Here is a 72,089-nt window from a genome sequence, read left to right as displayed (position 1 = left end):
GTCAACCAATAGCCTCAAGAACAGTGGTAATCTACAAAATCCCATCCTAGGCACCATACCGGATGACAGAAAACAATGCTCAAAATAAGTTACATTCTATTCACAGATATGATTTAGGAAGATCAGATTACTTTCCTTTTGGGCTCTAGTGATAATGCAAAGTCTCTGTGATGCCATTCTCCATACACCTTCAGAAGACATAGCCTTTCTGTTTTCCTAAAGCTGATGAGTGGCTATGCTCAGGAGACAACAGAAGACTAGACCAAATAAAACTGTACGTTAGTGAATAATAAAACCTGTGAAAATATTTGTAATTACAAAATGTCTTGTGTGTGATATGATTAGTAAGTAAATGGATAGCTTATAACTAGACTTTCGAGACAAACAGGAGACTGCTGTAAGGCATGATATGCCTTTTCCAAGGTAGTAGACTGTCAGAAATGATAGTCTGGCATGTGGGAGAAACTGTAAGAAAGTTGGTAGATTTGCTGTTCAGAGGTGACAGAATTTAAAATTTCCACTTGCCTTCTAAATACATGTATTTTTTTTGAGAATATAAGATACATTTTATTGGTTGTTATTTTCTACTGTCTAGCCCACATGCAACTCTTTGCAGTCCTCATGAAGTCAGTAGGAGGTTCCTCAAGTCATTGCCAGTCAACGGAACTCTGATTAAATGCCTGTAAAATGTGATAATTTAAATATAAGAGAGTGATTCTTTTTGAGTTTTTAAGAATATTCTATAATCAAACTCGCATTCTCTGATTTAAATTTAAAATAAGGCAGAGTGGGTACTTTTCATGTTGTTGTTTTTAAACAGCATGAACTCTGGCCAAAAGCACTCCAAGCAGTAATCTGTGTGAGTCACCTGCACTTCCTGGTGAAATTGCAAATTTCAGCACAGAGGAAAATATGAAGTCTCAAGATATTAATTAGCTAGCTTTGGGTAACATGCAGATAAGTGGCAGAATGTGGGGCTCTCCAGATTTTCCGATTTTCTATACTTAAATTGAAAACATCAAAATGTGGGGAATGGTTTTCTAAGCCTTTTATTCTGCTTGTAGTCTCTAATATATTATTATTAATATTTTATTTGTAACAATGAAGCCACATCAGGGAAATAATGGTACTCATGCTTTTCCATTTTATTTCTGTAAGTCTTCTTTTCTGATTGACTGCTGCTGCCTTTTTTAATAACTAATTCAAGGAAAAGGAAGGGAAGGAGGGAAGAAAGGTGCAAGAAGCAGGGGTTGCAGGGATGGGAAAGCAGTATAGCAATGTCCGTTACAGGCTAATGTATACGTTTTCTTATCCTATACCCAGCCTCAGGCATTGTTAGGTATAGAAAGTTGTAGATTACTTGATCGAGTCCACTGTCTACCTAAAGGAAACAGGCTTTGAACTTGTTATTGGTCTCCTTGTGTAACCGAAATAATGTGCCCACAGGATTTCATGGTAATCCCCCACTGCTATAGCACTTGTGGCTACAGAGATTAAGGCTCCCCTGCCAGGATGGAATGGGTCTTCTAAACCATGAGTCAAAAGTTGCACCTAGTGGCTGTTTTGTCCCAAGAGTGAGAGAATTAAGCAAACTAGTTTGTTAACAAAACCTAAATTATCTAAATAATCACTCAATCCATGAGGTCATTGTTGTGTGGGAGGAAATTGAATTCAGATGTAGTCATTTGTTATTATTTACCATGGACTATTTATACATAAACCTATATAGTAAGGAAACTCATAGGAAAATATCAAAAATCTACTGGCTATTTTTACTAGTTAAAACTTGTTATTTCAGGGAATTCAGTTTCCAACCTGGAATGAAAATATTCCTTTTCCTGCTTGACCTTTCTTTCTACTTACAACACAAGTCAGCTGTATCTTCTTACATCAGTTCTTTCAAACATTTGTCTTAAGTCAAATTGTCCTTTGGATACCAAGATGATTCAAAATTAGCAGTTTTTGAAATATAGCCAGGACCCGAAGATTACATTGGGAGAGTTCATTCCCTATATCAACTGTTGATGCCATGTATAGAGCTGGCTTCCCATCACAGCAGAATGAATAGATTGATATATATTATGATCTTTGACAACCCCCCCCACTAAAGTTGTATGTATAAGGATTGTTACAGACTTTACAGATGAACCTGGTATTCATGTTTACAATGTTGAAATCAATAAAATTTCTATCATTATAGTGAAAAAATCAGATACAAAGGGTTTTCAGGTTTCATTCCATGCTAAATAAATGCATATGGGTTCATATATAACCTGACTTCTTTCTCGCTCATAGTTTATAGGTCTTCTTCAAATCAAAATACATCCAATGTTGATGAAAAAAAATTCCCAATGAGTACATGTAAACTTCCAAACCAAAATGGACCTTGAAACTGTAATTAAGATCAGGGATTTAAGATATGGAAACATGATCCTGGTTTATTCAGTTTAACCTGATGAGATCACAGGGGTTCTTAGAAACGGGAGACAAGTTGTTGAGAGTAAGAGATGATGAAGAAGCAGGAATGATGACATTTATATTCACAGAGCAGACATGAAGAGGGAAGAGACAGCCAGCCGAGACAGCAGGAGAGAGCAGGTGGTCCCTAGGATCCAGGAAAGTTGGCATCATCCCAAGTGCTTCCCAAAGGAAGTTACCCTTTTCGACACTTTGTAGATGTCAAATGTCTTTAACAATAAGATAATGAATGTGTGGTATTTTCTAAGTTTCATTGTTCTCTATCTCTGAAGAATGAAAGCCATTCCCTAAGATAATAAGACATAGATTCAAACAATCAAAACTCTGTGTATTATAACAATTAATTGCATTTAACACACTACATAGAGAGAACTGCACAAAGAAAGATTTATAATTTTGGTTGCCATGGTAATAATTAAAACTACGTTTATGAAATGTATTACTGAGAACACTATGAGCCACTTTATATAAAATAAATTAATGGATTTTATTCCTATGGTTCATTATAGGTTCATAACCTTTTGAAATAAATATTTGACTTTCATATTGCTATGCTGTAAGTATATGTGAGTATGATAAATCAAAGAGAGTGTGCAAGACAGCATTAGTATATAGAAAGCATCACCCCCAAATTCCTTACTCATAAGAATGAAATTCAGTCATTTGTTAATTCATATTGCCACTTCTGAATATTCATGACATCCTTTCAGCAAAGCTGTTGTTAGGAAATGTGTTACATCTGTCCGTCTGTCCCTAATATGGGTGTTGTGTCCTGAGCTTCCCAGGTTTCTTGAGACTTTATTTGCATCACATCCTATTGTATCTGCTCTCCTTGCTCTTGACTGTTCAGGTGAGACCTTCCCTTCCCTGTGTGTACTAGGAATTGATGGAATTGAGCACAGTGCATTCTTCAAGACATTTGCATTAATAATGATTTCAGGGCATTATATTGTAAACGACAAGCTCTGTTGATAGAGTTTCACATTGGCATTTTTAACACAGATTTGTAATACATTTTACAGTTTACCAAGTACTTCTCTTCTACCATAAGATGAGGCTCAGACTTGTCATTTAGGCTTCTGATATCATCCATACCTACTGCCTGTAAATAAAGGGAAAACTGGCAATCCGATTAGCATTTTCAAGCCTTCCATGGTATTTATTTTTAATTTAAGAACAAGTGAAAATTGCAATGTGTGATTGCTTGAAGAAAAAAAATTAAATAATATCCTTTGAAAAGAATGTTAATAGACAAGTTCTGAAAAGAACAGCAATTATTATAAAAGAACTGCTATTATTATAATTGTCGTGGTTATCCATGAGTGTGTGAGAAAGCATGCTAAGACTTAGTGGCCTATAACAATGAGCAGTCAGGGCCTCCTTGCTTCTGTGACTCAGGGTCTGGTGAGGCTTAACAGAGTTCTCTGGCTTTGGGTGTCTGAGAAGGCTGATGTCTGAATATTTAATTGACATCCATCTCCTCAAAACCCCATTGGGATCAGATAAAGTTCCAGTGTCATTAATTTTACTATTGTTCAGACTCAGTTCTTCAAAGTCATGTGGGGCAACCTCACCTCTCCCTTCTGCAGTCTTGGGGACACACTCGTTTCTTTCATGAGTTCTTCTCACAACAGGTTAACTGATTTCAGTAAAAAATCATTACTAATATTCCATAAATGTTAATTAATGCCAAAAATCAACTTGTGAGAGAACAAGTATTTTGGGTTCAGACTCCATCTTATAGAAACTGAACTGAGGTTGAAACCAAGTTAACCCACAGGCCTGTACCTAGCACCAGTTTCCAGATTAACCCCCAACAAGACCTCTGTCTAGCACCAGTTTCCAAGTTATCCTAACAAACCCTGTATAATGGATTATATTCCTATGGTTCCTTATAGGTTCATTACGTTTTGAAATAAATATTTGGCTTTCATATTACTATGCTGTAAGTATATGTGAGTATAATGAATCAAAGAAAGAGAGTGTGTAGGACAGCATTAGTATATAGAAAGCATCACCCTCAAATTCCTTACTCATTAGAATGAAATTTGTTAAGTCATATTGCCATTTCTGAATATCCATGACATCTTTCAGCAAAGCTGTTGCTAGGAAATGTGTTACATCTGTCTGTCTGTCCCTAATATGAACAGTTTCTAGCAGTTTCCAAGTTATTTCCCAATAAATCTGCACCCCTAGGTTAAAGCCCACCCCTGACATTTCACTTCCTAACAACACCAATCCTGAGAAAAATAGAAGTTAAGTTTATGGTTTGGCTCCCAGTACCAGCCAATTATGTTAAAGGCCATAGTAGCCTTCAATTAAATGCTTATGAGGTTAGAACGACTCACCCCACGCTTGCCATTTTCTATCCAACCTTGTCCTGATGAGTTTTTCGACTTTTTCTTCACCAAAACTTTCCTGTGGGTTGGTGGTGAGTTAAGACCAAGCTTGAGTTTGTAAATAAAGACCCTTTTGTGACTGCATCAAATCGACTCTTGATTGGTCTGTTGTAGTTTGTAAATGTTTCCTGGTACTACCATGGTAGTTATTCCTTAACCAGCTAGTTCCCAAATAATCACATAGAGGCCTTTTAACATTTCAAAGCTTAGGCCTTAGCTGGGCAGTTTCTCAACTGCCTCATCTAAGTTAACCTGGGCCCATCCAGCTATGTGGCTAGCTATACCTTCCTAGCCTGTAGTCAAGTCAGCTTCCTGTCTTCTTCTCTGAAAGGTGTCTTCTTCCCAGAATTCTGTTCTCCCTCCCAGGAAGTCTTGTCTTCCTGTCTCAATAGTCTAGTCATAGACTTTATCCTTTTAGTGGTCAGTGAACTTGGGGAACAAGTTTGCTCAACAAAGCTGGAGTATGGGAAAAATCATTTGTCTTGGGCAACCAGGACAGGGAAATCCACGAGAAAGGTACCCAAAATAGGAGCCAGTTTTGGAATTTAATCCCTTTTAGTAACTTAATCTCAAAAGTGGTATTCTGGGCTGGAAAGATGGCTTAGCGGTTAAGAACACTAAGTGCTCTCCCAGAGGTCCTGAGTTCAAATCTCAACAACCACATGGTGGCTCACAACCATCTGTAATGGGATTCGATGCCCTCTTCTGGTCTGTCTGAAGACAGCTACAGTGTACTTATATATAATAAATAAATAAATAAATAAATAAATAAATAAATAAATAAATAAATAAATCTTTTTTAAAAAAAAAGTGGTATTCCACTATTCTGCTACTTGGCATTCGTTAAAAATATTCTAAAGTTAACACCACACAATAGAGGTCATTCTTAATGGAGTAAATTCCAAGAAACAGATATCTTCAACTTTATATTGGAATCTGGTTACAATAATTCTTCTTTTCCAATTCTAAGGTATCCTTTACCAAAATTTGTGTCTCTTGCCAAGGCATGTTCCATTAAATGGTGCCTCTGATAGTTTGCTGCAGGCAAAATAGACACACAAATCCAGTTTTACGACTCAATTTCCATATACATTTGAATGCATAGTTTGTTGACTATTTTTGTGTATAAGAAACACTTTATAACTTCTCTTACTGGAAAGTCTTATCTTGTGCTAGGCCTGGATAATAGAAACTGCCAAGCTGCAAAGTTTTGCGAAACAGTTGGTTTCAGAGGAAAAACAGATTAATGCTCTCTTAACTATGACTGCACTAGTGGGTACGGCATGCAATCATGATTTCCAAAACAATTATTTTGAATTTAATAGCTCTCCGAGTCTTTCTGTGGTGCTGCGACAAGACTACTGATTTAATGGTGCACCAAGCTGCTATAAACCAGAGGTTAAAACCCATGGTTAAATGGCGCGGGTGAGGGGTTGAAAGCTATCGCCACATGGATAGTTCTCAGGCTGCAAGAAGGTGTAAGGGGGAGGGGCAAAGAGAGGAGGGGGGTAAAGTGAAAAACAGAACAAAGAGGGAAAGCCGACAGGCAGCTGAGCTTTTTAATAGAACTCAGATGCTGCCAAGTTCTCCTTTTCCTTTTTTCTTCTTCTTCCTTTTTTTTTTTTTTGTCATTCTGAATGTTAAATTGAGGTGATTATAAACCTCTTGTTTGTTTTGCCTTGCTTTCAGTTAAAAAGTGAAAATTAAAAGACAGTGGGAATAAAATGTAGCATGAGCTTTTGGCAGCTGATGGATGGAAAAGCCCATTACCGGTAATCATAATAATACAAACCCTCAGGACAATGTAGGGGAGGAAACTTCTCCCAGGAGAGGGCCTGGAAAAGACCAGGCTTGGCAGACCCTGAGGCTGTCACAGGAATGAGATTGCCAAATCCAGAGGGAGAAGCACTAAAGGCTGCCAACATGGTGCCCTCGGAAAGCTCTACTCCTCAGTGACAATAGAAAGGGAAGGACTGGAGGTGTGCTGATTCACAGGAGTGGGAAAATGGGGAAATAGGCTTCCTGCCCAGAGAGCCAAAGACCTGAGAGCAAGGAGGTGTAAGAGGTAGACGGAGTTGCACATGAAACCCACATCAGGGAGAGAAGTGTATACCTGATGAGAAAGCAAATAAAGGAGTGAGCTAAAGCTTCCAATCTGAGACATAGAAACAAAAACAAATAAATAAAATCAACAGATACATTATGAAGTAAAAATGGATCTAATGACTTTAAATGCAGGGAACTATGAATGTGAAGGGGTTGCTTTCAAGTCCCAAATCATAATAGACTGTCAAAATTTCAAACAGGCCTTACTTTTATGAGGCACTCGATCTCAAATAAAAGGCTATTCACTTCCAAATAGACTCATGTCTCTTGTATTTATTCCTATCCCTCCGTCCCACATTCTATATATGTGAAATGATAATGATTACTACATCCATGAACGAATGTGTATATTTGGATATTATTTATATAAATACCGTCCCATACTCCTCTCTCATCTGTTTTGTTCCACATTCCTGCTGAGATTCATCTACATCCTGTGTCACAACTTTGCATTCTCATTTCTATGTAGAACTTCAAAGGGTAACTACATTCCAAACTATCCACCTGATTTTTATGCTGATATGAGTAGTTGCCAGTCTGAAACTACTGTTTATATTGTTTTGTTACTGTTGCAAGATTTGTAATTTGTTACCATGTAGTTTTAGCCTTTGACCATTGTTTATGTGAAAGAGAAAGATTTGGCTCGAGTAATTTTGGTCAAAATCTTTTCTAAGAAGTTTGTGTTAATTTATACTTACCAGTTCTCCCTTTCTCCCCTTCCCAAAATTAATGGGAATTTAATTAATTTTTCTTGATGGCTCTCTATTCTTCCTTCCTGGTTGTTAAGATTTTTCTATATCGTTATCTATTATATTTGGTAGACATGAATATATTTTCACTTACGCTGCTTCTTTTTTGTTTCTTGATTCTCCATGCCAGTCATTAGCCAGATACCATGACACAAACATGGCGATCTAAATGGATGGGAAGGCAAATGTGGAGTGGATCAGAAACGCTCGTTCATCAGAAGACATACCACTCAGGCCTTGGTCCAGCTATGAACTGAACTGGTGCAATGTGTACACGGTTCTGAAGCATTTAGATGTTAATGCAGTGACTCTATTCTTTATTCATTTGAACCAAGTTCATTCAGAAGCTATATTTCCCTTAAATTCTAAGCAATACTAAGTAGGAATATAAGTACAAATAAGTATGCAAATAAATACAACTCCCAATTAGCATGGAACAAAAAATAGGAGTAAACTTCAGCTGGGGTAGAAAATACAGAACTCTATGTGGCAAATTATGACCTTAACTGAGCCCCAGATTGCTAACATGCAAAGGCCACAGATTATCCCATGTACCCTGTAATTTGAGCGCCAGAGTGGGGTGATGCAGGATTATAACTGGCGCCCTTTGTAGGTTAGTGTGGTCCTGAATCCTTTCAGTCACAGTTTTCAGGTCGCTCGGGGAGGCAGGGCACTGGAAGTTGACTGTACTTACCCAATGTCACTTTGACAGGCAGGTGTTGGCTGTGGAAAGCTTCAGGACACAGCTCTAGGGGTGGGGGAAGGACCACTCCAGGGGTGGGGGAAGGGAGCTGGCTCAGGAGTTCCCAGGCGGAGCCTGGCCTTGGGGATCTCAGGCTCTTGAGCATCCAGATACAGCTGGGATGTGGTGGAAACTGCTGAGCACTGAATGGTGTCCCACAAGGCTGGATCTAGCCTGGAGCCGAGGGGGAAGAGGGGTAGCTCTGGCTGATCCGTGGCTAGTGTGTGGCAGGCTGTAGGCTTGGTGATGAAGTGTCTGAGAGCGCAGGGAGGCTTTCTTCTGTTGACTTGTCTGTGGCTCTGTAGGCAAAGGCCTTCTCTGTGGCTCCCCACAGAGGTTCCTGATGAAAAGAGAAGTCCATGGTTTTAAGGCATTTATTGTCATGGTGGAAAGTGGATTACTAAAACCATATCCTACTTCTCAGAATGGGCCTAAGATTAAATACCTTTTGCAGGGAGGAGTGTCTGAAAAGAAAAGGTGATTGGCTAAGCCTCGAGGTCTTTGGATACCTCATTATAATGGACCAAGATACTTATGGTCACTTCCTGTATCTGTGGAGGGGTTTGGGGGCATTACCCTTATGTGACTGATGGCCACAAATCTATGACAGGTCTGGTTGCCTGGGAGTCAGGTGGAATGCCTACCTCCTTTTCAGGGTATGGGGTTTCAGACTTCCTCAACTGATAACCAGGCTGCCTTTAATAGTCCCACATGGTGATATTGGGGGTGGGGGGGCTACCTACTCACAGGAGAAGAACATGAGGGATGAGGGAATGATTGTGAAGGAGTAAACAGGAGGGGGGCAATAAGCAGGATGTAAAGTGAATAAATGAAAAATAAAATAAAAATATAAAAAGGTAATTATTTAAAGGTTAAATGTTTTGTTATTATTTCACAAAGAATAATTCAAGATTTATATTTAAAATTAGATTTAAAAAATTCTGTATTTTTTCTTGATCATTCCAATCTCTCAAACTGTTCGTAATGCATGACAATTTGGATGAAATATCAGCAACGTGATATTAATAAACTAGTTAATCTTCATTATAAGCATCGAAAATGATTAAGAATCTGTCAGAAGTCCATGTATGCTTTCTAAATACATTCCATATAAAAGTAGCCATGTTTAGAACAAAACAATGGAATACAAGTTTGGAATATCATATGAATGTGATGAACTGAACAATGAAAAGGTTGGGTTTTCCATAGATCTTCTCTAGATGCATCAGAAAAGGCAGAGGAAATCAAGAAGAATCACTAGAAAAGATAAAAACAATCTTTCCATTAGCCAAGAACAGAAAAAAATTGTGAAAAAAAATACAACCTAGATAAACAAAGATGTGTTTCAAGAAGGGAATGTCCTTCTTTGTGAGTCAGAAAACCATGAACAGAGCTTGGATATAAACTTTCAATGTAACAAGAAGCTAAGTAGGAAAAGAAAAATAAGTAAAATTAAGATATTCTAATGGCCAAGGCAACTCCTGATTTTGTTCAGGTACATTAGTTGAATTTCATACATAAATCGAAGGACTGGATACAATTGCTGAAAGTCACTTTCAGTGACTTCTGTCTCTCTGTCAAACATCTATAAGCAAATGAAACTGAGAGGCCAAAAAAAACTAATGGAAGTGCCTTGTCCATGGTATTTGAAAGTTCATATTAGAATTTTCTACACTAAATACCTAAGCATTAGTTCATTGGTACAGCGAGTGCCAAGCATTTACCTGATTCTGGGTGTAAGCACCAAAAATATAAAACAATCAAAAACTTAGATATTTGCCTGAAATTTCTAGTCTGATAATAAAATGAAAAGTATAATAAATATTCAATCAGTATACTCTTCAACGATATGTCCATTATTTTTTATGTCTGCTACAACTGATTATTATTGAGGAATAAAGCGTGATTGAAAATATACCTATGATATAAATGTGATATATATATATATGTATCCTTAAAACTACATTAAACATAAGTATGACTTTTTCAAAGTAATAAAAATTAACTGAAATTAATAACAAATTTCAAGAAAACAATTGGAAAACAGTCGATAGATGTGTTGGATACATTTGTAAGTATAAAAACATACAGAATTAGTTTATCTATCCACCGAGCTGCCCAGACATGTTTATCTTTTTTTATTAGTAAGATAAATATTTCAGCAGTGAAGAGTTCAAGTTATGCAATGTGAGTTTTTAGCTTAATTTAAAACCTATTAATTGATTTTCCTGTACGAGCTAACTCCTCTTTCACAAAAATTTTAATGGAGACCAATTTTCCTGGGTCCTTCAAGTCATCATTTTTCTCCAACTGGAGATTTCAGGAACTCATAGCAAAGGTCCACTTCACAAGTGATTGAATACCCATCCCTTAAAGAGTTAGCCACATGCATATCAGTGCACACTGGATAGTGAGCTCCTATATATCATTATAGTAAATGCTTTTCACATGAAGACACACTAAATTTGACAATAGCACAATCAAGTGAGCAAAATTATCCACCTCTCCCTCTGTATAGGTTAAGATACTAAGATCAAAAATGTAAACAGTGTCTTCCAAAATCTCAGAACTATCAATGGAAAGTACGAATGCAAATATTCTTTTTGTTTAAATAATGTTAAACATTTTCCAAAAGAAAAAACAAGCAAAACCAAACAATTGCAAAAAAATAAAAACAAAGGAGTTGGTACTTCTCTAAGCCACATAACAAAGCAAGAGACCCACAGATGGCAGCCCAGCTGTGTCCGATATACACCTGGGAAAACAGTGTCACCCAAATTCATTTCATAACGCATAAACAGAAACATAGCTTTGCCAATTAGCTGGTTAATCCTCTTAATTTCAGTGAAGCAGTGAGGCTTCTAAATAAATTTTATTTGGCCTGAAACTTTGATTTGGCTGTCTGCATCAATTGAAGACACCGGATAATCAAGGAACCTACAGGAGTTCTGGTTAGTTACATCCAACTGTGTATCATTAAATTATCTCTTATGCAATCTGGTATGAAATTTGCATACGTATCTGAGATACTGACTGCATTTGTTATTACACAATATTTTGAATCTTACCAAGGCGGCAACTTTCTTCTTTCTAAAGATGATTTTATATACTTCTGAGGATATAGGGACCTCATAATGTCATATATCAGGCAAAGAGATTAGAAGACAGAGAGACGGGAGATCAGATGGCTGAAAGGCAAATTTTACTTTTTGTAAATTAGCATCCCTATTCTTCCAATATCAGGCCTTAAATGATGTGTGTGTATATTAATCCAAAGGGCTAATTGAGGGGAGGCTTCTGTTATCAAATACATCTCACAAGTTCATTCATGCACTCTGTCTTAGTTAGGGTCTTACTGCTATGAACAGATACCATGACCAATATAAGTTTTATAACGGACAACATCCAATTGGGGCTGGCTTACAGGTTCAGAGGTTGATTCCATGATAATCAAAGTGGGAGCATGGCGGCACCAGGCAGGCATGGTGCAGGAGGAGCTCTGAGTTTTGTATCTTCACCAAAGGAAGCCAGGGACAGGCTGAGCATCCTCAGGCAGCTAGCAGGAGGGTCTCCAAGCCCAACCCCACAGTGACAAACTTCCTCCAACAAGGCCAAACCTTCTAATGGGGCCACTGCCTGGGCCAAGCATAGGCACAGTCCTTAATTCTCTGTGGCTCTGAAGTAAAGCGGTGCCTCATGCCACCAATCTGAATACTAGATATTAATTCCTAGATGAATTTGACTTTTTTGTAGTTGAATGGTGATACAGATGAAGGTATTTTGAAGTACATTAAACCTGCCAATTTGAACACTTTGATGCCAATACTCACTTCATTGCAAGGCATCTTATTTCTACCTTCAGAAAATTGAATGCTTACACATTCCATATAATTAAATTTAGCCACACAAAAAAGCTCAAGACTTTACATTTACTAATTCTTTGCTGCATCCTTGCCCAGAATCTTAGATAAAGTTTACTATAATTTCTATGTAGTAATTCTCTAATGTAATGTCAGCATAGAAGGAGGTTTGATTTTGAAATTTGGAGAATTGGAAACCTTTAAAAATTATTCGCTGTCCCCTGTCACAGTGGCAGAGAAATATTTGGATAAATATCTGCAATTGGCCAGAGATTTTTTTCACCTGGGATATGAAGATAACTTTCATGTTCACTCTAATATTTACCCTCAGGAAGAGAATTGCACTTACAAAGAAGGTGGCAAATTTATAGTTTATTCAAGACTGAAACTTATGAAAATACATTCTGTCTGGCTACCAGGAAATGAAAGTTGGCTAATCTTGGAATGATTGAAGATGTTAGAGGTAGAATTTGCAATCAGTTCATTCAGTAGGGCTTTGTTCAGATCAGTTTTCATGAAATATGGAGATTATTATGAGAAAAAGAGATATGAACAAGTTTACTGGACTAAAAGCTCAGAAACACAAACTTTTAAAAGGATATGTGTACTTCAAAGTAAAGATTCACCAGTTTCTGGTCAAGACTGTATAGGATAAGTTGAATGTGATTGCATTCTATTAACTGATATGAGTGTGTTTCCTATGAATATAGTTACATTGAAAGAAAGTTCTAAACCATCAAAAAAAGTAAATGTTCATAGATACAACTTATTTGATTTGCTAAATCCTAATAAGTAGATAAATACAAGAAGAGCGTTGGTAGATAATAGTAGTTAAATAGGTAATTTGCACCTTACCAACATCAATTATAAACAGTATTTCCTTCATTCAATTCCTGAAACATCTACTTTTTAATTGTTTTGTAAGTAATTATTTGCATTTTTGTCTCTATACCATATGCACCCATTGCTTATGGAAGTCAGAAAAGGACTTTTGGTTCCTGGGACTAGAGTTACTTTTCTTTGGGAGTCACCTTGTGGGTGCTTGGTCCTTGGGAAAGCAGCCATTGTTCTTAACTGTGAGCCATCTCTCCGGACCCCGCATGTCTGCTTCCTTGCACAAACAAGTTACTAAACGTTTTCTCCAAAGAATTCTTATCTTTCTGACAACGTATACATCTTATTTTCTTTGTGCTGAGGGTCGCCGATTGTTGGCTCACTGCTTAAAGATGATACTGAAGTTAGTTTGGTGCCATTCCTCCCGTTAATGTTGTCTGCTATTTGTCAAATTCTATCTTCTCAAAATTACTGTCTACACATCATTTCTCTATTCATGTAAATCCTTGTCCTTCTTCAGTATGCTCTAAAAGTTTTTGCTCTTTATCTGTGATCACCTATATTTCGCTTTGGACAGTGGTTACAATGCTGTTTACAACTGTCAACTTCATGTGACTGAATGATAAATTTGACCTCTTTAGATTAATTGTGTATGACATAAAGTAGGGAAGGCTGTGAATCACCTTACTATTGCCTTCTTAATGAGTCAGAATCATAATTTCTTCCCAGAATAGACTCAGTGTTGTTGCCTTTTCGTAGACCACACTGATGTTATGCTCTTCTCACTTGCTCACAGTATTTATATCTTACTTATATGATTTTGTTGGTGTGTTTGTTCTGAATTCTGATGCCCAGATGATCTTTACTAACATTAAAAACCACAGTCAACCCCTTTATCAAGCTGGACTCTTAGGACACACTTAGTGGTTAGAAACAATCAAATATACATCACGTCTTAGAGTATGTTACCCTTTATGAAGTTATTTTTAGATGAACCATATCATTTATTTTCTACGATAACACCAAGAGAGAGCCCAACTCCCAGGTGCTCTAACATGCCCAGGATCACAGGTAAGGAGGCCACAACTGTCCCAACATCCAGAGTAACTCTGACTCCCGGGATTGTGAGATACAGGAAACCCTGTCCGGCCATTGGCACAGGTTCCTTCCAGTTTGAAATTGCACCTGGAGCAGACTTAGGGTGCGGGCTCTTTACCCATTCCTATTTGAATGGCAATAAGCAATCATATATGTATATCATATATCAGAACCATAGTAACTTTCTAGGATGGAACTCCAATTTTTTTTTTTTTTAATGAAAAAATAATTCACTTTACATCTTGCTCACTGCCCCTCTTTCTGGTCACCCCTTCCAACAATCCTTCCCCCCATCCCCTTTCCCCTTCTCTGTGAGTGTGGAGGAACCCTTAGGTATCCTGGTACCCTAGTACATCAAGTCTCTGAATGACTAGGCCCATCCTGTCCCACTGAGGTTAGACAAAGCAGCCCACAGACAGGCAATGTCTTTTGAAATAGACCCCACTCAAGTTGATTTAACTCTTAGCAAAATTTTTATCATTCTTATCTTTTGATACTTTTCTATGCTTTTAATTTGACTCTTCCATTAGAGCATAGAACTTTGAGGAAAAGCTTGAACTTTTTCTGATAACTGTATTATCAACCTGGCAAGCACATTTATTTGTTTATACTCAAACAGACACGTACATACACAAATTTTTGCATTTTTACTTCCAATTTGCAGGATAGAAAGGAGATTTCAGCACTGTCTATGGGTGTGGCAAAATCCTTGAGCAAATTCTATAATATTTGTAGCTGGGAGCCTGAAGCAGGGGGAATGCAGGAAATTCAAAGTCAGCCTGTGCTACACAGTTAGTTCTATGCCAATCAGGAATACATAGTAAGACTATGTCTTGGAGTTAAAAAAATTAATAATAAAAGAATGATTATTTTATTGTACACATATGCTAATGCTGCTGAAATGGCAGCCTAAGAAGGAAGGATGAAAAGTAAGTAAGGGGAATAACGTAGAAAAATTAATGAACAATTTTTCTTATTAAACTTAATTTAGTAGATGTTTGCTTTTACATTTTTAGAAGTTTCTAATAATAATTGAATGTCTAGTTGAATCAGTTCATTCAAGCTGTGTTTTGTCTGCAACTGTAAACAGTTTTTCTTTTGAATTCTAAGCACAGAATTTTATGTGACCAACTCTGAAATAGAATTGAGTTAAGTGGCAACATTCATACAGTATTGATAAAGGCAAAGAAATAAATTCACCCAACAATTATCTGGTCAGGATACTAGAAAGTATCCACAGACATATCATGTGCTAACAGTTTGGTAGTCATAACACACTAAGAACCATTTAGTCCCTGTGATAGAAACAGGAAACGAAAATAGTTGATCAGCTACACCTCCTCTGAGGCTGTCCTTGAGAATCATCTTTAAAAAGAGCAGAATTGAGCAGACAGCCAGATGGTTCCAATGTACTGGGCCAGGAAAGGGGAAGTTCAATGTCTCAAAATTACCATCATCCTGAAACCTGACCTTTTTACCTTATGGGATTTTGTCATTGGAATCTCCAGAGGGTAGAGAGTCAACACTACACAGACGACAAAAGTCATTGTAGGCTCTGAAGTCACACAAGGCACAGAGTTGTTTGTGTGAACAGATAAACAGTTATTGCTCAGATCTGTATAAAAGCAATGGTTGAGACTTTCTGACATGGTGTTCTGTTGATCTGTCATAGAGAAATGACGTTATTTTATACTCTTTTGTTGTTGTTGTTTTGTTTTTTCTTAATTTTTTATTAGATTTATTTCTTTACTTACATTTCAAACCTTATTCCCCTTCCCGGTCTCCTGTCCATAAACCCCCGTTCCCTCCCATTTCCCTCCCCCTCCCCCATATTGGTATTCCCCCTATACATCCTCCTTATTGACCCCCCATATTCCCCTGCACTGGGGTCCAACCTTGGCATAACCAAGGGCTTCCCCTTCCCCTGGTGCCCCAATAAGGCTATTCTCTGCTACATATGCAGTTAGAGCCCTGGGTCAGTCCATGTATAGTCTTTCAGTAGTGGTTTAGTCCCTGAAAGCTCTGGTTGGTTGGCATTTATTTTTTATTGGGTTGCAAGCTCCTTCAACTCTTTTAATACTTCCTCTATATATCATATTTAAAATGAAACCTGGCTTAAGGGGGCCAAAATAATGTTTGTGATAAAAACACAGAATTTCAGAATTGATAAGGTTCTTGAGCTGTTAAACATAACACTCTTTCAAGCTAAAGCATCAAATGGGCATTTGCCAAAAATTCTAATTATGACAGGGAAGCTAAAATAAGATGGTGTATAACTACAAAAAAAAATCATCCCCATGAAATGTTGAAGGACAGCACATGTCAAGAGGTGTGAGAGATGTGAGATAAGCATGTAGTGAGTATATAATGCAGGAGAATGAGAGGCTCTTAGAAATTTTCTGAAAAATATCATTTCTACTGCAGATACAATATAATGCATCATAACTCTGTTATATAGACATTACAAGTAAAAAAAGAGCTTTTTATTTTTTAAAATATTCTACCAGCAGGTTGATTTTGGTATGGTAGAAAAAGAATTATCACAACTGTTCATGGATGAAATAGGTATACTAACTTTGTGGTACATTCAATAATGGTACTTTGAAGGGCATTTCCATTGGGCCGAATGTATAAGTTCAGGGCCTGCTATTTTAACTTAAGTGAAATAATTGACTAGAATAGACCTATTTGAATAAGTTGTTATGGATTGCAGTGGTGACACAGAGCTTATGGTAGTAACCAACCAATGTCTGTTGTGCCTTGACAACCAGTTTTTGAAATGAAATTTGGTCCCAACACTGCTAGGACAAGCAAGAATTTAAGAATAGATTTTACAGGGACCTAGGGTAAAACCAAACACTATGGCTCTACTAAAAGAATGTAACAATAACATTAATCCTAATGACATTTGCTTATTTGCAAATAACCATAGACTTATAGATCACTGCCCTAGTCAGTCATCATCAGAGAAGCTCCCTTCTGCAGCAGATAGAAACAAATCTATAGCTAGACCTCATGGAGAAACACTCAGCCATTAAAAATAGGCTGTTTCCTTCAAATGTTTCCACCTTAGGGATTCTGGATGAGGAGGCAGAAAGAGTGTAAAAAACAAAAGGAATGGAGGACACTGAGTAGACAAGGCCCTCTAAAGCGCCAGGATTGATGCCCATTAAGCTTACAGGACAGAGGCAGTATGCACAGGGTCTGCAAGGGTCCATATCACATACGGTCCTAGATCTTAAAATGTGGACAGATGTTCCCATCCTTAGTGGAGAAGCTATTTCAAAGCTATTGCAAAGGAAAGTTTAGCCTTCCCTAAGGGAGTTATCACTGGAGAACAAAAAAAAAAAAAAAAAAAAAAAAAACAAAAAAAACAAAAAAACTACTGTTAAGAGCAGGACACACGCTCAGCAGTACATGGCCAACAGAAGCCAGCTCAACAGCAGCTTCGGAAGTCCCTTGTCTCAGAATGTCCTGTCTGCACCCGCCATTTTTAACTTTATTTTTATGTATTCTTATTTTTTCCATTTTTTGAATATTTTCTTTATTTACATTTCAAATGTTTTCCCCTCTCCTGGTTTCCCCTCTGGAAACTCCCTATCCCATCCCCCACCCCCCCTGCTTTTATCAGGGTCCTCCACCACCCACCCTCTCCCTCTCGCCTCCCTGCCCTGGCGTTCCCCTACACTGGGGCATCAAGCCTTCACAGGACCAAAAGCCTCTCCTCCCATTGAAGCCCAACAAGGCCGTCCTCTGCTACCCATGCTGCTGGAGCCATGGGTCGCTCCATGTGTACTCTGGTTGGTGGATTAGTCCTTGGGAGCTCTGTGTGGGTCTGGTTGATTGATATTTTTGTTCTTCCTATGGGGGCGGCCAATGCCTTCAGCTTCATCAGGCCTTTCACTTTAAAGGGACCTCCATTGGGAACCCCGTTCTCAGTCCAATGGTTGGCTGTGAGCATCTACCTCTGTATTATTTTTTAGTTTTATCTAATTTCATTTTTACCTATAGGTCCTTTGCCTGTATATTATGGATGCCGGCTTTATGCTTTATGGGCTATCCCAATGTGTGAATGAGTGAGTCTCTGTGTCTATAGCTATTTCTTATACCTTTTCTTGGGCTCTTCCCCTGCTATTTGTTTGACTTGTCCTATTCCAGTGGGTTAGATTTAGGTTTATCATAGCAAATATTATGATATATATATATATATATATATATATATATATATATTCCTCCTAGAAGCCTGTTTCTTTTCTAATGAGAGAAAGAAAAGTGGTCAATCTGGAGGGGAGAAATGGTCAAGAGAAACTGAGAGGAGTAGAGGGAGAAAAAACCAAAATCAGCATATATTATATGAGAAAAATATTTTCCATGAAAGGAAAAATAAAATAAGGAAAGTTGACAGATCATGATTTAGAAAGGAATCTTTATGGTCTAACTTAATTCTCTTCCTTGCCATGTATATATGTGTCCTTCAAAAAACTGTGAGAAGCTTTGTTTCACTCTCATTTGGCAAACAACATTTCCTCCCAAAGAGATTATATTCAGCACTTTGAAAGAAAAATAGCCTATGTAGACGAAGATACCCATTAGAATTTAACCTTAAAAAATTTCACTTGATGAGGGACATAAAACCTAAGACTGTAGTTTTCATAATGGAACACCTTTCTTGACCTTGGAAATTGCTTTGTGATTGTTTCATTATAATGAATATAAACAAGTAGAAAAACTGCACTGTGCCAATAATAAAAACAACTCTCACTTTCGGGAAGACCTGAGCATCTCACCCTGCATCCCAGGGCTAGTTGCACATATTCTTTTTTTTCTGAGAGCTCAAAGACCACAGAACCAAATTCGAGATTAAATAGGTTTTGTGAAAACAAAATGTAAGGGAAGTACATTTCAATTAGGAGCAGAATGGGGAGAGAAAGTGACAAGGGACAACTTGTGTGCACAGCAGCAGTCTCTCTAATCTCAGAAAACAGAGAGTCTCCTTGGGGCTGAACTCTTATTGACTAATCACAGAAATCACCAAGTGATGATGAGAGAAACTCCCAAGGAAGAAGGATCTGAAAACTTCCCTGATAACCTTGACAGCCTGGACACCAGAGCTTGAGCTAGGCTTTGAAAGTGAAAGGAAACCTGCCTGGGATACAAGCTGAAAGTACAAAAATTTTAATTAAAGCCAGGGGGTGCATACTTAAAGTGGGGAATACTTAGGAAAGCATGAAAGAAAAAAAAGGAAATACATAAAACCAAGGCTCATGAGGCATGCTTACCTAAATAGAATTCTGTTGACAACAATTAAGAATGAAGTTGATGTTTTATTTCTAAGTTAAATCTGTGTGCATGTGTTTGTGTGTATGTGCATGTGTGTGCATGTGTTCCTGTGTGTGTGTGTGTGTATGTTCATGTGTAAGTGTGCATGTGTGTGTGCATATACATGTATGTACATGCATTTGTGCATAACTGTTTATTCATGTGTGTGCAAAGTTGTATATATGGATGTTTGTCTATATGCGAGTATATGTGTGTATATGCATGTGCATATGTGTGTATGTGCATGTGTGCCTGTCTATATGTGTGTTTGTATGTGTGAACTTTTACACACATGTATTTATGTATCTCCAGGTGTGTATGTGTGTGCATATTTATTTGTGCACATGTATGTATATTTCAGCATAAGTGTGTGTGTTTATGTATATGTATTTGTGTGCTAGTGTGGGGGTGTGTCCTGTCATCAGTTTTCTTTTTCTCCTTCAAGTAAGGCATGAAAATGTCATGATCCAACTGGGTTTAATGAGGATAACAAAGTTCCTGACAAGTCCTTGGGTATGAACCTAGGCAACTGAGTCCACAAGTCCTTAAGGGTCCTTGACATGGGTCTGAAATCTCACTGGATGAAGAACTGGCAGTCCTTCCAGGGTTTCACCTCCCCTCTGCCAAGTAGATGAGGACAGTGTCTGACTCTAAGCAAGCATTACTAAATCCACTGGTACCTTCAAAGGCCTGGGAGGAGCACTTCCTCTCCTGACACAGACAGCATCAAATCCAACCAGGAATCAGAGCTGTTGTCATCACACCTGAAAAACAGATGTTTATGTTCTTCATAAACAGCAAAAATACCACTTTCTTTGTTTCATTGGCAGAAGATCCAAAATAGAAAAGTCACTTTAGGAAAAAGTCAGAGCTACAAAGACTACTATGGTTACCAGCCAGACTGTCTCAAGACAAAAGTTTATGTGTGAAAGACTCAAACGATGAAGCTCTTTTTAATGAGTCACTCTAAATTCTACTATATATAAAGAAGAAGTTCTGGGTTCAGTCCTCAGCTCTGGAAAAAAAAGAACCAAAAAGAAAAAAAGTTCAACCCACATACTCACATATAGAAATGTTGTGGGGAAAGCATAGACCCCTCCAAGCATGAGATAAATGCATTCTTCACATTAGAAAATGGTACATGCAAACTATGGAAAAGGCAGATTTGACATGTATGTATCAGAGACAGAAAGATAATAGAGAAACTATTTCCATTGCCAGTAGGATGAGAATAGTATGGAAATGGAACTTTTTAAAGTAATCTGTTTTACAGATTGTTCAGGAAATATAATCAAGAGTTTGTGTTTAAAGTTGTGACTGTATTAATCAGCTTTCTTTCACTGTATACTGAAAGCAATTACTACATAAAGAAAAAGATATACTTGTTTCACATTTCTGAATATTCTAAGGGTCTGTGACCCTTCGCTTTGGTGTTCTCACAAAGCATCACATAATGTTGGGACTAGACTCAGCAAAAGCCTCACTTCATGAGTCCGGAAACTGAGATAAACAGTCCCACAACCTCCTGTGAAGAAATGTCCGGAGTGACCTACTATCCTCAATTAAGGCCCCATCTTCAAAAGACATCAGCATTTCATAGCCATGTCACCCTGGGTAACAGGGTATTAAAAATGATCACAGTGGACACTCAAACAAACTCTAAACAGTATGGGGAAAAAGTGTTGAACAAAAGACTGTTCAGGTCAGAGTATCTACTGTCAGACACAAGAGATGAACATATAGGCTAAATATATTAATTTAGGGCTGGCAAGATTGTTCAACAGGAAAAGGAATTAACTGTTAAACCTGGTTAACCTCCCCCAATTCCTAGAATCCACACAGGCTTGCAAAGAACATATAAGTTGTCCTCTAATAACCCACATTAGGACATACATGACTCCCCTACTTTTACACACAAAATAAAGGTCTAAAAAAAGAGTGGTTTCCTTCTTGAAAACAATGGAGATGCCTGTGCAAGTCTGCAATCCTTTCTATAATTCCTGTAACTGTATTAAAGTCAATATGCATCTATAAAAATTAAATATTTATGTATTCATATATGTGGGTACTGATGTGTTTACACATTTACTCATGTATCTATGTATATAAATTTGCCTTGGATTATGGAGTTAATATTCCTGCCAAGCATGATCTCAGCGGAGGCATCCAGAAGATGACAAAACCTGCCAAGTTGTTCCCTACTCATAAAGTAGAAACGTTCTACATTGGGAAGATACTATAACTGCAGAAGAGAATGTTAATGTTACTCAAGACCATTAAATGGTGACATCAGTTCTATGAGACGTAAATATTTTCTTGCAGAAAGTACTGAATTCTAGTGTTTACTCAAGGAACAAGTGTCATTATTTTCCATTAATGCATAAAATTTCTTCAAGATGAATTATTTAAAGTTACATAACAATAATAGTAACAGGCTACAAAGAGGGATCAGCAGTTTAGAGCAAAGGACCAAAGTTAACATCCCACACCAATGTTAGTGGTCACAACAAACTGTAATAACAATCCCATGGCATTCCCTTGTCTAGACTCCTAGGGCACATGATATCAAGTATGAACAAACCCTATGCAGATACACAGGTCCAAGCATAATTAAACATAAAATATATTTAATAAATAAAACAAGGCATAGGAGGCATGGGTCAGCAGTTAGAAATATGTGTTTGTCTTTTAGGGAATCCATGTTTAGTTCCTAGTACCTACATGATCACTTATCATCTACAACTTCTGCTACAGGAAATAGCATGCTCTCTTGTGACCTCCAAGGCAATAGGCAGGCACAGGTACTCAAGTATAGATGCAATCATAATACTCACACTCATAAAATAAAAATGAACAAATCTGTTATTCTAAAGTAAAAGTAAAATGAAGTTTACATCTATATTGCATCTAACTGTGTCCCACAACTTAATAATTCTGTTTTATACACACTTAGCTTGCTATTATTTCCTCTTTTCTTTTCCTTTCTTTTCTTTCCTTCCTCCCTTCCTCCTCTTCTTCTTCCCTCCCTTTATTTATGTCTTTCTTCCTCCTTCCCTTTTTGTATTACTTTGTCTCTCTCCCTTTCTTTTATCTCTCTCTATCTCTTTCTTTCTTTTTTCTTTGTATGTGTATAAATGTGTCTATGATTTGAGGAAGAATTTCTGCATAAACTTGGATATCTTAGAATTTGCTCTTTAGAACTTACAACAATCTAATTGTCTCTGCCTCCAAATGCTGGGATTAAAGGCATGGACCACCACTGCCCAGCAATCCCTTAAACCATCTGTAATGTTCTCATAATTATTTCCACAGAGTATAGAAAAATATTTAAAATAGTCACAGTACGAAATTCCTCCTGTACTATATGATCTTATAAAAAATGCACAAAAGGTGAGTAACTAGGTAAACATTACTATAGAGTTGGTGCTCATAGATAAATATATACAAGTAGACCCATCTCTGTATGTGTACACACACATATGTATATATGCTAAATAGTTGCCAAATTGCTTCTGTAACTCTTTTGTTCATTTTATTCTAATCCTATTTGAAGTCAGTTTCACCTATATCTTCAAGGAGCGAGGAAACATACTATTTTTGATTCTCTGCTAATAAGGAACTAATAATAAAACACTCCAAATCTTATTCATTGTAACAGTTGATGTCGTAAGACATAATAATTCATAGTAAAAATATTGATATTTTTTGTTTATTCCTTTACTCCAAACTTTTTATTTTAAATAATTTCCATTGTTTTCACCAAACTTTTTCCTTCATCAGACCATGTGTTATGACGATATGTTTAACTGCCCTTGAATGTAGAAGTCACTGACAGAAACATCTGGTCTTCTTTACTCTTTCTTAATCTTAGATCTATTAACTCTCTAAATCATAGAAATTAATAAACACTGAGGAGTTCTTTTCTTATAATGATTCTTTAAAGTTTGAGAAAAAATCAAACAATATATTTTGATTTGGTGTCATTGTTGCCGCTGTTGATGTTGTTGTAAATACTTAAGAAGACATTTATTGACAGGCACTGGGTTATCTCTGGTAATTTAATTTTTAATTCTAGTTACCATTATAAAGACATATCTTACACTTCATTACCAATTTTAAAAGAAATTAAGTGCGATCTGAATTCTCATGGAGTCAAGGGCTTCTTTAACAACTGAAGTTTTTTGGGTTTGGGTGTTAAGTATTCTCTAGTGGTCATGTGATGAAGACATGTTTGCTACCCTACAGAACTTTTGAGAATGAGTAGAATCTTTTGGAGATGGGGAATAGCAAAAGAAAGTAAATTCACTGTAAATGTTCCCACAAAGGAGACGCTGGGGTTATGGCTCCTTCCTCACTCCTCAATGCCTTGCCTCTCATATATGGCTTCTTTACAAATGGTGACGTCATGCTTTGCTTTCATGCCCTTGCTGATGCTTTACCTGGCTATATGTGCAAATACAATTGAACCAGCTGCTCATGAAACAATCCCTCTAAAACCAGGATACAAAAATACCTTTCCTACTTCTTCATTGTATTTTGTTGTTTTACACAGCAGAAGAAACTTGTTTAATATATTGTTCACTCTTATGTGATTTGCTTAGTTTTAATGGCTTCTAATTCACTTTGGATTATTCATGTAAGACCACTCTGAAATGTATTCATTTCATCAGTTTTTGTAGAATTTTCTATGAAAATGTTCTAATAAGCAGCTCAGATGAGAAATTGTTACCTGAATACAAGGAACACTAAGCACACTTAAAATGTAACATTTAATCTTAACATTTCATGAAATGTACTATGTGGCCAAGATCTTTTCTTCCCCCAAAATCACATTAATCATATGCACAATGACTACTTATATCTAGAACAGTAATAAATGTTAGAAATAAATGTGGTTATTCATAAGAGAGTCAATTTTAGAATTGGTACTCTATTCATATAAAATTGAAACAGGCTTACAAAAGATAGTAGCATATGTTATAGTATGTGATAATACATCAGGCAGTTCTGAAGGTAAAAGTATAATATCATATGATGCAGTATGTTTTCAGGAGGCGTAATGTTTGCTCTCAATTGTCAGATTGACAGGACTGAAATTCAGACTTCAGGAGTATCTTACCTGCGACCTCATTTCTATAAAAGTTTGACTGAGAGCGAAGTCTTTCTTTGAATGTGCGGCAGTATCCTGTGACTTGCATTAGGGGACAGATTAGAAAAGAGACCGAGTACATTTTCTCTCTCTCTGCATCCTGACTCTAGACACAGCATCACCATCGTGCCATTCCCTTTCTTGATAAACCTCAATTCATTAGCTGAAATAAAGCCTCTCTTAAGTTTTAATTTTTTTAGATGTCAGTAGGTCTTCAATGAAAGAATGATCCTGTGAGCCAAGGTTAGTCTTGGGATTTCAGTCAATCTTGACGCTAAGGAGATTATTGGAAAATATGTGAGTTTGTTTTCATAAATATGATAGTGTTTCTTAATAATTTATGGGAGAGATGATTACAAACTTTAATACAGTAGTCACTTGCCTGTAGAAATTACTAAGTGTAATCTGGACACGATGATTAAGGAGAAAATGAATGTGGTCCATTGTTAAGCCTTCTGGAAATTGAGGGTATTCCAGCAAAGTTTTCCCAAGACCTCAGGTTGTTTCTTTGGGTGGATGGGTTGGGATGGGAGGAAGATGATCTTCAGAACATCATTAGATGATCCTGGCCTCAAAACTATGTAGTTTTTAATATTACAAGTATATTACATTTCTTGCACACCGGACACTAGCTATGCTCTCTATTCTTCAATTTGTTATTTCGAAAAAAAGATAAGTATTTCACCAAAATATTTTGTCAAAGGGTTTTACACATCTAATACTAATGTCTTCTTAGGAAACTACTCTTAAAAAAGAGTAGGATGGGGAAGAATTTTTACAGATTAACACCCCATAGTTTTATGTGCACTGCTCAGGTATCATAAAAATACAATTATAAATACACAGGCGATGGAAAGAGTGATGTTTTGTATAACAAGTTTTGTTTTTAATATTTAAGCAAAAAAGTTCTCTGGATGTGTATTCCTTGCATCCCATTGACTCTCAAAACCCTTTCCACAATAGTTCTACTTAGCTGTGGCTTCTCTTACTGAGCAGCATTACATCTAAATCACAATAATATTAACAGTCTTTTAAACATGCTTCTATATTGAGCATTAAAGACTGGGAGATTTTGGTAGATCTTGACTCTAAGGAGATTATTGGAAAATACATGAGTGTGTTTCCATAAATACAATAGTGTTTCTTAATAAATAATTTATAGGAGAGACGATTATCAAGTTTAATACAGTAGTCACTTGCCTATAGAAATAACAAAAGGTAATCCAGACATGATGTTTAAAGAGAAAAGCTATGTAACCAGATTTTGCGTATCCCACAGGGCAGAGAACAGTACATTGTGGTATTTCAGCTACAAGTTTGGATGCTGTAAATGTACAGAAAAATAACATTTGGCATTTACTTGGGAGAGGTCCTGCTGAAATAATGCATTTCAGAGACAGAATGCCTTTCACTTTCAGATTTGAATGTAAATTGTAAGCGTGTATATATTTTATGCTACTGGCAGAGAACTGCAATTGTCCCTGTTGCGATTATTCTAAGGAAATCTAGTCTGTGCTCCTGAAGACAGAAGCATTGTAAAACTGTCAGACAGGAAGCCCTCCCCTGAGAACTAGACGTTTACAGTATGGCCCAGCAGCTGTTGCGGGAATCTCCCAGCTGTAATGTTTACAATGCCCCATTTCAGGTATTGTGAGTGACAGGCAGCCTGCAGATTTAGTGCCATCATCATTTTGAAGATAACGCTTAGCTGAATTGATTAAATTGCTGTTTTGTCATAAGCAGATCAAGTTGTAAAAAGTACTCATCTCCAGGGTAGTCTCTTCTAAGCCACGCTGCAGAATGCATTTTACCCTGTAGGTGCATGTGTGCCTCTGAAGGTGAGAGGCACACTCACAGTGTCACTTTCCCAGGAGAGCTGACGCTGGATCCAGACCCTGGAAAATGAAGCCTCCCCCTTCATAAGGGAAGAGCAAGGACCACAGCTGTTCTACCTTTCAAACTCAAACATATGTTGGCTTTTGTTAAGAAAAAAAGTATGTGTATGAGTTTGTTAAACCCATTCATATTAAGAAGAGTGAAATTTGTTTTTCTAAAATAAAGAATAAAAAATAAAATCTCCTTGGTCATCTGAAAGAGAGGGACAGAGATAAAGAAAGATAGAAAGAGACACAGAGCGATAGAGACACAGAGACAGGAACCGAGAGAGAGAGAGAGAGAGAGAGAGAGAGAGAGAGAGAGAGAGAGAGAGAGAGAGAGAGAGACAGAGAGAGACAGAGAGAGACAGAGAGAGACAGAGAGAGAGAGAGAGAGCGCAAGCGTGCCCTGGCACTGGAAACCTGAAAGACCAACATTATTCTAATGTAGACAGGATACATTTATATAAAAGATTAGTATTTTTAATTATAAAAATTAAATTTAACACACTATGCACCATTTTGCAATCCCGAGATCACTCCTAAAGATTTAGATGAAAATTCATGAAAGTAATGTAAAAGAGTTTAGATATTCAAATCTTCATATGCATGCCCGCTATTTATTTTAACAGTTTTTTCAACATTGTGTGTGTGTGTATGTGTGAGTGTGTGTGTGTGTGTATGTGTGTGTGTTCCTCTCCCCCTCCTCTCCATTGCAGTCACTCTTTTTTTTGATAGCTTTCTTCCATTAATCATTATTTAATAAAACTACAAATACAAAGTATGAAGAGAATAAGAGAATTTAGAACACATGCACAGTTTATCACATTGCTCCCCTCAAAGCTCCTAGATCTATATGCAAGATGAGGGAAAAGATTGTCAAAAACAGAGAGGGTAAATGATAAAGGGAAAAGCATTTTAATGAGCACTTAAGCAGGGGTGGGATGAGTGAGAATGTCCTTCATGGGCTCATATATGTGCATACTAGGTCCCTATTTGCTAGAAACATTTGGTCATGGAAGGGTTTCATAATTAGAGGTGATTGGTCTCCAGTGCCAGGGCTCTCTGTCTCTGTGTCTCTGTCTCTGTCTCTGTCTCTGTCTCTGTCTCTGTCTCTGTCTCTCTCTCTCTCTCTCTCTCTCTCTCTCTCTCTCTCTCTCCTCTCTCTTTTCTCTTGTCTTTGGTTTGTGGATTAGACATAAGTTCTCAGCCACCACAGTAACACCATGCCTGCTGCCTGGCTTCCTGCCATGATGACCAGGGATTCATCCTAGGAACCTATAAGCAAGCTCCTTATTGATGCTCTGCTTTCTAAGCTGCATTAGCAATGGTTTTTCTTCACAGAAATAGAAAAGAAAGGAAGGCAGAATTTGACATTGGGAGTGGGGTCTTACCCTGAGGGCAATACTTCCTTTATCCTATTTCTCCATCCCTTCTTGCACCAACTGAGGCTCCAATATTAAATCTCCTGGTGTTCTTTTTTTTACCCACACTGTTCATTTTGTAATTCTTCCCCCAAACCTGCTCCTTTACATTTTGTATTTGTGCGAAGAGTGGTCACATACCACACAACCAAGTCAATATTTCGTTGTCTTGAAATCTTCACAAGTGATATTAGACCAGACCTCTTTAATTTAGCCTCAAGCAGATATTTTCAGAAATAGCAAAAGGAAGCCACATTCTCACAAAAATATTACAAGAAGGCTCTTTAGACCAGCCACTAATAGTGTTATTCTTTGACACTTTTGACCTTGGCCTCTATAGTCTTCATTGCTTTCAACACAATTATGTTCTAGCTCCTACAAGGATGACCCCTTATCTTTGCTTAGAGTGTTCAGACACTTTCCTAACATAAAGGCCCAAAGTTCCCAATTTTTCTATTAAAAAATATGGTAAGGCATGTCCTAACATTACCTCAGTTCCTGGTATTAACTTCAGTATCAGTTAGGGTGACTATTACTGTGATGAAAGACCATGACCAAAAGCAAACAAGAGAGGCAGGGGCTTGTTTGGCATGTATATCCTGACACACAATCCACTGAGGGAAGCCAAGGCAATCAACCAGGAAGAAACCTGAGAAGAGCAGCTGATAAAGAGGCAAGAAGCTATGGATCAATCCCCTTCTTCTTCTTCTTCTTCTTCTTCTTCTTCTTCTTCTTCTTCTTCTTCTTCTTCTTCTTCTTCTTCTTCTTCTTCTTCTTCTTCTTCTTCTTCTCCTCCTCCTCCTCCTCCTCCTCCTCCTCCTCCTCCTCCTCCTCCTCCTCCTCCTCCTCCTCCTCCTCCTCCTCCTCCTTCTTCTTCTTCTTCTTCTTCTTCTTGTAGTTTGGTTAGTTGATTTTTGCTTTGTGTTGTCTTGTGTTTTGCTTTGTTTTACTAGATTGCTTCTTATGACTTGGTCGGTCTGCTTTTTCATCCCACCCTTGGATGGTACCATTCACAATTGTCTGGTCTCTCCATCATAAGTCACTAATTAAAACCTGGTCGCCTAGGAGATCTCAGAGATTAAGAAATCAACCAGGCACCTTACACAGGCTGGTGCAAGGCCTCTGGCACGTGTATAGCCTCAGTGGGAGAAGATGTGCTTAATCATCCAGAGACTTGTGGCCCCAGAAAAGGGAGATTCTTGGGTGGGGTACACTCTTAGAGGAAAGGGGGAAGAGGAATAGGGTGAGGAACTGTTTGTGTGTTGGGGGGAAGGGGACGGTTAACTGGAAGAGAGCAACGGCTAGATCAAAAATGAATAAAATTAATTAAAAATAATAAAAAAGAATGAAAATTCCATAGAACCTTGCTTACAGCTGGATTTTAGAGAAATATTCTCTAATTTGAAGTTTTCTCTCCTCAGTCTACAGATCCATTAAAATGAAAGGCTCAAAGTAGCTGAAGGGGATTGCAACACCATAGGAAGAACAACAATATCAACCATCCAGATGCCCCAGAGCTCCAGGGACTAAACCACCAACCAAAGAGTACACATGAAGAGACCTATGGTACCAGCCGCATAAGTAGGAGAGGATGGCCTTGTTGGGCATCAGTAAGAGGAGAGGTCCTTGATCCTGTGAAAGCTCCATGCCTCAGTGTAGGGGAAAGCAAGGGCAGGGAGGTAGGAGGGTATAGGATGTCACACAGGTGAAGACAGGTACAAGATAGAACTAGGCCTGTCATTGGATGAGAAGGAAGGTTATGTGGGAGAAAAGTTTGAGGGAAGAGGAGGAAGCTGCCAAGAGAACATGGAGGCTAATGTTAAGATTCCACTCTGTACCTTTACAGGTTGTTATAAATGTTCTTAAGGGATGGATGTGTATAGGGCTTTGTGTCTCTAGGAGGGCAATTATATCTTATCAATTGGATCAGAGGTTATTGTGTTGTGTGTACATTCATGTGGTAATTTAAGTTCAAGAGAGTATGTGGTGGCTGGTGACACTGGGCCACCATGGAATTGGGATATATATTTTGGGCATGGTGGCAGCCTGCTTTGGAAACTGGATGGGTAGAGAGATTGATGCCAGGCTCAGAGAGAGGCCATCGGCAGTGTGATATGGGATGGAGCAAAGTGGGTGAGAGGCTTTGCTGACTGGGTGTTCAGTATCTGGGATTTACTAAGAATCTTCTGTATTCCTCCAAGTGGCCATGGTCATTTCTCAGAGGTCTGACCTCTGTGGCACAGAGCTTGTCTTCTAGGTTTCACTCTACCACTGCTGATAGCATTAATAGTCAGCCCATGGTACTGACATCTCCAAAGTGCTAGGGTCTTTGCCTGCAACTATCCTATTGATAGAAGAAAACAAACAAAAACAAGGTTGGGCAAAAACTAATAAATGAGAAGATAACACAGTCTAACATGTAAAATTCTCTTCCAAACTCTTCAAAGAAAGAATATATTTACATCACAAATGGAAAATCATAGAAGTATAGATTAACATATGGGATATATCCCATAATACTTATATAAAATTTAGTCACCTTTCTTTCCTGTCAACAATTTTATGAGTGCCCAAGATTTGTCCAAATGCTATTAAATATATGGAAGTGAGGTTTTCTCTAAACCCATGTAAGAAAACTATACTACAAACTATGGTGGAATGTAGGGAACATATATGCTAAATGAAATTGTTCTTGAACCTGACAATGTGATGTTATTTTCTTAAAGCTTCAATGCTTTATGTCCACAGTAGTCACCAGAATACCAGTGTTTCAATGTCACAGACACATGGAGGAACAGCTGTGAAGTAAAAAGTTCACATCTGAAGGACAGTGGCAATGTGTGTTCTTTCATTGGTCATCTAATGTGTACTTAGCTTCCATGCCAAGTACTTCAGCATGGTTTTTAGAGAGCCATTCTGGAATTTTAGTTTGTTGCCCTCCCTTGTAATGAGTAGAACTTGAATTTCATTACAACAAGAGCTAAGACTTTATGAACAAGTTGTGGATGTGCATGAATTTGTAACTATGTGCATCAGATATGACATGGGTACTCCTCTTGTGCTATTTTTCAAAATCTTTTCAACATCCCTTAGATATTCTATACTACTGAACTTCTCAGATGGCAAAACTGCTCGTCTCTAATGCTCTGCACAAAACATATGAGTGAAGGGACATGCCAAATATACACTTTTCAGTAGAACTGCAATTTTATTGTACTGACTCATCTCTTATTCATATTGCTATACTGCATTTCACTTTACACGGGAGTAATAAGTCTGTGAAAATGGATTGCAGATGCAATCCTGGGACAGTCCTAGGACATATGTAATGAAATACGAGGATTTGCACTACCTTCCTTGCGAAACAACTGCAGAAGTGTCGGCACATATAGAGTTAAGTTGTGCCCCTGGCTGAATTCTGAATGTCATCAATAGGAGATTAATTAATAGTGGAGACATAGTTTTCTGTGCAGGGGGGGAGAATGTAGTGTCTTGTGGCATCTCATCAACTCTCTAATTTCCTACACTGAGCAGCACGAAGTGATTGGACTGATAAGACTCTTCACCCTCCGGTGCAAGAAGAGCTGCTTGATTTTACTTCCTGAGACATCAGCCCTGCCTCCCCACAACCCCCATTTGTCTTTAGAAAGGAAAAATAAATAGGAAACTCTGGGTTGATGAGCTTTATAGCAAACTTTAAATGCTACTAGATGTCACAGTTGGCAATTGCAATTTAAAAAAAAATACAGCTAATATGCAAATATTTCCTCCCCTGAGTTGGTTTTGGTCAGTGGCTGTCATATAGGCAGAGAAGCACAGTAGGACACATTGAGACCAAAGAGACTTCCCCCACTTTTTGTGTTGCTTACCTGTATTTTCAATGCCCGGTTAATGGGGGCCAGACATCAAATGAATGAATTGCATGATATTTTAAAATTTATAGATAGCTGAGGATCTAATATTTTTCTTTCTGTGATTCTTCATTTCCACATTGCCTCTTCGTTTCTTACTCCTATTCTCTCTATAACCCTCTTTCCAGGACAGTTTTCATATTGCCATGTTTATAAACCATCTCTAGTATATAATTTTCATTTTTATTTCATTTCCTGAGAAACAAAAATGGAGTTTGAATATTTTGGATAAGTACAGGTACATGTGGTATAAACTTCTAAGAAAGTATAATGCAGCTACCATGTTGGTACTACTGGACATGTATTTATGGAGCTGTGCTTCATATATGGAAATTGAGTTTGCATATTCATTGAGTATGTTTTCCATTCTACAATACGACATTAAGTAATATATTATATCTCTTGGCCTGCTTGATATTCATTGCTAATAAAGTTTCATAGAAATAAGGCCATGTAGCAATAGAATTGAAGCTCTTTATTGCTGGGAAGCTTCTATTATGCTAATTTAGGTTTGATATGATTTATACTAATAAGTGTAATTTCTTAATGCAAACAAAACTATGGTAAAATTTCAAATGACTCTACCTTTGCTTAGAAAATTTATATACCACACATTTTCATTAAATGTATTCTGTGGAGATAAAAAAAATACATTTTTTTTATATAGCAACCACCTCAGGCTTCTCCACAGAGAATTTGATGGCATAAAACAGCTGCACATCTGCAATCATTCTGCCATCTGTTCTATGGAACTAAGTTTCTATACCTTATATAGGAACTGAAGACAACTCTTTCACATCTCAAGGTCATGAGTTCGTCTATTTTCATCTTTGCATATCCTGGGCATGGAAAGAGGACAGTGTTTAATGGAGTCACTCTTCCAATGTTTGATTAGAAATTTTCCAGAAGAAAAGAACTAAATAGGAATATGTTTGAACGAAGCCAGGTGATTGGATGAGAGGAGACAGCCACCATCTGTGATGGGCTTTTATTTCAAATTGCCAAAGAACATCTATTTTGGCTTGTTTGTTCCAGATTTTAATAAAAAAAATTAAAAAGAATAAAATTTAAAAGAAACAAAAGCAAGTTAAACGAAGTAATCTTAGCTCTTATGAAACTGTTATGAACTGTGCAGCATCATTGTTTTAAGTTCGGAGACAGCCAGGAATAGACAGCTAAGTACTGTATCAAACAAACAAAAGATTAAAAATAAAACCCTAACCACACCACACACTAAGTACTTTATTGAGAAAAACTGACTATATGACACTATTCTCTGTATAACAACCTACCAATACCTTTATTCTCTCTTTTTCTCTGCGTGGAAATCACTCATATTTATCCATAAATTTTAAACACATTGTACTAAAGGACTCCTTCAATTGCTTTTTCTGTTGTGATGCCGGAATAGCACAGACTAAGTATTCTACAAATTCTTGGTTATAGAGACTATAAATAATGTACGATGAGGAAATCCTGATTGAGGGATGGTTGGGTGCTTCCTATGAGAAACGTGCTGACACACATTCTCATGGCAATGGCATGATCTGCCCACCATGATGGAGTTCGTAAGTACTGGTAATCTGTCCGTCAATATTCCTGCCTTAACATTACAGTGTCACGGGGCTGGAGAGATGGCTCAGCGGTTAAGAGCACCCGACTGCTCTTCCAGAGGTCATGAGTTCAATTCCCAGCAACCACATGGTGGCTCACAACCATCTGTAAAGAGATCTGATGCCCTCTTCTGGTGTATCTGAAGACAGCTACAGTGTACTTATATAAATAAATAAATCTTTAAAAAAAAAAAAAAACATTACAGTGTCACAATTCTAACTAGATTTCAATGGGTTTTAGAGAGCACATTTAGTCTAAAGGATGCTACCAATCAATCTGGATTAAAAAAATGAATAAACTGAAGGTAATTCCTCTTTACAGTATCCTAAGGACTGTCACTGTGTTAAATCAGCAAAGTATTCAAGTGCTGCTGCCATAAGATTAATGGAGCTGATCTCAACGTTTCCAGCAAAAACACGACTGCTGGGTGTTTTAAATTGTTTTTGTTCAATCCCTCACTGGGGTAGGATGTGGCATCCAATTCATGTAACAAAAAAAAATGACACTTGTAGTCACAAGAAGAATAAATTGCTTTTTATTCCTATTAGGTGCCTAATTGTTTTGCATATTTAGTCTAGGGAAATTTCATCTTTAGATCTTAGTGTTTTCTGTTTTGCCTTCAGTAACAATTTTATTTATTTAACCTGTGATGTGTGTGTGTGTGTGTGTGTGTGTGTGTGTGTCTTTGTTTTTCTACAAATATTTGTTGAAGTGGTGAAAGGTAAGGGTCAAGAATCAAGGAGAGAATGTGAAGCCTGTGTGTGTGTGTGTGTGTGTGTGTGTGTGTTTGGTTGCATATATAAGCAATAAGAAATTTTTGAAAATATGATATCAAATGCATCTCAAAGTCTTAGTAGAAATCCTAAGTGAACAGATTTGAGAGGTAAGAGAGATAGTCAATCCAGTTATAGCTGCAAAAGTTTCAGGTACTTTAGCACAGTTATGAGAAGATTGTGACAGTGCTGGTAATACTCACCTGTGAGCAGTGCTTTTTACTACTTGACTGGTAGAAATTTTCATTTCAGGTGCCACTCCAAAATACATATTTTCCATCATTAAGCTGGCGCATGGAAGATTCATCTAGCAGTATCTCTCATCCACTAAAGCATTCTGCAGTGAACACGGCAGACTAGCATGTGACAAAGAATTATCCTGACCAAAGTATGGGTAATGTTCCGCTGAGGAAATATATGACAAACCTTCCTCCCTGACTCAACTCTTCCAGCACATCATTGAGCCCTTTCAACAAGCTTCATATTTTGCCTGTAAATCACAAACTCAATCTCTAAATGCTCGAGCAGTCCACATCTCTGGGATGATACTAGACCTCCTCAAAGTGATTGCTTGAGAAAACTCCCAGCTACTAAAATAATCCACTGATTACTTTCCTCAAGACCTTAGCTCAGTTCCCTGTCCTAGGAGATTAGAGGCCTACTTTTAACAGTGCCAGCTATAACCTAGTTGAGTTTCAAAGGCTTACTCTTCCTGCTTACAAGTTTATTTACTTCCTGATTATTCCAAACTGCTGTCCTTCTGTATCTCTTCCCTTATTCTTTCCTAAAAATATGTAGTCAGATATGTACCTACTGAAGGTGAGTTCATTTCAACTCACACTTTTCCCTTCTATGGTAAATAATTGTCTCAGTAACAACTTACCATAGAAGGGAAAGCACATTATGTTAGCTAGAGATTGCATTACTGTGTTAAGTGTCATGAATGAAAACATCTTGGGAGGAAAGGACTTATGTACGTTCACTATTTGTAATCTATCATTCAGGGAAGAAATGGAGGAACTCAGGGCAGAGACCTGCAGATAAGAACTGATGCAGAACCCCTGAAGGAGTGCTGCCTAATGCCTTGTTCTTCATCATTTACTCAGCCTACTTCGTCTTAGCATTCATGATCTCCTCCCCAGGGATGGAACCACCTACTTGGGCTCAGTCCTTCCATATCAATCAGTAATTAAGAAAACACCATGCTTTTGCCAACTGGCCAATCTTAGGGAGTCATTTTAACATTTGAGATTTCTTCTTGCCAAATGATTCTAGCTTGGGTCAAGTTGACACCAAATTAGCCAAGACATACATTATGAGAAATTTGTATGAAAAAAAAAGTTACAGAAATTCAGGATGATTGGACATTATAAAAAGATAATAGAAAAATAAAACATAAGTGTGAATTTGTGGGAAAGTAATGATGTATAATTCTTCCAACTTTTACATATAAATAATAAAAGCTTAAGTCGTAATTTTTCAAATTTATATCCTTAGTTAGTCAGCAACTGAGAAGAATTTCAGGCTTAGCTGTTTCGTTCTTAAAGCCAATTCATGGTCCTGCCTACCATATAAAGCATGAACAGATATTATAGTTGAGGGATAAATGATCTTTGCTACTTTGATTGAGGGTTTCCTGTTGTTCTTGAATATTTAATGTTAAAATGTTTCCTGGACTGATTGGCATCCCATTATTTAGGGAATCAGCAGAGGGCTGCTGTAAATATTGTAATTGTAACAATATTTCTAGCCTCCCACATGTTCCTACTTAACACTGTGTGCAGCCTCCTGAAATGGCTGAGATCATGCAGCCAACCCTATTACATATTCTGTCCCTAAAAGAAATAAGAGAGGTGTCTTTAAGAAACTTAAGTGAGTGTCTGCATCTTGCCTTGATGTTGCATTGTAAAGTTTGTATAAACCCATGAGAAGAATTTTCAGCATTCATCTTCATTATGCTAAAGGAAGAATATGTTTTGGATTAGAAAAGGGACACAAAACTTCTGTGGTCTGAATATTCTCTCCATTTATACGTACATTGGACATTTTAATTGTTCTTGTAACAGGGGAAGAGATGGAGATTTTAAGAGCTACTTAGACAATGAGAATTCTAGCTTCATAAGTAGGAAAGTTACTGAAGACTCCAATTCCTGCCTTTCTAATTTCATTGATAGAAGAATGCAAGAGAGAAGCTCTCATTGTATGTCAGTCTCATAGTTTTGGATTCCTGGTCTTCAGAAATATAAATCAACAAATTTCTGTTCAGTAGAGATTATCCAACTTTTGGTAGTCTCTCATAGGAATACAAAAACAAATAAACAAAAAAAGTTACCCCAAGATTGTAACAGCATCTTGTGGCACAATATGTGACAATATAGTACCAACCAGTTTTATTGCCAATGAGTCCTACAAACTAGGAAAGAGGTTTGAGATGATCCTGGTGGGAATTCTGCCTGATCTTCCATCTGAGATGAAAGTCCAGGCTTAGAATGTGAGATTCGCTCTCAGTCCATAAAAGAAAGTGATGTCTCTGTTTCAGCAATGGGGTCACTGCAGTCATAAAATTCAGCACACATGCAAACCCTGTGTGTGCATTGGAGGGTGATACATATTAATTTCTTTGCCCCATTGATATCAGAAAGAAAACTGGTTCTGATATTTCCCTATCCCCAAGCTCTCTACTCCATCAAAGAAGTAGAAAAAAATCTGGTATGAGGCCTCCCTAGTAGAGCTAAATGACTTAAAGCGTGGTCACACCACTGATTTCTTTAACCATGTTGAAGCACAAAACAAGTTCATAGGCAATTTAAAAATAATATAAAAACCCTTCATATATAGAAAACAAGAAGGGACACTGTCTCTACTATGCAAGTAATTTCTCAACATGCCGAGCCGAGCTTTCTAGAATTATGGACTGACTGAGAAGAGCTGAGAATATTGCATTCACTTAATGATGGATTTGACACCCTGCCTTGATGCTGATTACTATGTAGTTACATTCAGGTTCAGATAAATGAGATAATGAATGTGAGTACGGCTGAGACCTTACAATTTATGTTAGATCTTCAGATGAATTTTTCTTAGCAAGGACACTGTGCAAATTTTCCACAAATTCTCTGTTGTTCTCTTTCTTTGTAATAACAGTGTATAATGGTTAATCCACTCAACCGTTTGGACTTTTGGTAAGATGCAAAGAAAAAGGTCAGTGTTTACTGAAGATATTACAAATGCTAGACATTCTTTTATTCCTAGTAAAGTGCTTAAGAAATACCATAGTGCAGAGCAAACAATGAAAGCCTTGCTATAAGCTGATGTTTCTCCCTCTCAGTCCCATATATTGGCCTTTACCAAGGCCATAATTTGGTCTGGGAATGTGAAAAGCATTCTTGTTAGTCTACATAAAGGCTAAGATCCTTGCATCCCAAAACAGGAAATAGAAGAAAGAAGGAAAGAAAGAAAGACAGAAAGAAAGAAAGAAAGAAAGAAAGAAAGAAAGAAAGAAAGAAAGAAAGAAAAAAGGAAGGAAGGAAGGAGAAAAGGAAGAAAGAAGGAAAAAAGAAGGAAGGAAAAAGAAAACAAACAACAATAAGGGAAAATAAAAACAAAAAGAAATGTAGGCTCAGAGAGACCCATTGTGTTAAGAGGGCCCATTTCACAGGCTAATGGGCCTCCAAGGATTAAGCTATCAGCTCCTAATGACCTCGGTTAACCTTTGTAAAATCATATGTAGGTGTAATGGGTAGCCGATACTATCATACTTGTAAGTTTAAAGACACTGGTTCAGTCGTGATATTTTAGTCATGCCTAATATTATCCATCATATATTTAGCAACTATCTATTGAAAACATGATCTTTTTAATGGTCTGTTCTGTGAGAAGTATAAGAAATACAGAGTGTAAAACTGCTCAGGAGAGAAAAAATACTTCAAAATTTACAGTAGAAAAATAAGTTTTATTGGAGAAAGATATTAGTAAGTACATAAGTGTGGGATTAGGGAGGTGAAATTACTCTTGTGGATAATACAGCAGTGATGGATTAATGTACCAGCATCTAAGTGATGAGCTTGAAACATGGGTACCACCCTCAATGTCATAAAACTGTTCTCCTTAGACAATTGCTTTCTAGATTAGAAAGAACAGAAGCCCATCTCCCTAAAATCGATGGATCATATGTTAATTCCTTCCTGAAGAATTGTACCATGCTCTCTTCAAAATAAAATTGAAACAAGGGTGTACTTACCCTTCAGAATTGATAGATATTCTGAGTATGATGAAATGCTTACTCTTTATTTGGGCTTCAGGTATCACATCAAAAATGAGCACTTCCATAAGGCTAGGCTGTGGATATACATCAAATACATTAAATGAAAGGAACCTTGATTAACAGGTAGTGGTGTATAATAAAGTGATATGGTTAAAGAAGAATTGGGTAATGAGAAGACAATGCTCATTCTCATATACCTGAATGTTAAAGTCAGGAGAAGGGCTATACAGATGAGTCTGTAGGTAAAAGCACTTGCAGCTAAGTCTGGTCGTATGAATGCTCAGAACCAACTTGATAGAAGAAGAAAAAAAGAACTAACATTGTAAGTTTTTTTCTGACAGGTAAATGTGCCTTAATGGGAATTTATGACTGCACTCATGTGCACATATATTCCCATGCATAAGTAAATAAATAAGTTAACAAATAAACAAATGAAAGAAAACAAGAGAGGAAAACAGCATGACTTGGGCTCTATCTCTGATCAGTCATTCTGAACTCTTCACAACACTAAATGATTTATTGTTCAATACAGCATAAAGTATTTATGCCTCATATTGATATATAGTCAGTTGAGTAAGTAAACATTGTTTGCTAAAGCCAGATAAATTTCCCAAGAAGGCACTTTCAAAGAACTTACAAAGTTTCTCTGATATCACAAGTAGGGTACAATCCCTCAAGCTTGTGCATATGGGCAAAGCATACTAATGTCCTTCCAAATAGTATAGGATAGAAATCGGAAAATTGATAACTTGGGGTTGATGAAATCTGGTAATTATCACCTCACTAAAGTGACAGATATTTGGGTAAATAGTCACAATTCACATTGTTTTGTATTTTTATTTCACAACATAATGATAATGTTTCTATACCTTGAAACCCCAGATCCCACGGGTAATCTTGAGACAAACCTCAAAGGAGTCCCATAACTGGGCAGACCTAAAGAGGGCTTTATCTTTGGTCCTGTGAAGGCTTGTTTCCCCAGTGTAGGAGAATGCAAGGGTGTTTAGGTGGTAGTGGATCGGTGGGAATAGGAACATCTTCATGGAAGCAGGGTTAGGGGAAAGGAAGATGGGAGAAAGGGGATAACATTTGAAATGTCAATACCTAAACCATTCAATAAAAATAAAATTTAATAAAAGGAGACTCTAGCACTACTTAATGCTTTCAAGGTAATAAAACCATAAACACTCCAAGAAACCAAAGAGTCAAGGACATGAGGATTATGTGAAATGTGCCACTTTGAGATGATTTGAAGAACAGATATGAGACATTAGGACAAAAAGAGATAGAGCTAAATAAGGTAGAAAATTTAATTAATAATTGTACATAAGGTTGGAAATGTACCTCAGTAGTAATTATCTAATATAGAACCAACCCTGGCTTAATTTCCAGCATATGTGATTATACAATTATTAACATGCATGCATCCATGTGTAAAACATGTATTCATTAATTACAGAAATACAACATGCTGTGATAAAATGGCAGGGAAGAATTTATAGAGTCTATCTCTGTGGCCATCTGCAAATATTATACTATTTTTGAATTTTAAAAAAAAATTTCCAGAAAATCAAGGACGTACCAAAAACTAATGTACCTATCTTTGGTTAGAAAAAAACGATTTTTATTTCTAGTAAATCTAACGGTTAGTAAGGAAACATGACTTGGAGTCATTTATATCCCAGTTTTCTTCTTTAACTTTGGATCACTAGACACTGAGCATGTTTTGACCACCATGATGGGTCAGATCTTGATTGTAGACTGCTGGTCTCCTTTTTTCTATTTTCTTAAGACCATTTGTCCATATAGAATTCAGTTCTCTGTTCCTATTAATGGGAACATATTATTGATCTATGTCCTATTCATTCTGTAAGCAATGTTTAATTAATGGGTTAAGCCTTACTTATTTCGCCCCCAAAGACATAGACAAAAATTTGGCCTGTCTCTTCCATTGCTTCTTTATCTTAAGAACTTGGAAAGAATGAAAGGATTCAAGATGGCAGCAGCTACAGTCAACTGAGGAGTCACTGAGCCTCACCAAAAAGCCTGAAAAATGGCTAGAGGCTTTAGGGAGAGATGAAGCAATGGAGGAGTTTGCGGAGCACTGAGTACCTCTGAGACAATTATGAAGAGCACACCTTACAAAAAAAGTCTTTTTGGAAAATAGTCTCATGGAATTGGGGAAAAAATAGAACAGCATAGTGATGGTCGTGACAAAAAGAAGCAGAAGTAGAGACACTGTGGCAGCTAAAGGTATAGGAGCATGATGGTGCAAACAAAGGGGCATGTTCTTGGTGAGTATGGTTGGTCCTAGGCTTAATCATAGGCTCAGCTAGTGCCCTTGGCCCAGGGCATTAATCACAGACTCTTGACCACAGCAGAACATAAGAGACATAACTCAGGGATAGTCTAATATTAACCAGAAACCTTGAACCAGACCAATGACTCATGCAAAGAGTTTTTGTATGTAAATTTGTTTGGCAAGAAGAAGAAGAAAAGAAGAAGGAGGAGGAGGAGGAGGAGGAGGAGGAGGAGGAAGAAGAGAAGAAGAAGAAGAAAAGAAGAAGAAGAAGAAGAAGAAGAAGAAGAAGAAGAAGAAGAAGAAGAAGAAGAAGAAGAAGAAGAAGAAGAAGAAGAAAGAAGAAGTGAAAGGGAGGGGCAGTAGGAGAGGGGAGAGAAGAATGAGAAGGAGAAAGCAAAGGAGGAGGAGGAAAAACAGAAGAAAGGAGAAGCATGCACATCAAAGGAGCAAAACTATGAATGTAGCTGCAGTGATAAATAGGGAAATGGGTTACAGTTGGCAAAGGAGCATGGTTGGGGCAAGCAGAGTGGTATGCAGCATCCTGAAGCTTGGTCAGGCTCTGTCCCAACGTGCTGCCCAGCCACAGGGACACCCTGGTTCTGAGCAACAACAGAGATCCATGATCTGAGCTGTCCCTAGAGGCCAGCATGTTGGTGTTCTTAGTTTATATTGTTATCCACAATCCATACTATGGCCCAAAGCCATGTGGATGTCTGTGATCCCTGCTGTCACCAGAAACCATGTGGAAGTCCATGACTATTGATGTTGCCAGCAGTTAGGACCCATAAAGCTTCTTTTTCAATGGTATTGATGACTACCTATTCATAATTGAGAAGAAAGACAATGCAGGCTTCTGCAACTGCCCAGTGACTATAAGGGCAACACAAATTGGAAATGTATATTTTTTCTTTTCAGGGGAAGGTATAAGGATGAAAGGATAGAACTGGGAAGAATGGGAAGTGAATTTAATCTGGGTTGAGTATATGAAATTACCAAATACACAATAGGGATAATAAGTTGCAGGAAAAAAAACTTGAAAAGAAGATAAAAACATTAAAAGGTACTAATAAAAGTCCGTTTCATATATACCTTTGGAGAAAGCTACTCTTTATGCTGTTTTTGTTTCTGACATAAAACACTTTCCATAAAAAAAACTTAAAGTAAGAAAATGTATTTGTGCACTGCTTCATATCCATGAGTGTGTGATTAATTAGCACTTTGGCCTCCGGGTGCTTATATGGTTGGACACAAGATTTTTGGTAGAAGCACAGAGTAGAGCACAACGACTTACTTCCTCATTGACAAAACTCAGATAAAGCTAAAAGGTACAATATGTATGTCCTTCAGAAGTACAAACTCAGTGAAGGCCCTTCCTCAAACAGGTTGATTGTGGTCTCCATCACTTTTCTTTAACAATGTTGTGTTATGCCTTGATTAGTGGATGACTTCAATGATTAAATCTAAGTATGTACGATCTAGCTACTCAACACAGACTCTAACACACAGCACTCAGATCTGCCACTTCATTTCTAAACCATAACAAATCTCCAACAATAAGGTAAAATAGTTTAATTATCTTAAAGCATAACTTCAATTATATACTTATTCATATTTATGTGTATAAGCCAATCTGTGTTAAAAAGTTAAAGAATCGGGGTTGGGGATTTGGCTCAGTGGTAGAGCGCTTGCCTAGGAAGCGCAAGGCCCTGGGTTCGGTCCCCAGCTCAAAAAAAAAAAAAAAAAAAAAAAAAAAAAAAAAAAAGTTAAAGAATCTTACTAGTATATACTTATTTGTATTTGCATATGTACATGCATGTGTGTATGCAGCGTGTGTACCATTGCCCACAGACGCTTGTGCAAAGCTTCATATTTCCAGAAAATGGAGTTAGAGGCAGTGAAAGCCATATGAAGTTGCTGCTTGAAAATGAACTATCATCCTCTGCAAGAACTCAAGGTGCTTATTACCACTGAACCCTCTCACCATTCTCAAAATCATATACCTAAAAGAGACTTCATTTATGAATAATTAAAACAGAACCTCTTTAAAATATGTTAACATATCTCAGATTGCTATCACTCTATTTTTTCTCTTTCCCACATGTGTTCTTGTTTTTATGACCATCTTCTCCCTCAGCTCTATCCCATTGTTTCTCATGCTGGAAACAGAGAAAATAAATTAACCAGAAAGATAATGGGTTGGCATCATGTTCAGAGATCATGCAAGAGATACCCAACTCAAAACGTGTTGATAAAGGATGAAGTTTATTGTTGAGAAAGCAAAAAAGCAAAACTTGTCTGTACCTCTTCAAAGGTGGTGAGAGGACCTATCCAGACTGGTTATTGTTCCATTCCTGTAATAACAATTTGAGTTACCTCAACAGAGGTGAAGCGAATGATCAGAACATAGTGGAGAAATTGTCTAAGCAGTTTAGGGTAAGAAGACCCCCCAAAAGCTATTAAGCAGCTTTGTGAGGCTTGTCTTATAAGAGGATATTTTGCTCTTCAATCACATACTTATACAGATATGGGAGAGGATGTTGTGCAGAGAACATACACATTGTATTTCTCTGGAAGCTGACTGATGAAAGGACCTGTGATGTTTTGATGGAGCAGACACATGAGATGACACATCATGTTTGGAAAGAGTGTAGGTCGAACCCAACAGACAGTGGATGACACTCTTGAATTGGTTTGCCTTGCAACTCTTTGCTAGTCCTCTTGGGCTTTGTTGACACTGGTCTTTGTTGATGACACTCTTGTATTGGTTGGTCTTTCTTTCTACACTGACTTTACAAGGAGGCTTGCACCAAAGAAATGTTGGCGGTAGTTTGGTTGTTTCTTGCCACTTCCACAGACTTCTGCAGAACTACAGAACCTCGAGGTTTCTTCTGGATCAGGCTGCTGCTGCTACTGATTGTTTGTGTTTGCCAAGGGGGGTGGACTGCCACTGCTCATTCATGTTTGATGTTTTGCTAATGGATTGGACTGCTGACAACAAAGATTGGAACAAAGAACTACTTCTAAATAGGTCTACAACCCCTATTAACTATTATCCTTTCTTTTCTCCTACCTCTGGTAGAGGGTGAGCTTGAAGGAAGATTGGAGGGTTAAAGAGTCATAATTAAACTAGATTTTGAGAAATCTATGCCTACACCCGGATTCTAATGTGTTTGAAGAAAAATATTTTAAAATAAGCAGTTAAATCATATGAAAGCTTAAACATAGGCATTTTCTTTTAATTACTACAAACAGAAAACAAATCTTTTTTTTCTCTCTCATCTTGTGTGACTATTATGAAAATGTTTTAAGCACCATGCACCAAGTAAATATTTGGTTTACACAAAGGATCTTTGCTACTTTCTGGAAATTTGATGGCTTGGAACTGTGAGCCCTTTCCTCTTGGGGTAGTACCCCTTTCCATTTGGGCCACTGTCATTTTCCCCTGGACTGGTGCCACTTTTCTCTTTCTCCTTCCTCCATTTCCTTTGTGGCAATTCTAAGACTATCCTATCAAATAAGACTCTGAGGTCAGACCTCAGCCAATGTAGAACAGATAGAGTCATCATCTGAATTAGGATAAAACTCAAGCACTTCCTGGCTCTGTTCATTTTTCCCATTAGCTCAAGAGTAAAGTTTTGCCTCCTTCAGACACCTAAAATGTGTCTGTATACGTATTTTCATCCAAAACTCAAATTATGTTTTCTGGACACTATTTCTCCATTTTTTGGTATTAAAACATTTTTGTCTGGATTGATTTGTTTTTAATTCTATAAGTCTTATTTTGTGTCTGCTATGATGGTGAGCAATTACGGGAGATTAAAATGTGAGATGATCTGTTCAAAATCAAAACCAAGTATATACTGATGACTGAATGAATAGATATATGTGAAATATGATGCACCTACCTGGGTTTTGTTTTAGCCAAGTCTTTGAATTTGAGATTAACTGGGTTAAAAAAGTAAATCCATAGTCATATATGACAAGATCCTGGTTTTACATAGGAAAACCAAACACACACCCCCCCCCAAAAAAAGGAAGAAAAGAACATCAGAAAATTGGTCAAATATTTTTAAATCACAAATGAGAACATCCCATATTATTTTTTAGAAGACTTTAGTGCTAAATTTTAAGCCAGTAACAATGCCTGAAATACCTATTTAACATATCAAAGTGGACAGGACCTCCATGTTCTCCCAGCATCCTTCAGCAACTGTTAAAAAGGGTTAACATAACCACCCCCCTATCCTGAGCTCTCCAGCTCAGAGGGCTGAGTTGCTTTTCCCTATATAAACCAGACTTTTTGTCTATCTGTCTCTTTTGTACCTTTGGCCTCTTGGCTGCTGTACTTGGTGCCTAGCTCCCCCCTCTTCATTCCACCCTCCTTCTCTCCACGGGGCCCAGCTAAGTCTGGTCCTGTCTACTCTGCACCTTCCAATATGTCCCTGTCTCTAGTTATGCTCTCCTGGTGTATCAACAATAAACATTTTTCTCTACCATATCTAAAAACATTCATGTCCTTCCCTTTTTATTTGTATAATTCATTAAGTATATGTGTTTTCTCTACCTGTGATTCTATTTAGCTATGTCTATCTTTTATGTGGTGAATTTTGCTGGCATTATTTTTGGAGACAGTGACTCATCTGGCCTCAAATTTATAATCATTCTGCCTTAGCCTCCCATGTAATAATAGTCACTATTCTTTCTTTGGTCTGAAAAATTAATTAATCTTTTACTGAAGCTTTCATTTTGGTAAAGAAATTTATTTTGTTGATGTCTCACACATTAGAGTGTTTTAAAAACCACTGTTGTATTCAATGATGGGCCTCGCTCAAGTAGATGAATAGATGTATATACAGAATGAAAGATGTACATGATATTCCATATTTCTGGAAAGAAAAATAAGTATCCTTATTTTCCCCCACAGTTGTATGTTATACTCATGCCTATTTTGAGGTCAGATTAAAAAACAAACTAAAAGAAAAGAAAAATGTGTTACCAAGAATGAGATTTTTCTAAAAAGGTTAAGAAGAAATGGAAAGAAATAATATTATTTCCAACTTTCCCAGGTGATGAAAGAAAGGGCCTGCGAGGTCTTTTGATGTTCTTTTTTTGGGTTCTATTGTTTTAGTGTTGTATTTGCCCAGAGTGCTGAACATGAAACAGAGAGCAACACATATCACAAGTGTACTTGCCTGTGTACTCACTCACATCTGGAAAGTCTGTATGACTTCCAAAAATCGCTAAACAAAATTTAGAAAGTGTTCCGAATTTATAGCAAACGTTTGGACTTTCTCATTTGCTGTAAGCATTTGGAATAATTTCTATGAGAGTTTCCAATTACATCTGAAGAATTAGTTCATTAAGTTTTAGAGACTAGAACTAAGAAAGAAATATCAGGTCACTTGACAATCAAAAACAGATACAGACACAAGAGGCCATGGCAGTAGTTTACACATAAGCAATTAAAAACAGAGTCAGGCTGACAAGTAGAACTGAGGTAAGGTGTGTAAAGGAAAGGACAAAAAGGAAAGGGAAGGAGAAAGAGAGGGAGAGAGAAAAACTGAAGAAATAAAGGAAAGAAGAAAGGGAGGGAGATAAGAAGGAAAAAAGGAAAATTCTATGATAGCAAAAGTAGAAAAATATATGGGTGTCCTCTTTCTGAGAGATTATGGGCACTCATTTTCTCCTTTCAGAAATAGTTACATTCAATTAACCTTATTTTCACAGAGTTTGTGCTCTTTTAATCTGTGGCTTATTCTCCCATAAAACCTGTAATTCTTGTCTTATTTTCATTTCTGTTACTGTCTTAAAATACTGTGGAAAGGGAGACTTAAGAGAGAAAGCCTGTATTTGACTCACATGTCCTTGTTACAATATATAATTTTGAGAAGTCACAGTTGCAGGTCTTTAAGAGAGCTGCTCTTACTGCATTGGAAATCAAGAAGCAGAAAGCACCTAATCTTGCTTTTGGGATTCCCACAAGAACACCAAGCTACACAACCATAAGGTATACAGAGAACTGAGACCTTATGAGTTCTGCTTGAATTAATCAATATGGTAGATCATCAGTAATCATTTCCTTGACTTTTTGCTTTTTGCTTTTTGTTGTTTTGTTTTGTTTTGTTTTGTTTTGTTTTGTTTTGTTTTTGGCATATTTCTCTCCTGGGTTTCTGGGATGTCTTGCATCTGGTTCTCAGCCATCCAAGGAATGTTAAGCAGGGACTCCCTCTCATATGGTTTCAAGTTGTACCAGTCACTGGCTGGCTACATTTCCATATTACCATAGGAAATTTGCTGGCAGGACAGAGTGTAGATCATAGGTTTTGCTGGTGAGACTGGTGTTCCAGTCCAACTAGGATCCTTGCCTCGTTTTACAATATGGTCAGTTCAGGATCTGTATCCTACATTACTGCAAGGCTTCAATGGGGTCAATCTCATGGATTCCAGGGGTTTTTCTATTACACTAGGTTTCTACACTCCTCCCACAAATGTCCCCCAATTCCAATTAACTTTCCCAATACTCTCTCCCTCCTTCCCTTCCCTCACCTGATTCCTCCTTTACCTATTCCCACATGCCCCTTGTGCACCCACAAATTCTATTTTGTTTCTCCTCCCCATGTAGGTCCATTCATTCCCCCCTTGAGTCCTCCTTCTGATTTAGTTTCTCTAGTTTTGTGAATTGAAGGATAATTATCCTCTACTTAACAGCTAATGTCAGTTATGTGAATTCATACCACATTTGTCTTTTGGATATTTGCTACCTCACTCAAGTTGTTTTTTTTTTTCCCTAGTCATATCAATTTTCCTGCAAATTTCACAATGTCTTTTTTTTTATATACAGCTGATACCATTTCCCTCCTATTGGCTTGCATCATCCAGGCTTTATATTAGGATTCATACCTAGACTTGCTTTTAGGCCATCTTTTATTTAAGGGGGAGGAAGGAAGAGTAGATCTGGGAAAGAGGGGAAGATAATGAGAGAGATTGAGAGTAGTAAAGACAGATGAAACTATGGTTGGGATATAATGTATGAGAGGGAAAAATGTACCATGTTGACTTAAAAATGAAAAAATAATCAGTAAAGTACTTGTCAAAGTACCATGAAGCCATGAGCCAATGTAAAGGAAGAAAATGGAGTTATTTATGTGTGTAATTGCAACCACAGTACTCTAGTGCTGAGAAATAGAGACAGATGGATGCCAGGGCTCATGATCAGCGTCCTTAGCCTCATTAAATTCTAAGCAAAAGTGGAAAGAATTCATGAATAAATCATACCTAGTATTGGCCTCTGTCATATACATACTTCCCAATATGCACAAACTGTATGAGAGTAAAAGATTGAACAAGGAAAGCAAAGAGAAAGGTATGCAACATGTACATTAGTCTTGCTTTCTGTATTCTATACAGTCCAGGATAGCATGCCCAATGAACACACCTTCCTACATGTAAAATGGTTCATTTTACATCAATTAAAACAATCAGGAAATTAACCCATGAGTCTGTCCAGAGCCTTTCTCTCCAGATCTCTCTTTTTATGCCAATTGACAAAAACAGGAATTCTCATATTTTCCTTAACCTTACCTGAAAAATATTCTGGCACATAATAATGTACAGAATGCATATTCTATGACGAACACTATAAAAACACTTTCTCCATAAAAATGTTGAATTATCTACATAGTTGGGGTGCACGTGAAGTTAAAGGTCAAGCTCTATAACATCCCTGTCTTTTATTTTGACATCATGGTCTTATCCTCTGCCTCCTTCTAGTGTCTAATTCATGGCTCCTGCAGTGCACTTGTTTCTCTCTCATTCTCTAGATTTGGGCAGTCATATCCATTCTCGAAACAGCATCCTCTTAGCATTATCAGAGCCATCAAATGTCCAGGCCAATGCATTCATTAATTTATATATTGTCGTTTCAATATAATAAAAATCAGGTCTTATGCAATTTGTGTATATAAGATGTGTAGTTGACATTTAGTTCTTTGTACATTTGACTCTCAATTTTTTTTATAAATGCATCCTTTCCAATCTAAGGGGCCTGTTTTTTTTCTATAAAAATGGGCTGGCAAAATTCAAGTTGTTCCTAGCTGAATTCAAGAAGTCTTGAGTCCATGAAATAGTCCATTGTACTGTAAATAAATGGAAGAAAGAAGGTACACTTGTGTAACAATGGGCATGCCATTGACGTCTTCACAAGAATCCTGACCACTTTCAGCACTGAAAAATTTTATCCTAAACAGATTTCACTTTACTCAACAGTCCTCTTTCTTTGCTAGCACATTGTTTTGAGTCAGTGTAGTAACAATGGCAGATAGCCTAAAAATACACGTGAAACTAAAACCTGAGAGTACTCCTGCCTAGTCAGGTTAATGGACTCTGCAATGACTGACAAAGTCCTAGAGTTCTATCATTTCAAGCACTTATGTTTGTTTGCAGAATTCATCCATGTAGTTCATGTATCAGTACTCTCCCATGAAAAGCCATAAAAAATTGAGTGAGTTAAAGCCTCCAAGATAGGAGCAGTCTGGCTAAAAAGAGAAAATTAAATCGCTCCGGGTCAGAAAAAGTGGCATTTACTTAAATAAGCAAACTGCCACACATTTTTATTAATACTTCATACATGACACATATAGAAGGCTGTCAACAAGCACTAATTTTTGAAATGCACACCATTCAGGTTCTTTTTTCATTTTTCTTCAGTTAGATGGTGTTAACTTGCCAGAAAAGACTGCTTACTTGATTTAGTATTTACAGCACTTCAGATGCATCACACACGTAATACAGAGGACTGTCATGAAAATAACACGGTAGAATATTAAAGCCATGTTTGACAGGGAATTGGAATTGATTTAGTAAAGCTGAACCTTAAGTAGTAAATAGAATACTCAAGGCTAAATACAGCCTTTTCAATGTGATTCTGGCCATGTGTTACTATTTCTAGAAAAAAATGAATAATTTCCTGATGGGAACAGCCACCCTTTACATTCAAGAACTTGCTCCCTTATCTTTTACTTTCATAATCTTTATTTCCAACATCATTTTACTGATATAACATTCATACATGCTGTACTCATTCCAATTACAATGTGAAACTACCATGTAAACCATCACCATAATGAACAAATAAACTTATCCATAACCTTCAAATCTTCTCAGAGTTTTAATTTGTCTTTACACAGTGTGTGCATAAGTGAGTGTGTGCGTGTATGTTAAGGTTAAAACATATCCAATCTCTTGACCTGTTAAACACAGGTGTTAATGTATACTACTGATCTCCAAAATGAATTATCTTTATTGATCAAAATGTATTCCTATTGATAAAGAACTCTGTTATTCCTATTTCTGTTCCCTAAAAATTCCTTCTCATTTTCTTGTATGATTTTGATTAACATGGATTATTCATGTAAGTCTAATCATATAGAAATTTTCCTTTTGTTATTCTCTTATTCAATTCTAACACAGTGTCCTCCAGCTTCACCCATGTTTTCACAGACCAAAGACTGTTCACTTCAACATAAAATCCTACTTTCTCACTAACCTAGCAAATGGGAAAAATACAACACGGGAAGAAGTAAAAATATTGAGATTCAAATAACAGGAAAATCTTCTCTCACAGGAAAACATTTCTAAAACTTACATTAAATCATTCATTTTATTTCTCAGAGAAGGGAAACCAACAAAGCAGAGAATCTGGAATGGGTGACCCAGCCAGAGCAAAGATTACAGAAGATAAAGAGCTCTGTATGCTAAAGATGGATCTTATAATTTTCTCCTCCTGGTACCACAAACTACATCAGACTTGTAATATAATTGGGTGTAGTATTCAGCTTTCACTGACAAAATGAATGTAGATATTAAATGTTACTTATTCATTTTGGGTTATGTTTTCACTAGGTGGGAGTAAGACAGGTCACAGATTTTATAAAGATAAGGAGGAAATGAATATTAGTTAGCATCTATTAAAATAGGGGTACGTCAAGGGCACATCAAAATAATGACTATAAAGCTGACATAGTTTACATAACAATCTGTTGTTATTGTACAAATGTCAAATTTTTGGCACTGTGATAAATGACTAGTAAAATAATTTATAAGGAATAAACAGTGTTGTAGAACTAGACTGTTGGGGGGAGGGCGGCAATGGGGGGAGGGTGGGGAGGGGAACACCCATAAGGAAGGGGAGGGGGAAGGGGGATGTTTGCCCGGAAACCAGGAAAGGGAATAACACTCGAAATGTATATAAGAAATATTCAAGTTAATAATAAAAAAAAAAATCCTTTTTCAGTCCTTTTTTTAAAAAAAATTCTCTTTTGTCTTTTTTGTTAGATATTTTTCTTTATTTACATTTCGAATGCTATCCCCTTTCCTAGTTTTCCCAGTTTACACTTGACATTCCCTATCACATCCCCCTTCCCCCTGCTTCTATGAGGGTGCTCCCTCACACACCTATCTACTCCCTCCTGCTTCCCTTTCCTGGCTGTCCCCTATACTGGGGCATCTAGCCCTCACCAGACAAAGCCATCCTCTGCTACATATGCAACTGGAGCCATTGAAACTCCATGTGTTCTCTTTGGTTGATGTTTTACACCCTGGGAGCTCTAGGGGGTCTGGTTCATTGATAGGTTATTCTTCTTGTGGAGTTGCAAATCCCTTCAGCACCTTCAGACCTTTAACTCCTCCTTTGGGAACTCCATTCTCCAGTCCCATAAAGATTAGTGCAAGCATCCACCACTGTGTTTGTCAGGTACTGGCAGAACCTCTCAGAGGACAGCTATACAGGCTCCTGTCAGCATGCACTTCTTGGCATATATCTTCTTGAGCTTCATGTGGTCTGTAAATTGTATCTTGGGTATTCTGACCTTTTGGGCTAATATCCGCAGTAGAGGCCTTAGATGATGGTTGGCTTCATTATTTTAGGACTGATAGAAAAGAAATTTCATACCAATGGGAATATAACAGGAGCTGCTTAGTTTTCTTTCTTTTTAAATAGCATGAAACTGTAAAACTTATTATTGGATCTCATTTATGATTACTAAAATATTTTAACACCCAATATTTTTACTTTTTAACTACAAGAATGATGTATTGTTATGGATGGGTGATGCATCAGTTAACTTCCTTTCCAAGGTTGAGAATCTGAGTCTCCAGCACCCACATAAAGGCAGAATATAGTAGCATACACCCATAACTGCTGTGGTAAAAATGTATTGAAATGTAGCATTGCAACCTTTGCTGGCCTCAACTATAGACATATAAATGATAAACTTTTGGTTCAATGAGAGAATATTTCAATGTAAGGTGAAAAATGATAGAGAAAGACATCAAACGTTGATTTCTAGACTACATTTATATCTGCACATACACATAACCCATATGCATATATACACACACAAACACATACACACACAGACACACACATGCACATACTCAACCAAATATACATGCATAGCTACAAACTAATAGACAAAATAAATAAAATATTCATTTTTAATGAATATAATATAGGCTACATATTTTCAGATATGAATTTAATTTCTATAATTCAGACATTTAGAAGATAATGCTTATATTTTAGATAATTTAATGATACTTTGCCATCAGTGTGTCACAGGGTAGAGGAACTTGTTGAAAAATTGGACATGACTCAGCAGAGGAATGTGTAAGGAAAAAGTGGTATATTTACACCTTTAATGGAACATTGCTCAGCTGTTTAAAAATGACATTATTAAATGAATTAAACTAGAAACAATCTTCTTGAGTGAGGCAACCCATAACAAGAAAGATAAATATGGTATGTATTTGCTTGTATGTGGACATTAGACACAAAATAGAAAATAAACATCCTATAATCCAAAGACACAGAGAAGTTAAGCAGAGAGGAAGGGGCTAGGAGAACCCATAGAGCAACCACAGAGGGAAAAAGTTTATAGGTGTATTGGAGGCAAGGAGACTGAAATCATGTCAGGGGAGATGGGGCTGAGCAATATAATGCAGAGAGAATCATCTGGAATTGAGGCACATTTGAGTAATGGTATGAAAGCCCAGTACTATGGGAACTTCTTAAACATATGAAGGCAATCATAAGAAAATCTCAAAATAATGAAGAGGACAGTTCAACTGGCCATCTCTTTTCACCAAAGCTTTCAGTACCAGGATTGGGCCCCATTCAATTGCTTTGTTGGGTAAAGTGATACTATGGAAATCCCAATCTATGCTGTCACCAAGACAATCGATTATGCTCCACAAACTATCAAGTCACATTGATCAAAACAACACCCACTCAACATACTGGACATGAAATGTTTGACCTGGTGACTACATAGAACCTTCACCCCTATATCCTGGCATCTTTGGTACAGGCTACGAAAATAAAACTGTAAACACCAAACTAGCCACAAATCCTTTGATGTATAGTCCTCCCTATCTGCAAAAGATGCTAGAGTAGTGATGGCAAAAGTCTTGTGGAAGTAACCAACTAATTTAAATTAAAGCCCAATCCATAAGATGAACCCATATTTGACACTGCTTGAGTGACCAAGAACCAGAGACTAGAGACCTAGGGCAAAACAAACAGTATTGGTTGAAAAAGAAAACAAAAGGAAAGACAAAGTAAAATGGCACCTAGTCATATTATGTTAAACTCATAGATATGTAACCTTTTCAACCATCCTCCTCCTGCAACAGATAGAAACAAGTAGTGGGAGCCACAGTCATTAAACACACACACACACACACACACACACACACACACACACACACACACACACAGAGAGAGAGAGAGAGAGAGAGAGAGAGAGAGAGAGAGAGAGAGAGAGAGACCAGACAGACAGACAGACAAACAGACAGACAGTTTCCTGAAATCTCATGTTTATGCCTGAGGAAATTAGAAAATAAGGAAGCTAATCTGATCAAAATGTAAGTGATAGGTGGATATGTAGTTTTATTGTATGATTAAGAGATGATGAAATCTGTATGGGCACAGTGAGTCAATGGGTTGTACCCTTGATAGGATACTGAATCATGCTTGCTTACTCACTTTCCGATACCTGTACCTGAGCAGCTTTACTCTGCCACACTTGAATATCATGAGATTTTGCTTCTTCAAGATTTCAGAAACAATGGAGCTAGGCAACCGTAGGCTAAAACCTCTGAGATTATCAGCCATTATATTGCCCTTTCTCTGTATTATCACAAAGCTTAAAAGTTCCTAATGTATCTTTGTAAATAAAAATAATACACAGACACGAAAACTTGATGATATCACCATAACCATAGTTTTCCCAGATTCAATCAGTGTAAATTCTCACATTCGTACCATTAGCTCCAAACCGTTCTAATGTTACTAAAAGTTGACAATCATGCTAGAGAACACTAGGTTTTAAGTCAATCATACTTTAATCAACGGAAATCAGAACATTTAAATCCTCCCTTTGTGTGGTGAAAGACCTGACCCTGCAAAAAACATTTTCTTTGAAATTTCCATGTTTGACCCTCTTCTATTCAGTGTAGGGTATCAAAGAAATAACACTGGATCATTAAGGGGAATCTCAGATTTGTGCACAATTGCCATTAATTCCTTTCAGCATCACTTTACAAAACTGTCTTTCTAATATATATCTGCTTAGGAAAGGCTGCCTGCCAAGAGAGCAAATGTTGTGAAAGTAATCAAATACTTTTAATTAAAAAAAAAAAGTCCCCAACACCTTATAATGTTTTCCCTCATGACCTTAATTCCCAGGAGGCTTTCATTTTCATCTATTTCTGTGCTGCTTTGACATAATTAGAGCAAAGTATCACAGATGTTGGGAGGAACATTTCAAAACCTGTGCTGAGGTTTACCAGATGTCTAAATCACCCATTGTGAATTATTAGCAATTTTTTAAAACTATTTTCTAAACACATACGCACCTCAAGAGACATAGAAGTAATCTAAATCTCTAATCTTTGGATGTATGTGAACTCATGTATGGTGGCATTTTGATTTATATATAATTACAATGAATTAATCACATACAATTTCAAAAAAATCTTTAAAATACATTGAAAATGGTCATATTTGGCCTAAGGTCCAAATGGTGGGCTTATAGAGAATAACAAATACATGACAAACTTAACCAATAACAATGTAAATTGTCATAAATTTGGCTTTCATAACATGGTACTTCATTAACTAATTAGTTGTGTTTGAAATATTAATGGCTATTTTTATGAGAAAAGCAACAATATTTTACTTTTAAATATCCATATTTGAAAACAGCACACAGAATGCTTCACATAAAACAATATAGATTAAAAGCCTAATTAATTTAATCAGTTATCTAAATTCCAAATAATTTGCCAATGGGATTATTTTTTAAGTGGAAAGTTGTCCCGAGTGTAGAGTGTGACATTTTCCAATAGGAGACAGAAAGCTGTTTATGCCATCTGGAATCGGGGACAGGGAAAACATTTCAGTGCCTGTGTCAAACAATGTAGTACTAGCTTCAAAGATAAGCATTTGGGGAATAGAAAATAGGAAGAGCACATTTAAAACATTCAAGTATATTGCATTTATCACATTAAAGCTACATTTAATAAAGCAAAATAGAGCTACAGAAGATGGAAATACTTTAGAATCAACCTTTGCAAGGACGTAGAAAGGATCTGGCTTATGAAACAGAGTATTTGAAAAATGGTTGAATAAACCAGAAAAAAATGTAGTCTGACAGAGAAACATATTATTCTATAAGACTTCTAAGATTACACAATGATTTCTTGAAGATTCAAGTTTGTGATTCTGAACTGATAGACTGTGTACTCAAGCCTCATTCACTCCTGGTCTCATAAAAGACTCTAACATATTTTCTGCACCTCTATTTCTCTTATTGATTTTTTTCAAGTTGCTTTGAATTACTATTTTGAGATGTAAATCCATTATCCCATATCCTCTGGTTGCCATGGATAGAGAGAACCTGAACCCATCCAGTCCAAAAGAACTTTCCTTGCATACTTAATGCTTGTAATAATTTTCTCAGTAAAGTCTCATTCTCCAAGGAGTTATGCAATTTCTCTTGTTCTTACCCTATTTTGAGTTGAAAAACTATCTGCACTGCTTCTGCAAACATATTTGATTTAATAAAACATTCCCAGGCTCTTGCCCCATACAAATATCTTAATCTTATCTGTGTTTACAATGTACCCTTATGTTTTAATAGTATGTGTTAGTCATCCCCTTAGACATAACTCACTGAATGCAAATTTTTTGTTGACATAGTTAACCTCCAAATGAAAGCCAGTAAGAGATCCAATAAAAAAAAAAAGCCAAAACAGGAGACAAAATTGACTCTGTTTTGGAAAATTGAAGTCAAAATGGAAAATAGTAAAGCAAAACAGAGAAAGCTGAGTCCAAACTATCAAAGAAGGAAACCATTTTTAAGAAGAATGTTCAACCCAGTTTATATACCTCTTCATTTCTACCAATTGTTTTTATCACTAGAATAAATGTATTTTTATTATATTTGATTTTTTTTCAATTGTCATAACTGATCTGACCTAGAAAAGTACTCAACCAATAAGCAACAACCCAGGATATAGACAGTAAAATTTTTAAACCTAAGACATATGATTACTCTCTTCAACCTATTATAATCACTGTCTCACCAATTTGGAGAAGATTTTCAGCTGAGGATACAGATGAATGGTAGAGCCCTCCTTGAGCACATACAAAGTCAAGGGTTGGATTCCCAGCATCACAAAATGATTATTAAAATGCAAATTATTAAAATATTTTAATAATTGTCAACATGGTTATTAAATATTATAACTTATAATATCAGATGATATTTCCAAGAGTCCATTTTAATTTTTAGCTTTAAAGTGTTAAATTCTTAGAATTATGTCCTGATTTAAGAATGTATTTCTCTTATTGCTTCATTCAAAATATAGTTAGTTTGACAGGGTTCTAATCTGACTCTCTCTAAAACTTGATTCACACTCTGAACAAAAAGTCAGTTGTTTTCTCTTCATGAGATTCTAAATTGGTTCCTTATTCTGTAAAATTGTTTATTCCTTTCTAATCAGTATCTGTAGAGATGGAAAACTAATATATGCTTCTAAAACATTTTATAAAGAATAGTATTAATGTCAAATGTAAGGGGAAATGTACATGAGTTAACCTGATCCTGTAAAAATGGAAAATCCTCTAGCCTTTTTAAAATTCCCACTCTAATACCAGTCATTTATATGCTTTCTTTGAGTCAGTAAATCTTATCATAACCTTGATCTTCCTTTAAGTTATATCAAATTTATTTACTTGATTTCCCTGCCCAGTCAAAGAGTAAGTCTCATAGGAGATGTGTCCATTACCAGAAGAAACTACAATATTGTACATGCAATGAAAGTTAAATAACATTGTTAGCATAAACTAAAAGATATCTTTATATTTGAGCAGGAGCTATGTCTGTATTCAAGACTCCATTGTATAATTGAAATTTAGCACTAATGACTTTCTTCACTTAATCTAGAAAAATAATTACAGTGATGGATGTTTTGAGGATTTTTTTTATTTAATTTTGAGATCTTTCAATATTCAGTTTTTTTACCTGCACACCATCAGTTATGCAGATGTAAGACCAAAGCCTCATAGATGTTAACGTTAGTTCAAAGTCTACGTAGATACACATTAATATTACAATCAATTTTTACACATACTGAAAGGAAAGAAAACAAACCAAAAACAATCCAAACAAAATAAACAAAAAACTGGTTCCCAGCAGTTCTTGTTTCATTTACAAAACATAATATTGAGAGGAGAAATTGAATGTGAATGCCAGACAATATGAAGGATATCAGCTGTTAAGAAACTAAGTTTAAGAATGTATATCAGCAGATTCACAGATGGCAGACCTATTTTTAGAACAGGATATAGAGTTTCATATATCAACATAGCTTAGTACGTTTTGACTATAATGGCCTTCAAGCACACATGGACATGATGGGTGATGACCTTATAATAGCTTCTCACAGTAGCTTCTTCCTCCAGTAGACTAGAAGAATCACAAAATATTCTACTAAGAGTTATATGTTGATTTTTGCCAAACTTTTGTACATAAATCCTAGGTAGATATAAGCAAGGAAAAAAGCAGATAATATTAGACTTATTTATTTAGATGAACAATTGAAAAGTGAGAAATACCTCTGACAATATTTTTTTTGAAAAACTTCTCCTAAAACCAGACATGGGGGCATAGGATTATCGTCTCCGCACTTGGAAGGCCTTTTTTAACCCAATAAACAATGTTAATTTTGGGGTGAGAAAGGATTGTTTGTAATGGAAAGTCAGCTTGTACATTAAGTAATGACAGGTCTCTAAAAATATTCAAAAGAAAACAAAAGAGTTCATTAGCAAAACAATAACTGACTCAGTGACTATCTTCACAATGTCCCTTAAACATATGAATTATATTCTATACTGTATCATATGTGGATAAAAGTCTCTGAGTATCCACAGAGAACACCTTTCAAAAACTCCTTATACACCTGGAACCTTGGAAAGCAAGAACGTTCGAATACTCTATAGCATTTTCATATGAATTCATACTTAGGACAAAGTTTAAGCTAACATAGCTTTTCCTGAGTATATCTGAATTTTCAGCATTGCTACTTATGAAAAGAAGCCATTATATTTAATTGAATACTACAGGAACAAAAAGAATTGTGGTATCTCAATAGCTGATCTAAAGAAAAGATGAAGGAGAAGAGGAGGAGGAGGAGGGAGAAAAGTGGAGGAGGGGGAGAATGACGACAACAATGACAACGATGACAAAGAAGAAGAAGGTGATTATATGATTAAGTGATTAGTGTGAATGTACTAGGCTAGGTGATAAGTCATGTTTCAGATATAAAGAGGGAGAACATAAAAATGGCACTTAATTTGACCTTCATATTGTCCATTTCCCACTTGTGTTTTCTTCAATTTTCATATATTATCTTGGCACATAGGTAATCAGGAATAACTAAAAGTAAAATCATACATAAGCAATAATTAAAACATGCACACAAACATAAATATTATGACATGTATATTATTTCCAAGTAAGTAGTATTACTGTGAATGATTTTTGTTGTAGTATCTTAACCACATAGAAGAAGGGAATGACAAAGTCCATATTCTATTCATGTATTAAGGTAAGCAAAATATAAATATGTATAAAAAGTACATATTATTTGCATAGATTATTCTCAACATCTTACATTTCAGAATATCAATCTATATTGAGAATTTATCATGTCCCAACCATACTCACTACTTGATTTGAATTTCCTATATATTTATACAACAAATCTGCACAAGGATATGTATTTGTGACAGATCTTAGACTAAAAGTGGTTAAATTTTTGAACCTGCGACATGAATTACCACTTTGTCTTGTGATCTGCTGGACACGGCTTGGATTGTGTGTATGCTGCTTAATCTTCTTTCATATAAGATCAGCTATTGAGGTATTTTCATTTTTGTATTCAAGTACCCTGTGTTTTAGAAATAATAAATTATAAAGCCAAATCCTCTGACTGACACAATCATACACAAAACACAGTTACGACACAGAACATAAAATTATCTTTGGTATTCAATGATTAAAACTACATCACTGGATTGGGCAAAAAATCAGCATTGTTCATGGGCTAAAATGCTGTATTGGATCTCTATTTTCTGGACCATATGATGTAGTTAAATGATCATCAGTTTGACATAACTTATAATCATAGGGGTAGAGAGTCTCATCTAGAGATTTTCTAGATGAAGTTTTCTTTTGTGTGCATGTCTGTAGATTACAATTTTTACTGTGTTAGTTATGGTAGAAACATTCACCCACAGTAAGGGGCACCATTCCATAAGAAGAGAATTCTGACTTCTATAAGAATAGAAAACATGAGCTAAGAGCAGACATGCATACATTAATTTGTTCCTCATTCTTCCTTCACTGTGGATGCAATGTAAGCAGATGTCTCAAATTCTTGCCATGGTAACTTTCCTAGAGAGTTGTGCTATAACTTGTAACACTGAATTCCTATTGTCAGGGCATTTATCACAGTAATAGCAATGAGACTAACATACCAATATTAGACACACGGCAGTGGCTCTGTATAGCTGTTTTAACTACTTGGAAATGTCTACACATGTCCTTGAGTTCATATTTTCTTCCTTAACCTTTTTTAAATAATTTGAGCTTATAATAAGAGGCTATTTTCATTTAAACATATCCACAATAGCTTGTCCAGGTGATGGAATGTCTAAAATTATATTTAAATATTAGTATACAAAATGGATGAATTTATATTAACAGCATGGATGAATAGCAATTTTTTTCGTTAATAACTAGAGAGTGTAGATGTTTTGGTCAAACATTAGTGAGTCATAGCTTTCTGACCAATTGATTTCTGCTTTCATTGCCTTTCAAGTTTTTCTTTTTTTTTACAGTCAGATTGGGTTAATCCAGGTACCCTGATAAAACAACAATAAAAAGCATGTTTATTACTGTCAGCTGGTTATTAATTGTAATTCCATAAGCAGTCATTATGGAAATCATATCTTCTATGTAAAATAATTAAGGACACCATTGGAGTAAAGAAGGGGTATACTGTGTATATTCAAACATTCTTGTTCACTGGAGAAGAGCAATGACTGTAAAGTAGAAAGGACTATATTTGAGTTAAAATTATCAAATAAGTTACTTGCTACCTGAGCTTTTAGACAACAAAGTCAGCTGTTTATGGAGGTATTGAGAGAATCTGGCTAACAGTATTTCAGAGGAAATCCTTCACTGATATTACAGATGTAATTTAAACACAGACTAAAAACGGTAGGACAATCAATTGAAATAAATCCAAGTATCCCCAACTGATGTCACAGTTTACTAGATTTTTACTCTGTAGGGAAACCTTGAAATCTAACTCCATCTGGTGAAACTCTGGTAATCTTCCATATCCACCTAAAAACCTTCTGACTGATAAAGAATTTTCTCATAATCCAAAACAGGAATGACCTTTTCCCTCCATGTCTATGGATTCTGATAGGAATTCCTCTCTTTCACTTGCATTTGTGGTGCTGTTTGATGGCAGACTCACTGCCGAACTATATCCTCATTGACAATATTGCTTAACACCTGTAAAGACTTTAAGCCTGACAGGTGCTCTGTAAACATTACTAAATCAGTAGATAAATCACCTCTATGGACAACCATGCATTCTTTCTACCTATGTAGAAGACAGCATCAAAAGCCAAAGTCTGTAACAGCTGGCCCAACTTCTCACTTTCAAACTATTATCTAGATTTTACAAATTATTAGGCAACGGTATGAAGACTTTAATAAAAGTATTGATCAATACTGAAATCAAATAGAGCTTACAATCAAATGTAGGAATTTCAATTTAAAAAGAACATGTTATTCTTATAAAGTAACAATGCATATCACGCACCCAGTGATATGTGAGTAGATATGTTAGCAACGATCTACTTAGGCAAGAGAAATTTACATGCATTTAAGAGGTCCAAATCCTTTCAAAACCAACGCACATTGCATCCGCATTAATACAACATGTCATCAATGGAAAATGTGGGTCATGTTGAACATTGAACATTGTAGTGTCTATATGAATGTCTTTGTCACATTGGACTCTCTCCATGAAACATGTAGACAGATGGTATGGATATGGTTGACAGAGGCTCAGCTGATGGATTCAGAAATGTTTGCTGAATGTTTTGCCATCACAACTACAGTCACAGCCTGTCACTCTAGGTTTTATTTCTAAAGATATTTTGCTACTCTGATTACATATGTAAATTTAGAGATATTTCCTACACACATGAGAACTATCTATTTTTCCTTGTTTCAGAGTTTATATTGGATTAACTTCATAGAAAAGAATCATTACCAAAACAATTTTATGACACAGGAAGCTGATGATTTGGGTGTATCTAACTTAGTCTGAAAAGAGAATTAGAATTCTATGACCTGTAGTCTCATATTCCAAGGATTATGAAAAAGAAATTAGTAAGAATTTCCATAAGTTCAAAATCCACATATAAACATATTTATTTCAATTGAGGTTTGGAGAAATAAAGGAAATACTAAGGAAACTCCACAGTGTCATTCCTATCTGTGAATGCCATTGTCATCTCACTGTGAAACTCCCTTACATTCAACTTAGGTGAGACCTAATATACATGCCGGGACACTAAAGATGTTTGACTCACAATTGTTTTCTTTACATACTTAGGTTAACCACATGAATTTCATTTTGATTAATTAAAATATTATGAAAATTAAACATTTTAAACCCATCTAACTTACTTTGCCAATCTACCTCATAAAAGAATTCATATGAATATGAATTCTAAAGTCATTTGTGAAGTCATTTATAACTTTTATGTATTTCCTATTCTCCTGATTAAATTACATGTCTCAGTGATTCTTAATTATATTTTGCCAAATGATTTGAAAGCTTTCTATCTTAAGGCCTGTTAGTAAACAAATGAAAATGAAAGAAATAGAACATGTCTACTATAATTCATATAATGCAAAAGTTTTATCACTGTCATAGTATTCTAGTGTGAACGGTTACTACTAATAATAAAGTCAACCCTGGCAAGAGCCATCTTGGCAAATGGGAGACGCTCAAAAGATTTATTGTAACATCTCCTTGGAATTTATGCTCCATACAGATTATCTTCTATTAACTGGTGAGCTTGAACCTTGAAAGGAGTTTCAAGTTTCAGATAAGTAACACACATCACTGAACATTACGTCTGCCACCTGGTAATGGGTAATATAAATACAGCACATTCGTTCAGCAGGGAAGGAAAACGGCTTCTATAGCCAATTCTCAATTATTCGGGGTAATGGGGGAAAACCTCTGAGTAGTTATCCATAAATACAGATAATTGGCAGAATATGTAAATGAAGTCTCATTTCACAATGTTTATGAACATTTTGGCTGAGTAGTGATAAAAGCAGAAGTGAAGAGATGTTAAAGGCCTGTAATTATTATGAAGTATTTGACAGACTTACTATTTGCTCATTTCCTCCCATCTCTCAAACATAGCCTCCTCCAGTTCTCCCTTGCCAAATCTCAAAACCCACATTCCCGTGTTTCATACATAACTTTATCCTTTGCTGTGGATATACACCTTTACAGTTCATTTCACACATTACAATAGCTATAGATAATGATATCTTTAATGCATACTGGGGTAGTAACAAACTGCTAAAGGAATTTCCCTCATAGGTGTCAGTTTAATTAACTGTATAATACATAGTTGATAAGGTGACAAAACCATACACATGTCACAATTTTTTATAGAATTTTTATTTAATGCAGATGTTTAAGCCACACGCAAACCTGAGAAATCAGACTGTGATGCAGACAGAAAAACAGCATCCTAATTTGCAACAAACTCAATCTAGAATTTGTATCCAAGCAAGTGAAAACTACGAAAGACATTCAAGAAAGAGTATGGAGTTATGAATTTATTTAAGTTAATTATTATTCAGATTTTTAGAGCTGCATGTAAAAGTAAATTTTGCATACTTACAAATGAATATTCAAATGGCATTTCTGATCAATTAAGCCAGACCTTGGCATTGTCCATACACTTGAGCTCACTTATATAATGCTGAAACAAATATCAACATTGGTGAAGGCATTGAATGAAATATACAATGTAATAATAGTGGTATAAATGTTATGAGAGTAACCATTCACCTTTTAAATTGGACTTAAGACTCAGATCAAGAGGTAAAACATGTATTTAATATTGCTAATGTATCTAAGAGCCTGAGACTAGGTAGGACATGGGTACAAGGAACCATCTAATAGCATTGTTCATCTAAAGGAATATAGAAATAAAATCACTCATAATTACATACTGCTATACTTATAACTGCCTCACTCAACCATCATCAAAGAAAATTGTTCTTGTAGTACCAGAATTAAAAGAAAGAATCACAGTGGACAATGTGTTGAGAATGAAATAAATTTGAATATCCAGTTCTAAGTGGGATCTTTATCAAACTCAAACCATTGGAAGTATATGCAGAAGAAGAGGTATAAATATTGTAAAAGCAAGTAGTAATGGCCTACTCCAAGAAAATGGCATCTCTCTGACAACAGAAGACCAATGCACATATGAACTCATACATACTGTAGCAGTATGTACAAGGCCTACAACTGTAAATCAGATGGGATTACATCACTGAGGGGAAAAGGAACACTGTGCCCTAGTCCTAAACAAAGGAATATTTGCCAGTGATAACTCCACTGGATTGTCTCTGTGTATTTTCACATTTCTTTAGAGTAAGCCTCATGTGCAGCAGTAGATGGGCAACACAAAATAAACCAAATGGTATTTTGGTAGATTTTTTTTATTTTATTTTACTTTTCAGGAAGGCCATATATTTTGTATTATTGACCATTAGCTTGTTTATTTTGATGTTGATTTTGTGTTTTATGGGGTTCTGTGTTTGTGTTATTCAGTTTCATTTTGGTTTCAGGTTTGTTTGTAGCGGTAGAATACAGCAAAGTTACATGCCCCCCTATGTTCATAGCCTTATTTATAATAGCCAGAAGCTGGGAAGAACCCAGATGTCCTTCAACAAAGGAATGGATGTAGAAAATATGGTACATCTACACAATAGAGTACTACTTGGCTATTAAATACAATGACTTCATGATATTCATAGGCAAACGGATGGAACTAGAAAAATATCATCCTGAGTGAGGTAAACCAATCACAAAAAAAAAAACAAAACAAAAAAACAAACAAACAAACAAAAAAAACACACATGGTATGCACTCACTGATATTTGCCCAAAAACTCAAATTACCCAAGATACAATCAACAGACCACATGAAGCTCAAGAAGAAGGAAGACCAAAGTGCAAATGCTTCAATCCTTCTTAAAAGCGGAAACAAAAATATGGGATATGGGGCAAAATTTGGAGCAGAGACTGAAGGAATTGCCATCCAGATCCTGTCCCTCCTGGCAATACAGCCCACAAAACTGGATAATACCTATGAAGCCAAGAAGTGCATGCTGACAGGAACTTGATATAGTGGTCTTCCGAGAACCTCAGCCAGAGCCTGCCAAATACAGAGGCGAATGCTAGCTGCAAACCATTGAACTTAGAATGGGGTTCCCGTTGGAGGAATTAGAGAAAGGATTGAAAGAGCTGAAGGGGCTTGCAAACCCCATAAGAACAACAATGCCAACCAGAGCTCCCAGCAACTAAACCACTACCCAAAATCTGCACATGGACAGACCCATGACTCCATCTGCATATGTAGCAAAGGATGGTCTTGTTGGGCACCAAAGCAAGGAGAAGTGCTTGGTCCTATCAAGGCTGGACCCTGCAGTGAATGGGAATTTCGGGGAGCAGTGTGGCAGCTTTGGGGATAGTGGTTGGGGAGGGGTAACACCTTTATAGAAGAAGGGGAGGGGGATAGGATAAGGGATTTATTACTGGGAAACTGGGAAAAGGAAAACATTTGAAATGTAAATAAAAATATCCGCTAAAAAAAATATTAAAGTAGTGCCCAGTTATAACAACTTTTTACTCCTTGCCATCTGCTGTGAGTGAATACTCTTCCTTGGGGCTAACCCATTTTCTTCTCTGTTGAGATATTACCAACATCACGACTTCTGCAGTGGCATATGTCTGCCTACTGTTTTCTCATCTCGATCATTTACTACTGACTTTTGATTATTATATCATATTTTCTTATTATGTTGTTACTTAGTACAATATTTTATACATACCAGATATTAAACATAAAAGGAAATCATTTCTATAATGGTTGAATAAATTTTGTTCTTTATTTCCCGATATTTTGTTCTTTCATTTCTATGCCTTAGCGACTTCTTTGTTGTCCAGCTTGCACCAATAGAACACACATTCCTTGAGAATAGATTTGTCTTTTGTCTGTTTTGATGCTCTGTATAATCCCAAAGTCAGTGAGAGAACAGAAAAAAGCCAGGAAAATTTAGAAGAGTTAGATACACGTATCATTAATGTGAATCTTGTAGTCAAAACTAACCCCCCAAAACTTTCTCCTTGTAACCTGCTGGCTACCGGCTTGAGGTAAAGGGTGCAGAGGTGGAGAGCAGGTTTTAGATGGCTGTACAGTGGAATGACCTCTGGAGACTTCTGCAATGAGATGAGTCTACTTAATTGTTTTAAGGATATGGTATATAAGTACTTTCTGATTTTCTTTTTTCTTTTCTCTTTCTTTTTGTTTTAGGGATAATGGAGGGAAAGACTAATTGGCCATATCATCAAGCAGTTCGGAAGTGCTGATTGCTTATAATACAGCACCTAATTACCATATTGGCAGGAAGCCAGAATTGAGTACCTGTGCTGAGTTACATAGCCTTGCAGAAAGTTATGTACAAGGTCACTATACACATGTGTGCAGGTGGCTCCAGACCAAGACACTCTACAGGTAAAGACACTCTTCAGACAGAGGCAGAGACAGGGAATCCCCACTGAGAAAGAAAGTCCTCCATTTTGTGCTGAACTCAGAAAGCCATCCAGCCATGAGAATCTCTACCTTAATAGTTGGAATCCCAAACACAAAATCATTCATATCCTTCCAGTATAAAATAATCAATCTAAATTCTTATAAATTATGTCACCTACTCACACATTATGAAACAAACAAAGGAATGAGTAACAGAAAGAACAATAACAACAAAACATGTCCTAGTCTATATTCATCCTTTATATCCTACTATTCCAGGCTGGCTGAGGAATGCACTTAGGAGTTCTTTTTCCCAAATCATTTAGCACAGTCTAGAACATTGATGAAGACCTCATCAATGAAGGTTCATGCATATCCTAATTAGCAAATTCCTTTTTTCTAAAGTTTTAGCTATTCATGCCCAATTACAGTATAAAAATATTCACTAGAAAACTAAAGAACTGATTAAGGTATAATTTGTAAATTTATATGAAGAATAATGATGAAATCTCTTCCCATCCCACTCTATCTCACAAAACGTGTGAATCATCCTTTTGTATAAGACATCTATGTTCCACACATCATGCACTTGTTAGTCACTTAACAGCTATCTAAATTATTATGTCAATCATCTATCAAGGCTCCTCAGTGTTTGTGGCCAAGTAAACTTATTTTAGTGCCTAACAGCCCCTAAATTGTAGAGTAGTGATATCAACAATTCATATCAATCAAACTTAAGTAACTTTCTTCAAGTAAAAAAGTAAAAATTTTGATTTAATGGGGTAGTAAAAATACCATATAGCACATTTGCTAAGATCCACCTTAAGATAAATATTCTGTACTTGATCTTATCCAAAGGCTGAGTCATGAAACTGTGAATCCTTAATTCCTAAAATTACAGAGAAATTCATGTTCATTTATAGTGTTACGATGTTGCTGATTTATTAATAGTTATTGTTCTTAACTTCTTGTTTCATTTATTTAAAATTGAACTATGCCTTAGAGTTTTGAATACACAGGGGAAGCAGCATGCTATCTAATATTTTAGACATTCACTGGATTGTCTAAGAATGGAGAACACTGGGGAAGTTGGAGAATTTGTTAAAGTCTTGTCATGTATATCTTTTGGCTTTCCATGAATAGTTAGTTATAATAAAACAATAAGAAATATTATTGAGAGAACAGTATGTGGTAGGTAATGATGATCTTATGTTGCATTTCTTACCTTCTTCTTTTCTTCCATGGATTATGTGAGAATAATAACTGCTCAGTGATTCATATATCTAACTTCAGAGCTTGGATAAAAACCAATGAAATGAGAGATGTTTGTCTGGATACTTTGTCAATCTAATTTCCTGGCCACACTGGTTATCTTTTGCTTCTCACACACAGCTGACCTTCAAATACATGTTAAATGCCAGTGGTACCAAATATTTCCATATCAAAAGACACTAAATTAAGTTCAATTTTATCTTGCATTTCTTCACTGTTTTCTTCATATCTTTTATATAGGAGAGATTGATACTTTTCTTTGATTGGTTTTGTATTTCCCTTTTATTGAAAATAAATCATTTTCCATACAATATATCCTTATTGTTATATTGTTCCCTGAGCTCCATCATCTGGTCCACAAATATGCCTGCCTTACAGAAGACGATGGATGGGTCCAAAAGCATCCAGATTAGACACATCCCCCCAAATCTCCTGCTTGTCAGGTCTCCCTGGGGCACAACCAGTAGAGATGAGTGTATTTTATTCCCCAATCCTTGGTTGGGCCCACAGTTTTGCTTTCCTTCCTGAGCAGTCCTGTCTAGATAAGGAACATTCAGGAAAAACCAGGGGCAAACAGATGGCTGAAGTCTAGCATAAATAAAATCAGTAAGAGCACAGGTAATGTGGCGCGACCAGAGTCTACATATTCTACTAAAGCAAGCCCTGGATAACCTAACACAGTGAAAGCACAAAACAACAGTCTTAAATCCGATCTTACATAGATGATAGATACCTTTAAAGACAAATGAATAAATACCATAAATAAATACAGGAAAATAGGAACAAACAAGTGAAAGAAATGAATAAAACTGTTGAAGACAGGCAAAAGGAAATAGAAACAGTAAAGAAAACATACTGAAGGACTCCTTGGAAGGGCAATCTCAGGAAACAGAGCAGGAACTACAGCCTCAAACATTTCCAACAAAATACAAGAGATAGAAGAAAGAATCTCAGGCATAAATGGCAGGATTGAAGAAATTGATAGATCAAAGAAAATGTTAAATATGAAAAGGTCCTGACAGAAAACATTGAAGAAATCTGGATCTCTTTAAGAAGATCACGCCTAAGAATAACAGGAGAATATTAGCCCAGAAAATATTTCAATAAGATCAGAAGAAAACTTCCCCAACCTAGAGAAAGAGATGCCTATAAACATATAAGAAACATATAGAACACTAAATAGATAAGACTAGAAAACAGGATCTCTCACCAAATAATGATCAAAACATTCTCATGTCTAATAAGAGATGCTTTCTTTTTTCAATGAAAAGTAATCTAAAGTATGGGGAAGGACTAAAAAATGGAAAAAGATCTTCACTAACCCTACATCCAAAAGAGGATTAATATCCAAAATATATAAATAAAAACTCAATTACTTAGACATCAAAAACCAAAACCGAGTAACCCAGTTAAAAAATGTTTACAGAGATAAACAGGATTCACAATAGAGGGACCTCAAACAACTAAGAAGTACTTAAAGAAATTTTCAACATCATTAGTCACATGGAAAGTTGTAGATCAAAGTGACTCTGAGATTCCATCTTATATCTGTAAAATTGAATAATATCAGGTCTTCAGAGACAGCACATGCTGGTGAGGATGTGGGGCAAGGGAAACACTCCTCCTCCATTGCTGGTGGGAGTATAAATTTGTACACTTTCGAATTCACTTTGGAATCCATTTTGTGAATTCTCTAAAAATTGAAATGAAGTCCACTTTTATAGCCAGTTATACCACTTCTGGGCATATATCCAAAATATGTTCCAAAATACCACAGGACACTTGTTCAACTATGTTCATAACAGCTCTATTTGTTATGTGATCAAAGCTAAAAACTGGAGAAAACTTGAATGCCCCTCAACATAAAGAATGGAATAAAAAAGATGTGGTACAGTTTATACAATGAAATACAACTCAGATATAATAAACAAGGACATCATAAAATCTGTAAGCAAATGAATGAAACTCAAGAAGGTCCTTCTGAGTGAGGCCACTCACAAGCAGAAAGACACACATGGTATGTACTCACTAATGAGTGGATATTAACCATAAAATACAGGTTAACTATAAATAAACAGATATAAAGAAGCTAAGTAACAAGGGGATGCTTGAATCTTATGCAGAAGCAGAAATAACATAGACACTGGAAGTGGATGGATGGAGGGAACTGGGTGATTGAGAGGCTAGGGAGTAGAATGGAGATGGGGATCAGGTGTGGGGTTGTGTGGAGGGGGGAGAGAGGGTGGGGAGAGAGAATGGAAATCGGAGACCTGGGAGTGTATGAGGGTAGGCCTATCTAAGACTCCTAACAGCTGGTGATATGAATACTTTAGTGAACACTTCATATAGCTAGGCAGGGCTCCCCAAGGAGGGAGAGGAACATCAACCCTCCCACAAAACCATTAATGCAATTTTTTTTCTTCCCTCCAAGATGCCCAGGGACAAAGATGGAACAAAGATTGAGAAAATGGGCCACCAATTACTGGTCCAACTTAAGAGCCTATCCCATGGGAGAGGGTCAACTCCTGTCACTATTACTGATACTCTGCTATGCTTACTGACAGGAACATAACTGTCTTCTGAGAGGCTTCTTCCAGATGCTGATGGAAACAGATGCAGAAACCCACAACCAAACCTTAGGGGGACCTGATGGAGTCTGGTGAAAGAGTTGGGTTAGAATTGGGGGAGCCAGAGAAGTCAAGGACAGCATAAGACGACCTATGGAGTCATCTAACCTTAGCCCATGGGGCTGCAATCAAATAAAATAATTGAATAAAAAAACATAATGTATTCTGATTAGTTTCTCTTCTCTCCACTCTTCCCATTTCCTTCCATCTCCTTTCCTATCCATGTTCTCCCCTTTTATTAGAAAAGAACCAGTTACTAACAGATCACAAAACATAAGAAAATAAAATAAAAGCTAAAACAAAATCCATCACAGCAAAGTGAGGCAAGGCAAACTAACAGAAGGAAAAGAGTCCAAGAGAAGGCACAAGAATCAGAGTCTAACCTGTTCACACACTAGTGAGTCACATAAAATTACTAAACTGAAAGCTATAATACATATGCAAAACCAAGTATAGACGCCTGTAGGCCAAATGCTTACTGTTTCTGTCTCTGTCAGTTCATATGAGCTCTGCTCAGTTGATTCACAGGGACTTGTTATCTGTGGGACCTCTTCCTCAAAGAGTCTGCTTTCATTTCAACAGGAATTTCAGAGATAAAAGTGAAGGGATGTGCTGGAAACACCTCATTTAGGGTCATAGGTTCCAAAGTTCCCCCCACCACCACATTCCCACCCCTCGTGTGTGTGCAAGTTATGGGAGTGGGTCTGTGTATTTGTTCCTATCTTCTGCACGATGAAGTTTCTCTGGTGATGGCTCAAAAATGCACTGATCTATGAGCACACAGAATGGAATTAAGTGTTATTTTAACACCACTATATATTTTTGTCTGACCAGTGGTATCTGTTCTTTCCATTGGTCTCTGGAGTAACTAAACTCTGGTTCTTGGCCACCCAAACAGTGTTGTGTATGAGTTCGATCTCATTGCATGGTTCCATATGAAATCAGACACTAGTTTATTACTTCCACAAGATTTTTGCCAAATTTTCCCTAGCATACTTTCCAGGCTGGATAGCATTGCAGATCACAGAGTTTATGCCTGAACTACTGTTTATGTTTCTCATTTGGTAAGCCTGCAAAGCATACCTCTGGTCCCAAAGACATTAGAATGTAGGACTAGAAGTTTTGTTTAAGCATCAGCTAGACCCCTCCATGTACAGTAATGTAATTGTTGTCTTTAGTAATAGGGCCTTGGTCTCAGTTTTTGGAGAGTGACTTATAGTCTTCGCGCAGCATTGATTATTTGAGGAGCTCCACAGGACCCCTTTAGCCAGGATCTCTCTCTCTCTCTCTCTCTCTCTCTCTCTCTCTCTCTCTCTCTCTCTCTCTCTCTCACACACACACACACACACACACACACTACTTTCCATTCTTCTGCTATTGCTTCTCCTCCACAGATTATTTTCCATTTTGATCTAATAATATATGCAACCAGCATAAATGAGAAGTCTGCACCATTTGCCTCTCAGAGAAATGGTTTTATAGCAAATTTCATGTTTGAGCCGAATATCCAATACCAGCTTCATTGGCCAGGTCATTGTTAATTGTGTTCTGAGTCTATTGTGATTTACATAAAACTGCCCCAAAGGAGAATCTTTGTAAGTAATGATTATATCTATATGTTCCCAATGGCAGCTCTTCAGAGGGCAAGAGCTAATGTTCTTTTCATTTGAAACTCAGTTTTCCAGTCTGTCATAAAAGCCCTTACAAAGTTTGTTGTTCCTGGGAGCTGATCTTAAATGAAAAGAAATGTTTTAATGTAGTACCCAGATCTTTATTTTTTCCTTGAAACAC

This window comes from Rattus rattus, chromosome 17 (assembly GCF_011064425.1).
Source record: "Rattus rattus isolate New Zealand chromosome 17, Rrattus_CSIRO_v1, whole genome shotgun sequence".
Lineage (NCBI taxonomy): Eukaryota > Metazoa > Chordata > Mammalia > Rodentia > Muridae > Rattus > Rattus rattus.
The sequence above is the reverse complement of the archived record's forward strand: the minus strand, read 5'-3'. Positions refer to the sequence as shown.